This window comes from Vidua chalybeata, chromosome 24 (genome assembly GCF_026979565.1).
Source record: "Vidua chalybeata isolate OUT-0048 chromosome 24, bVidCha1 merged haplotype, whole genome shotgun sequence".
NCBI lineage: Eukaryota > Metazoa > Chordata > Aves > Passeriformes > Viduidae > Vidua > Vidua chalybeata.
In genome coordinates this window covers 3,535,372-3,596,319 of record NC_071553.1, presented here as the reverse complement: position 1 = coordinate 3,596,319, position 60,948 = coordinate 3,535,372, and the positions used below count along the sequence as shown (strand labels likewise).

General features: G+C 46.9%; 3 protein-coding genes across 13 annotated transcripts in view; all 3 read right to left on the bottom strand.

Moving 5' to 3' along the window:
• Window positions 1-4,128: 4,128 nt before the first annotated feature.
• Window positions 4,129-22,540, bottom strand: NUCKS1 (nuclear casein kinase and cyclin dependent kinase substrate 1). 7 transcript variants are annotated; one of them, XR_008434739.1, is made up of 9 exons: window positions 22,298-22,540; window positions 11,746-11,795; window positions 10,594-10,699; window positions 9,460-9,515; window positions 9,014-9,166; window positions 8,622-8,774; window positions 7,637-7,786; window positions 5,167-6,998; window positions 4,129-4,946 (listed from the first exon to the last, which is right to left on the bottom strand). XR_008434739.1 is itself a non-coding variant. In XM_053963957.1 (8 exons), exons 1-8 carry the CDS (start codon window positions 22,312-22,314, stop codon window positions 6,799-6,801), a joined length of 885 nt encoding a protein of 294 aa, XP_053819932.1. In that variant the 5' UTR covers window positions 22,315-22,540; the 3' UTR covers window positions 4,129-6,798. The 7 variants fall into 7 exon arrangements, 2 of the variants coding, with proteins under 2 accessions (XP_053819932.1, XP_053819933.1); XR_008434743.1 differs by having other exon boundaries at window positions 4,129-5,280; window positions 5,327-6,998; XR_008434741.1 differs by having other exon boundaries at window positions 4,129-5,280; window positions 5,333-6,998.
• Window positions 22,541-25,300: 2,760 nt separating this feature from the next.
• On the bottom strand, window positions 25,301-40,392 carry RAB29 (RAB29, member RAS oncogene family). Its single transcript, XM_053964124.1, has 5 exons — window positions 40,269-40,392; window positions 38,246-38,317; window positions 35,168-35,349; window positions 30,287-30,408; window positions 25,301-29,128 (listed from the first exon to the last, which is right to left on the bottom strand). The coding sequence occupies exons 1-5, from the start codon at window positions 40,390-40,392 to the stop codon at window positions 29,011-29,013; spliced, it is 618 nt and encodes a 205-aa protein (XP_053820099.1). The 3' UTR covers window positions 25,301-29,010.
• A 5,014-nt stretch (window positions 40,393-45,406) lies between these two features.
• Window positions 45,407-60,948, bottom strand: part of SLC41A1 (solute carrier family 41 member 1) — a 20,573-nt gene continuing 5,031 nt past the window's right edge. For all 5 annotated transcript variants that reach the window (XM_053964053.1, XM_053964056.1, XM_053964054.1 and 2 more), the window contains exons 3-11: window positions 57,871-57,978; window positions 54,355-54,426; window positions 52,792-52,936; window positions 52,553-52,699; window positions 51,601-51,748; window positions 51,449-51,528; window positions 49,523-49,657; window positions 47,732-47,880; window positions 45,407-45,612 (exon numbers count right to left, since the gene is read on the bottom strand). In XM_053964053.1, the coding sequence (XP_053820028.1) occupies window positions 45,427-45,612; window positions 47,732-47,880; window positions 49,523-49,657; window positions 51,449-51,528; window positions 51,601-51,748; window positions 52,553-52,699; window positions 52,792-52,936; window positions 54,355-54,426; window positions 57,871-57,978 (1,170 nt within the window). In that variant the 3' untranslated portion in view covers window positions 45,407-45,426. The remainder of the gene's footprint in view (window positions 45,613-47,731; window positions 47,881-49,522; window positions 49,658-51,448; window positions 51,529-51,600; window positions 51,749-52,552; window positions 52,700-52,791; window positions 52,937-54,354; window positions 54,427-57,870; window positions 57,979-60,948) is intronic.

The following is a 60,948-nucleotide window of genomic DNA, read 5'->3' as shown; positions in this document are numbered from 1 at the left end:
CGCCCCGGGAGCTGCAGGAAACGCGATGGAAACTGTCCCAAGGGATTTGTCAAAGGAGAAATTCCCTGCGTGAGCTCCGGAGCGTGGAGAGAGCACCTGGGGCCGGGCCAAGCCCTGCCCGTGGTTGCCGTGACAACAGCCAAAAATGATTTATCCCAAATTCTTGATGAATTTTCCCATTAAAAAAAAAAAGTTTCCCATCTGCTGGGACACACCGGGGGAAGCTCCTGGAGGGGAAGGTGACATCCCAAGGGCTTTGTCCCTCCTCTCATCTCTCCCTCAAATTGGTTTTGGACCTTAAAATCTCAATTTAGAACTCCAGGAGAGGCTGGGGAAAGCACAATTTTCTGGATTCTTTCATTCTTCCCCATCAATTTCATATATATATTGATATATTTTTCTCCTATATATTATATTCATAAATATATATATTTCATATATATATTTCATATATATATTTCATATATATATTTCATATACATTTCATATATATATATTTCAAATATATATATATTTCAAATATATATATAAATATATAAATATATATATATTTATATATATATTTCATATATATATTTCATATACATTTCATATATATATATATATATATATATATATATATATATATATATATATTTCAATATATTTATATATATATTTCATTCTTCCCCGTTCTCAAGCAATGATGTAAAGTCATACCTGGCCCAAAGCTGGTTTTCCCTCCTCAGAGAATTCCAAGGAATTCACCCCAAAAGTCTGAGATCCTGGAAGATGAACACTTTTTACCTCTCACAGGATGATCCCCCTTGGAGCAGCAGAAAAATGAAAAAATGACACCAGTCGTGTTCATGGGTTATAAAAGCCCTTTTATAAAGCCATTTTTAAACAAAACCAAAAAGTTTACAAAAGAAAATAAAAGATACAGAAGAATGAGTTGCTTAATATATTCCAAAAAGGAGAAAAATAAAAGAGGGGACACAATTCCAACATGCTGAACAATAAAGGGTTCATTTTTTTCCTCGTGGTTCTTTTTTTTAATACAAAATACAAGCGAAGGATACACATATTTAAAACAGAGCTCAGGAGCAGGTATGCAGTCCCAGGAACCCTTTTTCAATCAAAGCAAAGCAGGGTTTTTGTTATATTTTTTTTTTGTTGTTGTTTTTCTTTCTTTGCAGGTACATACAGAGACTCGGAATATGTCAAATTAATTAGCACAAAAGACCATCACACGATTCTACCAATGAATGTTTGCATCTAGAAATTCACGAACATGGTCAACAGTCATGTTCACTTCAACCCCTTAAAAAAACCAAAAAAAAAACCAAAAAAAAAAAAAAAAGTGTTTGTTTTGTTTTTAATTTTAAATAAAGCATTAATGTTACATTCAGACTTAACTCCTAGTACCATGCTAGATCTCAGTGTTGTCAAGAGTTCCTAACCCCACAGCGATGACTGTTTGCAGCTGCCCCTTTTTCCTGCTTTTAAAATTAAACAAAAAATAATAATAAAAATTAAAAAGGACAGGGAGGGGAACTGCAAAGAGCCTGAATTATTTTTTTTTCCTTTTTTTTTTTTTTTTCTTCCAAAAGCTCACCAGGGGATTGCAGATACTCGAGACAAAATATTCATTGCATACCAGAAAATGCTGCCAGTCTCCTCCACCTTCACACTGCTCACTCAGGGTTTGCTGTGACACGATGGCAAACAACAACAAAAAAAAATTACGTAGCTCTTATTTACAATTAATTTTTTTTTTTTTTGTAACAATTGCTTCTGCAGGAAAGGGGAGGGGGGAAGAGAAAAAAAAAAAAAAAAGAAAGTAAAACCTCACAAATGCTGGGAACACAAAGGGTGTCAGACACTCCCGCTCGCGCACTCACACACCGCAGATTTTGGGGGTTTTTACACACATTTAAGTCTGGCTTAAGCTGATTTCAGGATCTCCACCCACCCTCCTCCCTCCCCCCCCACCCCACATCCCAAAATATATATATAAAAAACCCTGGCCCCACTGTACAGAGCGGTCGCACACGGGTGCTTTGCAGTCACACTGAGCATGCTGGGGCTGGGCTGGGCTGCACCCCACAAAGAGTCACGGGTCCGTGAGAACACATCCAGCTAGGGAAGTGGGAAGGCTGGGATTGGATTCAGAGCTAGGCTGGGCTTGGGGAGGTCTCTGAAGGGCACTGCCGGCTCTCCCTGCTCTGACGGGCTCAAAAAAGCCCCAAAATCCTCCTGGACAAGCAGAACAAAGCGTTAGTGCTGCTGCTGTCCCGTCAGCACTGGGACTGAAGCCTCCTAAAAGTGCAGGGAAACACTCAAAGCTGGGGGGAAACGCTCTGCTGGGTCAGATGCACACAGAAATTCTCCTTTCCACGGACAGATGTGACAGCAACCCCCCCAAACCCACCCCAAACCCACCCTGCGTCCATCTCCTCCCCCCTGCAACAGATGAATGAATTCTCCACCAAGTACCAAAACTCCTGCATCAGTTTGTAGCTTTTAGGAACCGTGTGTTCAACGCTAGGATCTGTTAGAAAAATAAACACTTCACGAACAAAAGGACAGAAAAGCAAAGCACCAGGTTTGGTTTTTTTTTGTTTGTTTGTTTGTTTGTTTCATTTTTTGTTTGTTTTTTCCTACAGCTCCAAAAGCTTCCAGCATGGTACAGATTCCTTCCCTCCCTCTCTCTCACCTGGCTGCCTCAGTGGCTCTTGTACCTTTGTGGTTATCAGTGGAGGGAATATATATTAAAAAAAGAAAAAAAAAGGAAAAAAACCCAGGAATTCCAGATTTTTGCACTGCCCTGGTGGCGCTGCTTCTTTCCCCTCACTCTCTCTGACTTGAGGAAATTAAAACTGACCAAAAGCTCCTCAGCTGCCCCATTCTTAAGCCCCTCCTGACCCCCTTAACTCAGCACAGTTGTCATTCTCCTGCTGACCCCCCTGGAACTGAACCATTTTTTAGCACAAAATCCCGGCTGAAATTGCAGATTTCAACTGATTTTGACAAGCTCAAGGCAGGATTTGGCAGAAACCAGAGCTGGAGGTGCTGGTGTGGATTCAGGGACAGCATGGAAGTTCTGAAATTTTAAAAGCAAGGCCAGGGCAAGGCTGGAGACTGACTGAATTTTGGAATAAATCCATTTTACCTCTCTGCAAATGCTCCTGGATTACAGCTGTGGGACAGTGAATCTTTTCAAAGCCTCCTCCTCCTGTGAATGAAACTTCCTGCTCCATAAAAATCTCTTGGTGCTCCTAAAGAAAGGCATTTTCCCACCTTTCCTTCCAGAATGTTCAGTACAAATTAATTCCCATGGGCATTTAAAAAGGTGAAGTCTGGTGCTGCTGAAAAATGATGTATGTGAAAATAAAAATATTCAAAATAATACAAAATATTCACCTTGACAATTTTCTCCTGTCTGTAAAAAATGTGAAGTTGCTGTATTTTTAACAGAGACCATTAGGGCTCAGTGTTTGTACCAATCAGCAAAGCAGGGTTAGAAAAAGTTACAAACTGCTGAAAATCAGGGATTTTCGTGGTGTTTGGGCTGTGGGACACTCAGAAAGGAGCAGCCTCCAACCCATCAGAAATGAACGTGTGAGAAAGCAGAACAGTTCTGGGGAATAAAGGGCCAAAGCTGCCAGGATAAAACAATCCAAAAACTGCCTGAAACAACAGAAAAATGTTTCACTGCCTTAACTTCTCTTAAAAAAAAAAAAAAGAACCAACCAAAAAATATATTTGAGGTGAGATGCACAAAATACACTTCAGAAAACATCAGGTGTGGCAGGTGAAGAACCAGATCCCCCAGAGTTCTCCTTGTACACTTGAATTAAAATAAAACCTCAAGAACCCAATGGAGAAGAGCAGCTTGAAACAGTTTGGACTGCAGGGGAACAGCTCTGGGAACCAGAGATTTGCACAAGTGTTTGCTACCCCCAAATGGTTTTTGTTTTGAAAATGTGGCCATTTATTTTCCCAGCATTACCCAAGGAGCTGAGGGAATTTCTGCTCTCCCTGCAATCCAGTGGGAAGAGCTGTGGGATTTCCCTGCAGCCTGATGCTGTTCTGGAAAAAAAAAAAAATTAAAAATCAAACTATTGTAAAAAAATAAAAGTAAGATTTACAATGAAACAACATCATCTTTATTGTAACTGCAACAGTAGTTCCATGAGAGTCAAGAACGTTAGAGAACTTCAATTTTTATAAGGTAAAGGAATTTACCAGCCTCAATAAAATCCAGGGAATCACACAGGACAATCACTCAGCTGCTGGAGGAATATTCCATTCCCCACCTGAATTGGATTCAGGCTCTTTCCTGATTATATTTAGTGTATCACCTCTAGGAACTCTCCAAAATCCCAAACAGGATTCTAAATCTGCTGCCACCAGAAATCCCAACTCATTATTTAGCTGCCTTATGTTACCTTCGAGAGGCTGGTTACAAAATGGGGAGTTCTGTGACCAAAAAAAAAAATAAAAACCAAAAAACAAGAAGGATGCAAAGCTTGTCAGCTGGAAGAGAAGGTGAGCAACGGACAGAAGCACAGAGGGTTTAAGGAAAAAAATAAAAATAAAACTAAAAATGGCAGGTCCAGTTTTCAATGTTTCCACCAACAAACGCGGTAGAAAAGTGTCTGAGGGTGTGGAAAGCGAGGTTTGTGGAGTTTGATGAAGTTCAGAAAATAAAAACGTTAGGGGAAGGATATGGCTGCTTGGATAAAAGCACATTAAAATGGCAGCACACACCTGGAGTGTCCTGCTGTGCCAGGGACAGGCTGAGGGCAGCTCTGCCAGCCCCAGAGCCCTCAGGAACTGGAACTGGGAGCTGATCCCAGAGATCCCTCAGGAACTGGAACTGGGAGCTGATCCCACAGGAACTGGAACTGGGAGCTGATCCCACAGAGCCCTCAGGAACTGGGAGCTGATCCCAGAGATCCCTCAGGAACTGGAACTGGGAGCTGATCCCACAGAGCCCTCAGGAACTGGAACTGGGAGCTGATCCCACAGGAACTGGAACTGGGAGCTGATCCCACAGAGCCCTCAGGAACTGGAACTGGGAGCTGATCCCACAGAGCCCTCAGGAACTGGAACTGGGAGCTGATCCCACAGAGCCCTCAGGAAGTGGGAGCTGATCCCAGATCCCACAGGAACTGGAACTGGGAGCTGATCCCACAGATCCCACAGGAACTGGGAGCTGATCCCACAGAGCCCTCAGGAACTGGGAGCTGATCCCACAGAGCCCTCAGGAACTGGGAGCTGATCCCACAGGAACTGGGAGCTGATCCCAGAGCCCTCAGGAACTGGGAGCTGATCCCACAGGAACCTGGGAGCTGATCCCACAGAGCCCTCAGGAACTGGGAGCTGATCCCACAGATCCCACAGGAACTGGGAGCTGATCCCACAGATCCCACAGGAACCTGGGAGCTGATCCCACAGGAGGGGTGGGAGCAGATCCCACAGGATGGGTGAGGAGAAAATCCCACAGGCAGGATGGGAGCAGAACCCAGAGGCAGGGGAGAGGAGCAGATCCCACAGGCAGGAGGGGAGCTGACCCCACAAATCCCACAGGAAGGGTGAGGAGCAGATCCTACAGGCAGGAGGGGAACAGATCCCTCAGACCACACAGGAAAGGCGAGGAGCAGATCCCACAGGAAGGGTGAGGAGCTGACCCCACAAATCCCACAGGAAGGGTGAGGAGCTGACCCCACAAGTCCCACAGGACAGCAGGAGGGAGGCAGGGAAGAGGAACACTCCAGCCTGACTCATGGGATCTCAGGTGACCAGAGCACTACAGGAATCCTCTGTCACACCCACAAAAGGACATCCCTTGCCCCAAAAGCTGAAGAATTTCATTTTACATTATCTGTTGGGGTTTTTTTGTTGTTGTTGTTTTTTTTTTTCCTTGGAAAAAAATCTATAATATAAGCATTTTCCACGGTACCCAATGGAAAACAGTTTTAAAAGTGATTTTGCTATTTCTCTTCCCTGTTCTGCCCCTCTACAGAAGGAATAAAAGAAGGGTGAGTGGATATGGGAAGGCTGTAGGTTGAATATCTGAATTTCTCTGGAATGAGCTGCAATTTGCCTACAGCAGAACAGTTTTCTATCCAGCACAGACAAAAGATCTCCCATCCTCACTGGAGGGTGTTTTTTAAATCAAAGACACTGGAGCATCTCCGAGTTTCTTGATTGTTTTCCATGAAAAACGTGCCTGAATCCAAGAAACACAGGATTCCTCCCTGGGTTCCATCCTCCTCCACTGGAATTAGAACAACTACATTTTTGCTGAGAGTGAACTCGTCTCAAAGTCTGTTAAAGCAGAGGCTCATTATTTTTTTTTTTCCATATATTTCAAATACAGAATAATAGTTTTAAACAGCTCTTACCAGCACTGGGAAAAATCTATTCTACTTAAGGATTTGTAAGTATGCTTTCCACAGATCAGTCTCAAACCTTATTGCTTCACAACTGCAGTATCCCTTGAAAAAAAAAATAAAATATTGAATGGTCTTGTTAATTTGTCTTAAATGGCTTTTCAGATTTGGCAGGGGAGGGAGAACGGAATGGCCAACAGAGAACATTGACTTCAAAATATGACTGTAGAAGGGTTTCCTCTTATTAAAAAAGAATACACTGTATTAAACAGCTGAAAGTAAAGACAGCATTCAAAGCCCATGAGTCAAGCCACAGCCAAAACCGTGTTCTACCCCTAAGTATTGTTTTCTTTTCCTTTTTCTTTTTTTTTTTTCCTCTTTTTTTTTTAAACAAAGATTTTCCTCAACTGCCATTTTAATCTTCACCAGAGGGTGCTTCATCTTCAGATCCCTCATCCCCTGACTTTTCTGGTGGAGGGCTGGCTGATTTTTTCTTTTCTGGGGGACTTTCAGGCTCTTCATCCTCTTCTTTGGGGGATGGGGTCTTTTCTTTTGTTGCCTTGGAAGCTGTGGGGCGACCTGCCTTCCCTTTGCCTTTCACTGGGCTGGGGGTCACTGGAAAAAGAAAAACCTTGTAAAACTCAGCAGCAGCAAAGGCAGGAAAACTCACAGTAAATGGGATTTCAAAGTCATTCAGCAGCAGTTTGACCACAATGCTTTTAGCACTCCCAATTAGCAAAGCTGAAGTGAAGAGCAATCTTTTAAATCTAAATCAGATTTCAAAGCTGTTTAATTAGCCAGGTCCTGGCTAATTGCTGGATGTGACATCAGAAATGGACACAGCTCTTGTCAAAGCAGAACACACATTGCTGTTACCATTTGACATTTCCTGCAGAAATGCACCCACTTTTCCTCTGGTTCACATTTCCCCACCCTGACAGCATCACAAAGTCCCAAACAAAGCCACAAATTGGTATTACTTGGCTGTGAGACACACAAAGTCAGAATGCAGCACCTCAGCAGGGAAGGTTTTCAATACCACGAGTTTTTACCATCAAGACACAGACACCACATCAACCCCTAAAGGAAGAATTAAAGCCAGCTCATGATTCCATCCTGCTGCTTTAAATCATGGCATTTTGGCCCTTCCAACATTTTTGTGGATGTCTGTGACCCCAAGAATTCAACCAAGCTTCTGCAGCAAAAAGAAAATCTGGGTTTTAAACTGAGAAACTTGCATTGCACAGACTCACCTGTAGCCTTTAGCCTGGGCTTGGGCATTTTCTTTTCTTTCCTCTCTGGCTTGGATTTCTTGGAGACCTTCTTGTTTTTCTTTTTTGAACTGCCATAGTCACTGTCATCATCATCTTCCATGAGGAAGTCTTCATCACTTCCTGAATCTGCTGGAAGCATAAGGAAATTTCAGTTTTTTGGGAAAAAAAAAAGTGAAAGATGCAGCTGAGATTTGCCAGTTAAATTGTGGACACAGACTCTGAGACCTTGTGGGCTTCCATTCATCTGCTGTGGTACAAAATCTGACTGGGTTTTTACATCAGCAATACCACAGGACAGCAAAAAGCATTGAGATGTTTACAATTATCCTTTAGGGCTGCTTACAAAGAAATAGATCCCTGGAAAATACATAACTCACATCCCTGGAAAACACACAACTCAAATCCCTGGAAAAAAAAAAATCTTCATCTGCAAGGAAAAGGCACCAAGATGAAGTTTCTAGTCTCACAGATTCTTCCAGATTCCCTGAGGGAACTCTTCAATTATTTAATGCTTTCCTAAAATCTGTCATTGAACCTTAGAAACTTTTGACTCCAAAAATTCCAAAGCAGTTTTGAAGCACTGCCTTATCTCCCACTGTCCACGACCAACCAAGCATGCAGGAGCAGTAAGTGGTGCAAATTCGTGACAGATTCCAACTTCCAAGTTACAGAAAGTTGTCACAGCCACATTTATATAATTTAAGTACTTGATGACTTAAATCTCATTCTGGATAAAAACTGCAGGGAAGGGATCAGCAGATTTACCCACTTGTGAAGACAAATTTTGTAGGACACACCTTTACTGCAAACTTGGGAGCACAAATTCCAGCTGTGAAAACCCAACTTGGGCAGATACACAGTAAAAATGAAGTTACTGAGGAGCACAATTTCTGTCCTCAGTGTCCCAGCCAGAAAGCAAACTGTGTCTCTTTTGCTGTGCCTTTTTCCAATCCCATTTACTCACTCTCCTGGAACTGTGCCTCATCATCCTCTTGCTCTTCCTCCTCACTCCCCACGTCATCCATGAGCATCTCCCGCTGTTTGGAGGCTGCTTTGGACGCCGCCTGCCGCTGCTGACGAACGTTTTTGTGATCTTCCTTCTCATCCTCGCTGTCCTCTGCAGGAAAAGGCCCCAAACTGGGCTGAGTACAGAGCAGAGAGCTCCTGCCACGAGGCAGCACGTGGGCAAAACAGGGGCAGGGCATTTATCAGGGGGTTAAAACATTCACTGAGTTACTGTGAGGACAATTCAACTTCATCAACACCTTCCTTACTCACCCAAAGATCCTCTGCAGCATTTTCCTTGCAAAATAACTTTTTTTCTCTCTTTTTTTTTTTTTTTTTTTTTTTTTTTACCTGCAGGCCTTTTCCTGGATTTGGAGGCTGCTCTCTTATTCTTGTCTGGTTTAGCCTTCTTTCCTTTTTTGCTTTTTTGAGAGCTCTCGTAGTCGCTGTCGGCTTTGCCATCGTCAGCTCCTACGTCATCGTCTTCGCTGCCAAAATCTTCATCTGCAAGGAAAAGGCACCAAGATGAAGTTTCTTGGATCATTCTGGACAAAAGCTGCAGGGAAGGGATCAACACATCTATAAAATTTGTCTCCAGAAGTGGATAGGACCATCACATTACAAAAAAAAAAAAGCATTATCCCAAACCAGTGTGGGAAGTAACAGCAGCAGAGGCAACATATGACTTAAAAGAAATGAGAATTATTTCATTTCTGTCTCAAATCCTACTCCTGCAGCTCTCGCAGGTGTGAAGAGACATGATTTAAATACACAATCAGTACAATGCTATCAGTTACCTGCTGAGTGTGAATCATCTTTCTTAGTCTTCACATCTTTGTCTTCTGAATCCTCACTGCAAACAAGAGAAGGATAAAGGCTTAGTGCTTGTCTCAACTTTGATTTCAGTCATTCTTGTGTGAACTTTTAAAGAGCAAACTGATGTCCAGGCTGAGAATTTTCACTTTTCCTGGACATACTTCAGGATTGCTCAGCTGTCTGTGGAGTTATCATGGTTGGGAAGATAATGTTCAAACTCTGAATCACAGAAAAACTTAAACCAGGCAGGAAATAATCAGATTGAGGTGAACCATGCCCTTCACTCTCAAACCAACCCACAATCCACATGGCTTCCAGTTTAGTTACAATTTTGATGGTTTATATACAGTCTATAAATGAAATAAAGATTTATCATTAATAGATTTTTAGTCAGCACTTGTCTTTATGTCATTGTTTAGATTCCATTCTGTGCATCTTGCTCTTAACTGGCACGTGTCTGCCCTAAGCTTTCTCAAATGATTTGATCATTTGATTCATTTGGAAAATAAAAGACACCTTGGGGTGACAGAACAAGAATCATTTGGCAAAACCTCCATCCCTGAAACTGAAATCTGCCATGAAAACAAAAAACTTATTTCAAAGGTCTCATGGCCATCATTTGGGGACTGCAAAATGGAAACTCTACAGGAAAATTTCACCTTGCACTAGGGCAGCACTGAGGCTGCTGGAGCAACTCAGCTCCCAAACCAAGTTCTGTGTTTATAATTACCCAAAACGAGGAACAAAGAGCCACAAAACTTCCAAACGTCCCCTGCCCTCAGTGCCACCCCACCCCTGGCAGCACAGGGATGCTCTGAGAGGCTGCAGAACGCGGGGCAGGAGCTGCTGCTGGCCCTGGCTCTCCTGAGGATGCAGCCCTGGATCCCCATCCCTGCAGTGCAGCTGCCTCTGGAGCTGCTGCAGTGATGGAGCAGCGCTGACAAATGTTCCACACCCGGCTTCTGCTCTGCTGCCATCACGGGTCTCAGCCCTGAGTGAGCTCCCCATCTCCCTGGAATTCCAGTGCTCTTGGAAGATGCTGCTCCCCACACACAGGACAAGGCTCTGAGCAGTGCTGCCAAGAGATGAAAAGCTGGTTTTTTTTTTTTTTTTACCTGTCCTCCTGAGAATTCTTCCCAGATCTCCTCTTGTTTTTAGCCTCTCGGGGAGACGAACGGATTTTCTTGGATGGGGGACCTGAATCTCTTCCATAATCATCATCTGGACAGGACAGGACAAAATGGGTTGGGATCAAACTCATTCCCAGCCAAGTGCTCTCCTCAAACCGAGCATTTCAAAAAGAAAAGCTTCATAAAATTTCAAAAAAACTTTGGTGGAAGCAAAGTCCTGGCTTAAAGCACTGATGTGAGCTTTTCTTCTGCCAACAGCACCATGAAAATGTTCTGTACAGAGAAGTCTCACCCAGGGAAACACAAAAAAAAAACTCACAAGAGGACACAGGATTTATTTTACATTTTGTTATGATATAAACTTATTAAAAATTAACATCCACGTGTATTTCTACATGATTCTAACAGCACACCCTATTTCCTGGGATAGGATAAAGGATGTTATTTAATTAAATAGGAGTTTTCAGCAGAACTCCTTACAACTATTACACAATACCTTATTTAATGAATAAAACCATTATAATTAAGAATTGTGCAGATTTGTCTCATTTTAATTATCAGTGCAACCTTAGCATTGAGTTTATCTTCCAAGAACTCAGAATATATTCCAGAAAATTTCTGTTAATTCACAGATTATTTTTTTTTTAGAAACAGGATCCAGAATTTTAATTCAGAGATTACATTTCTTCCAAATGCAACCCAGCACTATTTTGTTAATTCACACAGATGAGATTTTTTTTTTTAGCTGCAATCCCCCCCCAAATGCCTGTTAATGTGGGCTCAACTGGAGCTATAAAATAAATGGAAAACATCTTTTCCTGTGGAAAAAAAGTGGCATCAAGGAGCCTCTGCCCCAGAACATAACACAGAGCAAGGAAGGCATTGCTGCCAACAGCCTCCAGGCACTACAACAATACCAGCATTAAATAAGAATATTTCTACCACCATTGTTTGTTTAATACAAAACATATGAGAATGATTACATTTTCAAATACTTATTAACAGTTCAGGCTGTGAAGAACACAAACTCCTTGGAACTGGAGTTGAAGATGTGATTAGAAGCAGAACAATTAATATGCATGGCAATAACGAGCTGCTCCAGCCCAAGGAGATTAAGGGGAAAAAAAAGTCATTTACCAGCATCATCTGATTCCTGAAACTGGGAGTAATCGACCACCTTCCTGTTCCTGTTAAAAAGCAGAAGAAAAAATTAGGAATTCATCATTTCAGAGCTACTAAAGCTTGAAGGAACAAGAAATGTCACATCCTTGTTTCCAGTGCTGCATTTGTAGCCCAAAAACATCCCAAGAAAACTTGGGATAATTCACCTCCACCTCTGCAGTCACCAGTGAACACAAAGTATTTTAAAGCATAAATGGCATTTTCCTGAGGAGGTTTTCTAATAATCTGGGTTGCAGTCTCAGAATGTGAACGTTCTTTTTGATAAATACACAAAGATTATAAATCAAACATTTCTAAACTGCTCCTTCTGGAATTTCTGCTCTCACAGCTCGCCTGCTGTCACACCTTCTCCTCCCAGTTTTTATTTTCCCACATGATCCCTGTTTTTAAAGCATTTGAAGTTTTTATTGGGGTTTGCAGGAGCTTTCTGAATGAGTTGCACTGATCTGGAAGTCAACAAAATCCAATCTTCTTCTTGAACTCACTGAAACCTGCAAAATGGAATTGTTGGTTATTTTATCAGCACCTTGTCCATCAAATCCCAGCTGTTCTACTGACAAAATATCAAAATCCAGCTGTTCTATTGACAAAATATCAAAATCCAGCTGTTCTATTGACAAAATATCAAATCCCAGCTGTTCTATTGACAAAATATCAAATCCCAGCTGTTCTATTGACAAAATATCAAATCCCAGCTGTTCTACTGACAAAATATCAAATCCCAGCTGTTCTATTGACAAAATATCAAATCCCAGCTCTTTTATTGACAAAATATCAAATCCCAGCTGTTCTACTGACAAAATATCAAATCCCAGCTCTTTTATTGACAAAATATCAAATCCCAGCTGTTCTATTGACAAAATATCAAATCCCAGCTCTTTTTTTATTGACAAAATATCAAAATCCAGCTGTTCTATTGACAAAATATCAAATCCCAGCTGTTCTATTGACAAAATATCAAAATCCAGCTGTTCTATTGACAAAGTATCAAAATCCAGCTGTTCTATTGACAAAATATCAAAATCCAGCTGTTCTACTGACAAAATATCAAATCCCAGCTCTTTTTTTATTGACAAAATATCAAAATCCAGCTGTTCTATTGACAAAATATCAAATCCCAGCTCTTTTATTGACAAAATATCAAATCCCAGCTCTTTTATTGACAAAATATCAAATCCCAGCTCTTTTTTGACAAAATATCAAATCCCAGCTCTCTTTTTCTGACAAAATATCAAATCCCAGCTGTTCTATTGACAAAATATCAAATCCCAGCTCTTTTTTATTGACAAAATATCAAATCCCAGCTCTTTTTGACAAAATATCAAATCCCAGCTCTTTTTTTTTGACAAAATACCAAATCCCAGCTGTTTTATTGACAAGATAACTGCCCTATAAAACAGCGACCAAAGGAAACCAAGACAGCCACAAATTCAATTAAATTTCAGCTGAAAATGCCTCAAACTCCAACTCCAAACACCTCCTGGAAGGACTGACAGGGGCTGGGAGGAGCTGGAAATAGAGAGATTAATTCACACTGAGCTCCCCAAATTCAGCTGCACTCACTGTCACTTAATTAATTATCATTAATTAATTGCTGATAAACTCAGTTCAAAGACAACCCAAATCTGCTGATCCATCTAAAATCAAGTTTAAGTTGAGCACCTCTAACTCATGGCTTAGAGAAGGATGCAGGAGCAAAATTGGTTTTATTTCAACCCAAAGCTCTTAAAGAAATTTAAAAGCCAAAAAGTGAAACCAATCCCTTAAAAAAATCCCAAAAAAGACAAATAAAATTAATAAGTTCCCCTCCTGAGCATCTCTAACTCATGGCTTACAGAGGATTCAGGTGCAAAATTGGTTTTATTTCAACCCAAAGCTCTTAAAGAAAATTAAAAGCCAAAAAATGAAACCAATCCCTCAAAAAACACCCCAAAAATACCAATAAGGCAAATAAAATTAATAAGTTGCCCTCCTGAGCACCCCTAACTCTAACTTCTAACTTCTTAAAGAAAATTAAAAGCCAAAAAGTGAAACCAATCCCTCAAAAACATCCTAAAAATACCAATAAAATTAATAAGTTCCTCTCCTGTACAAGCACCTCAAACTCATGGCTTACAGAGGATTCAGGTGCAAAATTGGTTTTATTTCAACCCAAACTTCTTAAAGAAAATTAAAAGCCAAAAAATGAAACCAATCCCTTAAAAAATACCAAAAAGGCAAATGAAAGGAAGACAAGATTTGTACAGGTAAATCAAGTTTAAGTTCCCCTCCTGAGCATCTCTAACTCATGGCTTACAGAGGATGCAGGAGTAAAATTGGTTTTATTTCAGCCCAGAGCTCTTAAAGAAATTTAAAAGCCAAAAAGTGAAACCAATCCCTTAAAAAAATCCCCAAAAAGACAAATAAAATTAATAAGTTGCCCTCCTGAGCACCTCTAACTCATGGCTTACAGAGGATTCAGGAGCAAAATTGGTTTTATTTCAACCCAAACTTCTTAAAGAAAATTAAAAGCCAAAAAATTAAACCAATCCCTCAAAAATACCCCAAAATACCAAAAAGGCAAATGAAAGGAAGACAAGATTTGTACAGGTAAATCAAGTTTAAATTGCCCTCCTGAGCATCTCTGACTCAGGGCTTACAGAGGATTCAGGTGCTAAATTATTTTATATCAACCCAAACTTCTTAAATAAAATTAAAAACCAAAAAGTGAAACCAATCCCTCAAAAACATCCTAAAAAATACCAATAAAATTAGTAAGTTCCTCTCCTGTACAAGCACCTCTAACTCATGGCTTACAGAGGATTCAGGTGCAAAATTGGTTTTATTTCAACCCAAACTTCTTAAAGAAAATTAAAAGCCAAAAAATGAAACCAATCCCTTAAAAAATACCAAAAAGGCAAATGAAAGGAAGACAAGATTTGTACAGGTAAATCAAGTTTAAGTTCCCCTCCTGAGCATCTCTAACTCAGGGCTTACAGAGGATGCAGGAGTAAAATTGGTTTGATTTCAGCCCAGAGCTCTTAAAGAAATTTAAAAGCCAAAAAGTGAAACCAATCCCTTAAAAAAATCCCCAAAAAGACAAATAAAATTAATAAGTTGCCCTCCTGAGCACCTCTAACTCATGGCTTACAGAGGATTCAGGAGCAAAATTGGTTTGATTTCAGCCCAAACTTCTTAAAGAAAATTAAAAGCCAAAAAATTAAACCAATCCCTCAAAAATACCCCAAAATACCAAAAAGGCAAATGAAAGGAAGACAAGATTTGTACAGGTAAATCAAGTTTAAATTGCCCTCCTGAGCATCTCTGACTCAGGGCTTACAGAGGATTCAGGTGCTAAATTATTTTATATCAACCCAAACTTCTTAAATAAAATTAAAAACCAAAAAGTGAAACCAATCCCTCAAAAACATCCCAAAAATACCAATAAAATTAGTAAGTTCCTCTCCTGTACAAGCACCTCTAACTCAGGGCTTACAGAGGATGCAGGAGCAAAACTGGTTTTATTTCAACCCAAACTTCTTAAAGAAAATTAAAAGCCAAAAAGTGAAACCAATCCCTTAAAAAAATCCCCAAAAAGACAAATAAAATTAATAAGTTACCCTCCTGAGCATCTCTAACTCATGGCTTACAGAGGATTCAGGAGCAAAATTGGTTTGATTTCAACCCAAACTTCTTAAAGAAAATTAAAAGCCAAAAAATGAAACCAATCCCTTAAAAAGCCCCCAAAAAGGCAAATGAAGACAAGATTTGGAGGGGCTGGATCCCACCCAAGCTCTGGAGAGGAGCCGAGTCCAACAGCGCCGTGCACTGCTCACTCCTCCCAGTGGGAGCGTGGCAAAATTCCACTTTAGGGATAAATGATTGGCAATTTGGGATTTATTCCAACAAGGAGCCTTCCTGAAGGTTGTCTCCTGACCCATCTCATGAGTGAAAACGTGAATTTTATTCTCATAAGCATCAGAAGAATAATTATTAAATACGAAATCTGTTTTTCTGTATCAAGTATTGAGTAAAAGTATTTATGTATCAAGTATTTTTTCCTGTGCAAGCAGAAATGGGGTGGAAAAAAGCAGAATTTCCACATATAAACAACACTTTTAGACATCACTGAGCTACTGAACAAGATGGAAATGGCAGTTTTTTCCACCTTGCTTCCTTCAGAGACATAAAATCAGGAATTGGGAATGTGACAGTGGCACAGCATTCCCAGAAATTGGCACCTTGAACAAAAACTTCCCTTCCCCATCCCCAGAAAACCCTGCTCACCTTTCCTCACGTGCTCAGCAGAGAGGGATATTTGTGTTAAAAAAAAAAAATTAAAATTAAAAATCATTGTTTCAAAAGAGACCAAAGTGAAAAGAAGAAACCAAGTGGAAAGATTTTATTCTGATAAGCATCAGAAGAACAATAAAGTTATTACATAAGAAGTGTTGATTTGATGCAACAAGTATTTCGATTTTTTCCTGTGAAAGCATAAACTGGGTGAAAAAAAAATCAAGAGTTTTGTATTTAAACAAAAAAAATTATTTTGTATTTAAAAAACAATTAAAAATCATCGTTTCAGAAGGAATCAGAAGTGAAGCTGATTCCTTGCAGAAAGTGATAATTGTATTTTAAAAAATTAAGAATTGTTCCAGAAGGAATCAGAAGTTAAGCTGATTCCTTGCAGAAAGTGATAATTGTATTTTAAAAAAATAAGAATTGTTTCAGAAGGAATCAGAAGTGAAGCTGATTCCTTGCAGAAAGTGATAATTGTATTTAAAAAAATTAAAGTTGTTTCAGAAGGAATCAAAAGTGAAGCTGATTCCTTGCAGAAAGTGATAATTGTATTTAAAAATAAATTAAAAATCATTGTTTCAGAAGGAATCAGAAGTTAAGCTGATTCCTTGCAGAAAGTGATAATTGTATTTAAAAATAAATTAAAAATCATTGTTTCAGAAGGAATCAGAAGTTAAGCTGATTCCTTGCAGAAAGTGATAATTGTATTTTAAAAAATTAAGAATTGTTTCAGAAGGAATCAAAAGTGAAGCTGATTCCTTGCAGAAAGTGATATTTGTATTTTAAAAAATTAAAATTGTTTCAGAAGGAATCAGAAGTGAAGCTGATTCCTTGCAGAAAGTGATATTTGTATTTAAAAAAATTAAGAATTGTTTCAGAAGGAATCAGAAGTTAAGCTGATTCCTTGCAGGAAGTGATATTTGTATTTAAAAAAATTAAGAATTGTTTCAGAAGGAATCAGAAGTTAAGCTGATTCCTTGCAGGAAGTGATATTTGTATTTAAAAAAATTAAGAATTGTTTCAGAAGGAATCAAAAGTGAAGCTGATTCCTTGCAGAAAGTGATATTTGTATTTAAAAATAAATTAAAAACCGTTGTTTCGGAAGGAATCAGAAGTGAGGCTTGCATTATCTTATCTTGCAGGGTGGAGTAAAGAAGGAATCCCTGCACTGAGGAGAAAAAGCTGCAAATAAATCTCCAACAGCACCAGAGAAGCTGAGACAGACCCAAGCTGCTCCTGCCTTCCCCTGACTCCCAACCCCTCGCTCACCTCTCGCAGCCCAGCCTGGTTTGATTTGATTTTTTGATTTCTTTATTTGGAGCTGCTGTGCAAAACCAACTCCAGGTTTGCAGGGAGCCCGCAGCGTTGACTGCACCGAGGTGAGACAAACGCTCAGGAGAAGGAGCTGCTGGGGGCACTGGAGAGCCTCTCTTTGCTGGCAGACACAAAAATCAACTCCCTCTTAAATCCACTTAGGCTGAGCATGAAAAGACAGCCTGGGATGGGGCATTGTGCTTTGAAACAGAAATGAAAATTTGAAGGTAATTTCCTTGCTCGTGCACGTAAAAAGTTCAGAGAGAAGTTTTTCATAACAGCTGTCAGTCCAATATTTTTGGAATAAACAGGAGGAAACGCGTTGGGATTGAAGCACTCGGTGAAATTACTCCAGTAATTTAACTACAGCTCAGAAATGCCCAGAAATTCTTGCGACCTGCACTTGATGCGTGCCAAAATGCAACTTTGCAATTATGAAAAGCAACATCAACATGTCAAAGGATCACTAAATGCCCATAAAACTGAGAGAAAAAAAAAAATCATCTTCAGTTTAGTCCCTAAACCCTCAGTTTTTGTATCAATATCAGCACAGCCCTGCAATCAGATAGAAAAGTTTGGGGTTTTTTTAGGGGAATGCACAGATGAAATGCAACATCAACATGTCAAAGGATCACCAAATGCCCATAAAACTGAGAAAAAAATGTCATCTTCATACCTCATCTTCAGTTTAGTCCCTAAACCCTCAGTTTTTAGATCAATATCAGCACAGCCCTGCAATCAGATAGAAAAGTTTGGGTTTTTTTTTTTTTTTAAGGGAATGCACAGATTCCCAGATATTTGTACAGGCATTAAAACCCACAGATAAAATCCACATGAAAAAAAAAAAAAAAAAAGAAAAATCCCACAACATATAATCCTGCTAAAAGGAGGCTTCAAAAATCCAGGCACTGAAAAGAACGTTTAGGTCAAATACAACCAACCCACCCTCACTCCCATAGAGCAAAAGCAAGGAGATGAAATGGTTCTTGAGGTTTTTGTAGGTTTTTTTTTTTCACCACAGCCTTGATTTAAGCAATGTAACCAAAAATTCTCAGTATTTGTGAGCAAAGCTCCAGCCCCTCCTGACCCTCAGGGCTGGCTCAGTCAGGTTTCACTTTTCAGGTAAAGCTGAGACCAATATTATCACTAAAAACACTTTTTGGTGCCTTTTTTCTACACAAAAAAAAAAATACAAATTCCAGCCCCAAGTGTTTCCCGCAGGGATTTTTGGAGCTGTGCAAAGCAAATGTGCAGTGCTGGGTTTGGGCTTTCCAAGAACATTGATTTAAAACCACCAGCAGAAGGTGGCACAGGGCACTGGTGACAGTCAGGGACCCAAACCACGTCACTTTGGGGTTAATCTAAAACTGGATTAACTAAGTCCAGCTAAAAACTGGATTAACTAAGTCCAGCTAAAAACTGGATTAACTAAGTCCAGCTAAAAACTGGATTAACTAAGTCCAGCTAAAAACTGGACTCAGCACCCACCACTGAGAGGTGAGTGGCACCTGCAGGATTTTCAGGGATCCACACAACTCTGAACTCCACAAAACAATTCAATGCTCGCTGACAAATTAAATTAAAACGATTCAAATTAAATCAAAACTATTAAATGCCCACTACAGAGCTCAGATCTGGGTCTGGGCTGACTCCCCACGCCAGGCTCTGCTCGTGGCACCTGCAGGATTTTCAGGGATCCACCCAACTCTGAACTCCACAAAACAATTCAATAATTAGCAGCAATAATTAAAGCAGTCCTGTGCTCATTCTCTATTTGAGTCTGACTAGAATTGAGATTTTGCTACAGAAATGATGCAGAGCAGGAGGGGAACCAAACAACACCCAGCTCACTCCCCCACCCTGATATTTTGAATTTTCTTGTATCTCCACCTTCTCTTTGTTTCTCTTCAGTCTGAGAGCAAGAATCAGCTTTTTACTCATCTACCTCTGGACCACAGAGCATCACTCAATTTTATTAAGTGCCAATCCCCAAGGAACTCTTGCTTGCCTGCAACCCCCCAGACACTTTTCCACAATCACAATATTTCTAATTACACCGCCCAGTGACAACACTGGCAACAAGTTATATTTCATAGATCTATTTTTCTCCTGCAAGTAAAATTTCACCCTTCCACTGCAGTGCCAACAGCAGGCTGGGACTCAAATCCAGAAAAATGAAGGATGCAAAGCCTTGAAGCACTGAGATAAATTCATAACTGGCTTTAAGCTTAAAATGAATGACCAAAAAAAACCCTGGGATTTCCACCCCTGCCCACAATATCTCAATTTGCAAAGCCTGCAGGAGAAGACCAGCAAGTAAAAGTGACCAGTGAGAAAAAGCAGAAGAAAAGCTGCACCAGAAGTCAAAATTCTGACCTTAAACACATTAATTGATGCTGTTCATATACAGAAAAGCACAGTGGCTCCAAGTATTTCATTTCATTTGGTTTTATCCCTATAAGCAGCCCCAGCTCTCTTTGCAGAACTTCAGGAGAGTTACACAAGAGATGCAGGTCAGTAATTTCAGGTTCCTTTCGTTTTCACTCCTTGCCTTTTTCTAACAACACTGAACACCTCATCATTATCCACCCAGGAGAAATGGAACTGTGCAGGAAGGACCTGGCTCTCAGTGCCAGGCACATGAAACCTCTAAATAGCCAGGACTTTAATACTGCTTAGTGTTAAAGAACTGACATTAACAGCCAGACTCAGCCACAAGTCAATTTTCTCAACAAGTGGAGTAAGAAGTTGGGCTGTAGGATGGATCTGACGAAGTTCACTGCTTTAGGTGCACACATAGTCACCAGAAACCAGCAAGCATGCAAAGTGAGGAATTAAATGTACAACCATTAAAAGAAATTATCACAAAACAAAGAGAAAATTCCATGTGTTAGGAATGACAAAGCTCTTTTGTGAAGTATGATGGATAAACAAAGGTTGGAAGGATGGAGAAGACCAAAACACAAACTTCTCAACACTGACAAGAGCAGTACCTGTGTATTCCAGATGTGTACACATCACCAATTAATTCAAAGGACACTGACTAGAGGAGAACTCTCTCACCACTAAGCCTCACTCTGATGAAGAACCTTGCACCAGGCTTCCATTTTACCAAAAAACCAGCAAAGACAGGCAGAAACAACTTCACTCCAGCATTAATTCATTAATGGACCTGAATCTATAGGCAGGGTTTTCTAGCTAGCAGAGCAATAAAATGTAGCAGCCACTGAATATTTACCTTTTTTCCCCTGGAAGGGCAATTAAACCCAGGGAGATAAGGGCCTGCTGCGTCTACCCTGCCACGTGCCAGGAGGTTTTGTGCTCCTAACCAACCTGTTGGACTTTGGTGTTCATTTTCCTGCAGAGCAGAGCCTGCCAGCCGAGGCTGAGAGCAGGCAGACCTCCCACAACACTCCAGGACTGGACAGAGGTGTTTTATTTTAATTATTATTTGTTTGAAACCCTCGCAAAAATACTTAATTCCAGCAAGCTCGGAAGCTCTGCTTTTAAAGACAGCAGCCTTTCCTTACCTGGAACAAACCTCCAACACTGAAGTGTCCCCTCAGGCAGCAGAGCCACATCACCACTAATTTGGGCAGCTCACCCACCACTGAGCCACTCCCCTACTTAGCAAAGCAGTCCTGGGTTCCATTTATATTTTAAATTCTGCATGATGAGAACTATTGCTTAAATGCAAATGCTGTCGTCTCTAAGTGCATAGACGCATCACTGTCACAATTCATTTGTACTTTTTAGTTAAATTAGCCAAAACACCCAACATCCACAGCCCAGACCGGGCTTGCTGGGAATAAAACCCCAACTGGGAATAAAACTCCAACCAGTCACTTGAGACTGAAGAAATTCCAACGCATGAGAAGAACACCGTGGGAAACTTCATACCTTTGCTATAAAGGCAACTTAAATCACGAGTTCACTCTTTTGCCACATCCTTGGCAAAGCTTTGAGACACAAGGGAATCGAAATATCCCGAGCTGGACTGGACTCGCAAGGATCATCCAGTGCAGCTCCTTGCCTTGCACAGACACCCCAAAATCCCACCCTGGGCATCCCTGGCAGCGCTGTCCAAACGCTCCTGGAGCTCTGCGGCTGTGCCCATTCCCTGGGGAGCCTGGGCAGCGCCCAGCACCCTCTGGGGAAAGGAATATCCCAAATACTTTCCCAAATACCCCCCCTGGCACAGCTCCAGCCCTTCCCTCGGGCTCCGCTTCCCCGTGCCGCACATCCCCGAAGCCACCACGCTCCTTCCCACCCCACCAAGCCCACCCGGCGCTCCAGCACCGCTCAACCCAAGCCACCAACCCCAGACCCACCTCGGGCACGCACAGCCCGGCTGCCGAAAGCTCGGAGAGGAGAAGAAAAGGGGGCGAACAGCAGCGGGAAGGCGAGCCCGGAGCGCGCAGCCCGCGGCCGGGCGGAGCAGGGCGTGTGGCAGCGGCGCTCGCACCGAGGGGGCGGCTCCTGCCGGCTCCTCCCCTACGCGTGGTTCCCCATGCACAGCCCCCGTGCCCCGGACCCTCGCCGGATGGCACCGCGTCCCCTCCCCCGGCAGCGTGCTCGGCCCGGCCCCGCCGCCCGGAGGGGGACCGCGGATCGCGGCGAGAGCAGCGCCCGCCCCGCGCCAAGTGGGTCACGGCGGCGGCGGAAAAAAAAAAAAAAAAAAAAAAAAAAAATCCCCTTTTCCCCGTTACAAAATGTGGGACAGCGGCCGCGGGGCCGCCCCGCCGCGGGGCCCGGGCCCGGGCGAGCGGCGCGGTGCTCGCCGCGGTGGCCGTGCCAAGTGAGCAGGGGGGAAAACAAGGGGAAATAGAGGAGAAATCGGCACGGCCTGAGCGCGGCCTGCCCTGCGCGGGGCCGGCCCGGCAGCGGCGGCGGGAGCGGCGCCGCCGGGACTCACCTGACGGGCCGCGACATCTTCCCGGCGCTTCGGGCCGCGCGGGGCTGGGCGCGGAGCAAACGGGGACGCTGAGGCCGCCGCGGCCGCCGAGGCCGCCCGGAGCGAGCGGGAGCGCTGGGCCCAGCGCCTCAGGCCGCGCCTGCGGAGCCGCCGCTCCCCCGTCAGGCGCCGCCGCCGCCCCCGGTGCCGCTCCCCGATCCCGATCCCGGCGCCGGTCCCGGTGTCGCTGCCTGATCCCGGTGGCGGTGCCGGTGTCGGCGCCGGTCCCGCTCCCGCCGCTCCCCCCCGCAAAATGGTCGCGCTCGCCCCGCCGAGAGGATGCGAGCGGGGGGGCGGTGCCGCCGACCCCGCCGGCCACGCCCCCCTCCGCCGCCGATTGGTCGGAGGCCGCGAGAGCCCGCGCCCCATTGGCTCGTTCGAACCATCACGGCGCGCAGGGCCCGCCCGCTGTCCCCGCGGGGAGGGCGGGCAGCGCGGCCCGCACGCGGCGGCAGATTCGCCACGGGCTCCCGGTGCCGCCGCGGCCCCGCCGCGCCCCGTCCCGCCCCTCCCGCCGCGCCCGCCGCGTCTCTCCGTCACCGGCGCCACGCTGGAATTTTTCCCCGTTTCTCCGGCAATTTTTCGCGGCGCTGCGGCGCCTCAAGGCCCGAGGCGCAGATTCGCCGCGCGGGCCCGGCGCGGTTTTGGAGGGAAAACGCGGCCCCGGGCGCGGGTTCAGAGTCGTTAATTTTTATTATGAAGAAATGCAAAAAATCGGTCTCAGCGGCAGATTTTGACAGCAGCACTGATGTCACCACCGCCACTTCTCCCTGTGCGAGTCAGCAGTTAAGTACACGCACAATTCATGCAAAGTCCGATGAAGATTTTGGATTTTTTTTTTTGCTCTTTAAACTCCCCGGAAATCCCAAAATGACTCATTTTGGTTAGAAAAGGGGATGCTTTAACCGAGAAAAAAATTAAATGTATTACACAGTCATTAAAATGGCAGCTTCTGCCACAGCAACTCACTTTTGCTTTGCTTTGGAGCTTCACCCCTCCATTTTAATAAAAACAGCATTTAAATCCCATTTTTTACACATTGGGAACTGTGAGGAGAAGGTTTGACGATACAAACAGGGTCAGATTTGGAGGAGAAATGCCAATTTTCGGATCATTCGAGGCCATTTCATGCCCTGCTTGAGTTTCACTGGAATTCCTTTGGAATTCTGGCCCTTCTCCTGCTCCATCCCATCAAGGCTCAGCAGATCCCGGCTGCCTGTGGAATAAAAAAAGCCCAAAATACACGGAATTAAGGAGCCCCGGGGAGGAAGGTGCAGGAACCACAACAAGGAATTCTTTGCTGGAAATATTGGATTAAACCCCACTGGGGCTGACTCAGAGGCGCACAAGTTTTGCATATTTTTATGTCCCGCCCATAGCCCAATAAAAACGCAATAATTGAGGATATTTCAGCAGAGTTAATTTGGTTTTTGGGGTTTTTTTGTTTGTTTGTTTGTTTGTTTTATTGGGGGGGGGTGTTGGAGTTGTTTTAGGTGTGTGTTTTGGGGTTTTTGAGTGGGTATTTGGGATTTTTATTTCTTTGTTTTGTTTTGGGGTTTTTGGTTTGGTTTTTATTTTCCCCTTTGGTTAGTTGGGGGGGGGGGGTTTGTTGGGCTTTTTATTTTTTGGTGTATGTTTGGGTTTTTTGAGTGTGTATTTGGGGTTTTTCTTATTTTTTTCCTTTTTTTTTAGTTCTGTTTCGGGTTTTTTGTTTTTTTTTTTTTTTTTGTTTGTTGGTTTGGGGTTTTTTTTTTTGTTTTGTTTGTTTCCTTCTTTGTTTGGTTTTGGGGTTTTTTCTTTTTTTTTTTTTTCCCCTTTGTTTTGTTTGTTTTTCTTGCGCTTTGTCCCCTCCCTGTCGCGCCTATCGCGACTTAGGCAGCCGAGGTTAGGGCAGTGCCAGCCCGGGGCCATCGCAGCCCCGCTGTCCCTTTGTCATGGAATTGTCCCCAATCCACACCGGGACAGGATCAAACACGGAATTCCAGGAGATTTTCCCATTATTCCCTCCTACCACACCCCAAACCAGGCTGGGCTTTTGTGGTTAAATTCAATTTATAATAAACTCCACAATGTCCTGTTCTCCCCACTTACCACTGTGGGGTTTTTATCAGCCCTGGGAGCAGTGAATTTTTATTTATTTATTTTTTTAATCATTGATTTTGCATTTTTAGCGTTAATTTTATCATTTCACCAGCAGATTTTTCTGGTTTCACCAGCACCATTTTCCCCGTGCTAATCAGCACAATTCATGCAAAGCCCACTGGAGATATTTGATTTTTACACTTCCAATTCCTTCCAAACCCCCAAAATCACTCATTTTGGTTAGAAAAGGGGATGCTTTAACCGAGAGAAAAAAAAATTAATGTATTACACAATCATTAAAATGCAGCTTCTCAATTTTGTTTGCGTTTTGGTCTTTGGAGCTTCACCCCTCCATTTTAGTAAAAACAGCATTTAAATCTTATTTTTTACACATTGGGAACTGTGAGGAGAAGGTTTGACGATACAAACAGGGTCAGATTTGGAGGAGAAATGCCAATTTTCGGATCATTCGAGGCCATTTCATGCCCTGCTTGAGTTTCACTGGAATTCCTTTGGAATTCTGGCCCTTCTCCTGCTCCATCCCATCAAGGCTCAGCAGATCCCGGCTGCCTGTGGAATAAAAAAAAGCCCAAAATACACGGAATTAAGGAGCCCCGGGGAGGAAGGTGCAGGAACCACAACAAGGAATTCTTTGCTGGAAATATTGGATTAAACCCCACTGGGGCTGTGCACAAGTTTTGCGTGTTTTTGCAGCCCAATAAAAACGCAATAATTGAGGATATTTCAGGGGAATTTCTTCTCCTGGCAAGGCAGGGCGGTTCCCACCGCGTCTCTCGTACATTTTTGTTGGTTTTATTCTTAATTTCAGCTCGTAGACTCATTTCTTAGCGCTGTTGAGACAGCAGAACAACAACCACCAGCTGAGCAATGGCCAATTTTTATTTCAAACCGTCGCAGTGCTGCACCAGTGACTGATTGATGTGCATTAAAATCCAGTTTTTTTTCCTCTTTACACAACCATAATACTGAATTTTACAATGGTCAGGACCCCGCCTCTAAAATACTTCTGTGAAACAGCAAGAAATTAAAAAAAAAAAAAAAAAAAAACAATAAAAAAAGCTGAATTTTGATATTTTTTACTTATTGAGGCTGCAGTAAGATCTTCCAGCTGCGTGAAGAAACCAAGTGCAGCCACCAAGGCACAAAATCCACCTTGAAATTCGTGTGGCTTTGAGTGCCAGGGCCACAAATTGAAATTCCAGGAAGGAGAAAGGAGAAAGAAACGGGAACAGTCGGCTCCGAGTCACACAGAGGGCACGGAGTGAAAGCAGGGAAAAGGAAATTCCTTCATTTCCCAAAATCCTCATTCCTGATCAGGCCAGGAGTGAAGCAGAATAAAGAAAATTTCTGATTCCTATTTGAAAGATTCAGGTTTTTTTTTTTTTTTTTGGCTTTCCCCTTCCAGTTTTTGATAATTCTGGGTTTTAAAAATCAGAATTATTTCAGCTGGGCACAGCTTGAATCTGGTTTAATCAAGGGGCACTTTTGGGGTTTATTTTGGTTTTTTTAAGCACGGGGAGATCTCTGCAAACACCCCCAGCTGCCCAGGGAAATCGTTTTCCTGTCTGGTTGGGGTTTTCACCCAGCTCAAGCAACGACTCTTCCTTTTGTGCAGCTTGTGGGGGGTTTTATTTGACATTTTTTTCAGATGTTAACCAACAGTAAACGTGGGAAAATAACCTCCCCGAGGCACACATGGGCACTGGAAACCAAAGGGCAGCACAGAAATGCTGTGAAATAGATTTAAAAAAAAAAAAATCGATTTTTTTTTCTTAATGAGATTAAAAAAAAATAATTTTTTTTTTTTAATGAGATTTAAAAAAAAAAAAAATTCTAAAAAAATCTTTGGGTTTTTGGTTGATTCTTAAAGGCACTTGTGGAGGAAGAGGTGCAGGCACGTGGGAGGTAGCAAAGTGCTGATGGAAGAAGTTTTCCTGCAGAATTCCCCAGGAATTCCCTGTGGAATTCCACTGGGGAATCTCTGGAGTCCTCCCCACCCAAACCCTCTGCAACTGATGACACAAATCTGGCCAGATTTATAGGAGAAATTGCAATTTCAGGATCATTTCATTTCATGCTCTGCTTGAGCTCCGTTGGACAAAGCAGGAATTGGGAATTTGCAGCTGCTCTGAGCCCGGGCAGGGTTTTCCACCTCTGAGGAAAGCTCTTGGCTGGAACATTTCAAGTACAAAAACCAATAAATAACTCCTCAATCTTAAGGGGCTTCGTGACAGCTCCGTTAAAAAATCAGGCACTTCTCTCGTGTTCTAAAAAGAACTAGAAATATTTATAGGATTAAATATTTATAGGATTAAAAGCATTTTTTTTTTCTTGTTTTTTTTTTTTTTGGTTGTTGTTTTGTGGTTGGTTTGTTTTTTCTTTTATTTTTAAGACAATGAAGTAAAATTCAGCAAGGCACTTCCATTTTGTTGCTAACCAGCTCTCCCTATTTCTAAAGCCAAGGGTGCAGAAAAGGGTATTTTTAAGCACCTCTAACCCCAAATTTGGCAATATTTGCATGGCAGAACCCTGGCCCAGGTACTTCAGTTTTGCATTAAAAAGTGCACCACAAATAACCCTAAATTTCTTAACCCTCACTGTTTAGTTTTAAATTCTTTTCAGCTCCAGAGAACGAAAACTCAGATTTTTTAGTGACCAACTCCTCCCTCTGTGTGAGACAGGCAGGAGGAATAATTTGCCAGAGCAAAGCAGCCCTAATTCAGCAGGAACCAGGACACAGCAATTTCTAGTCCTGTTTCCCACTCAAAAAGGTAAAAAAAAAAAACCCAATTATTGAAGGCCTTTTGCTGAAATCCAAACCCAAAACGTGAGCAGGGCGCTCGTGAACCATCAGAAAATCACAGAACAGCAAATCCAGAATTCAACACCCAAAACTCCAGCCCTGAAGTGCGACTTCCCCATAAATTCTCCTCAATTTACACCCATTTTTTTTGGCCAGAACTGCTCTCCACCACCAATATCTGGGATGTGTAGGGGGAAAGTGGCACCAGAGGGAAATGGGGAGTGGTTCCTTCCTTTCCTTTTATCCCACAAAGTCTTTTTTTTTTTTCCCCTCCTCCTCTTCCCCAGCCCCACTAAAACAGCAGGGGGGTTTTTAGGGAGCTGTTTCCTACCCCAAATCCCCTCCTGGCTGCACGAGGATGGTGGGAAAGCAATTGAGCAGCACTTGCCAAAAGCACTTTGGGCTGCTGGAGGCTGTCCCAAAAAAAATAAAAAAAAAAGTGCCAAGGGCCCTTGTGGGGCCACACAAAGGGGTTTAGAGCCCCCTCCTCACCCTGCCCCACAAAGGGGCAGCAGAAAGGGGCTGTGGGGAGGAGGGGCAGGAGCAACTCCTGGCCAAATTTTGGGAACTCTGCTCCACAGGGGAGTGGGGGCTGTGCTGGTCCAGGAAGGGCAGGAGCAGTTCCTGACCAAATTTTGGGAACTCTGCTGCACAGGGGAGTGACAATTGATCTGGTCCAGGAGGGGCAGGAGCAGTTCCTGGCCAAATTTTGGGGTCTCTGCTCCACAGGGGAGTGGGGGATGTGTTGATCCAGGAAGGGCAGGAGCAACTCTTGACCAAATTTTGGGGTCTCTGCTCCACAAGCAAAGCCCAGGGAGTGAAGATTGTGCTGGTCCAGGACAGGTAGGAGCAGTTTGTGACCAAATTTTGGGGTCTCTGCTGCACAGGGGAGTGAGGATTGTGCTGGTCCAGGAAGGGCAGGAGCAGTTTGTGACCAAATTTTGGGGTCTCTCCTCCACAGGGGAGTGAGAATTGTGCTGGTCCAGGAGGGGCAGGAGCAGTTCCTGACCAAATTTTGGGGTCTCTGCTCCACAAGCAGAGCCCAGGGATTGAGGATTGTGCTGGTCCAGGAGGGGCAGGAGCAACTCCTGGCCAAATTTTGGGGTCTCTGCTGCACAGGGGAGTGAGGATTGTGCTGGTCCAGGAAGGGCAGGAGTAAATCCTGACCAAATTTTGGGGTCTCTGCTGCACAGGGGAGTGAGGATTGTGCTGGTCCAGGTCCCAGCTGACCCCCAGAACTCCACATGCAGCTCCTCGTGCTCGGGAGCTTTGGGGCACTGCTGGGCTGTGCTGGTCCCTCCAGGACACAGATCCAGCACCCCAGAGCAGGGAGGGAGGACACTGCTGGCATCCCACAGCTGGGGATCCACAGGCACCACCTGGGCCGGGCTGTGTCCCCAAAAGGGAGGGGGTAAAGGTGCAGAGAATTCAAAAATCCCTCTGACAGCCCAGGGCAGCCCTGCCAGAGGGGGAAGTGCTCAAAATTAATAAAAAAAAAACAAAAAAATCAGTGTAATGCAAGCCACTGCTTGGGCGTGGATTGTGCTCCATCAGAGCAGCAGAGCAAAAAGAGGAATATTCCCAATCCTCCTCTTCCGTGCCTCACTCCACGTCACTGCAGCAGGGCTCTGCTGGGCAAACAGCCACTGAAAAGTTCAAAATCACAGGAGAAAACCCCAAACCAGGGACGGTTCAGGGCAAGGTGACCATGGTAACAATGATGGTGATGATGATGATGATGAAGAGGAGCCCAGGGGATGCAGTGGCTTCAGCAGCAGGCCCAGCCTGGAGGGGAGGTCTCCTTGATGTTGATGTAATCCCCACTGCCAGCAGAGGAGGAGCTTCCATCTCCCGTGGAGGAGGAGATCATCTTCTCAATCAGAACCCTGGGGGGAAAAAAACAGTCCTGAGGTTGATTTGGGGTTTTTTTTTTTTTTTGGTTTTTTTGTTCTTTGAACCAGCAGCATTGGGCAGTGTGGAAAAGAAATAAAAAGTAAAAAAAAAGCTCAGAAGTGTGGGAAGTGGATTTGTAGAGAGTTATGCACTGCAGAAAAGAAATAAAAAATAAAAAGCAAAGCTCAGAAGTGCAGGAAATGGATTTGTAGAGAGCATAGTGTAGCAAAAAGCTGATAGGCCAAGAGTGTTCTTGTATTTAAGAAATTGTTAACTTCTAATTGTGATAACATAGATTATAAACCCTGTATTGTCCCACCCTTCTCATGAGACTAAAAATAGTTCTATTAAAAACTTCTCTTTGACAAAATAGCTGGGAAAATAACTTTGTACATTGAAATATTCCACAGCTGCTCCAGGGGGAAAATATTCTCTTTTGAAAAACACCTTTCACGAGAGGCTTCCTCTGACCCTGGAGCCTCCTGATCCCAGCACATCAACTTGAACAAATTGAAGTGTTTTGCCTCTGCCCACGAAGGGTCAGGGTTATTTGACCAATATAAAAGTTTTATAAGTTTTTGACCAATTTGGCCAATGTAAAGTTTTTAAAATGCCTCCCAGCTTGCCCCATTGTCGCCCTGTTCTTTTGAAAGTTTTAAAACTTTTAAAACTAAAAGTTTCCTGTGCCTTCTGATGTTTACATATTTCTACTGGAGTTTCTCACACATGTTCACGTAAATAATGATTGTTTTGCATTCTTCTTTGTGAGAAGAGAGATTTGATGGACTGTTGGTTTGGCCAGTGTGGTTGGAGAGGTGGCAATTCCATCCTCCAACCCACTGCCACTTTTGGAATTCTATACATTGCAAAGTCAGAAGTAAAGTTCTCTCCTTTGACTCTCTTTTCCATCTAGTGTGAAAGTGTGAGTTATTTTGTGACACCCCATCTCTAAGAAAAGAGTATTGGCTGACACAGAAGGACATAAACTGCAGGAAATGAGTAAAAAATCAGGAATGGGACAGCGCTGGCAGCTGGATTTGGGCAGGGACACCTTCCAGGCTGCCCCAAGCCCTGTCCAGCACTGCCAGGGATCCAGGGGCAGCCCGGGCAGGGAATGAACTCTGGGACACGGCCCCAGGCACGGCTCCTACCTCATGGACTCGCTGATGTTCTTGTTCTCCTTCACAGACGTCTCCACCCATCCTGAAAATCCGTTTTCTTTGCTGAACCGATCGACTTCTTCCCTGGTCACTGCCCACGGGGAAAGGTCACACTGCAAGGCAGCAGAGAGGCACCTCAGGGCCACTGAACCCCAGAAGGGGCTTGGCTGGAGGGGACCTTAAAACCAGCCCTGGGCAGGGACATTTCCACTGTCCCAGGCTGCTCCAGCCTGGCCTGGGACACTGCCAGGGTGGAGCAGCCCCAGCTCCTCTGGGAATTCCCTCCCAGGGAAGGATTTATTCCCAAAATCCCATCCAAAGCAGCCCAGGGAATCCTGGAATGGCTTGGGTTGGAAAGGATCACCCAATCCCATGGGCAGGGACAGCTCTCACTATCCCAGGGTGCATTTGATCCATTTTATCCTTTTGATCCATTTGATCCATTTTACCCATTTTATTCACTGTCCAACCTGGCCTGGGACACTCCCAGGGTGGAGCAGCCCCAGCTCCTCTGGGAATTCCATCCCAGCCCCTCCCAGAGAAGGATTTATTCCCTGGAATGGGTTGGGTTGGAGGGGATCATCCAATCCAACCCACTGGGACACCTCCCACTATCCCAGGGTGCAATTGATCCATTTTATCCTTCTGATCCATTTGATCCATTTTATCCTTCTGATCCATTTGATCCTTCTGATCCATTTGATCCACTCTCCAACCCTGTCTAAGACACTCCCAGGGCTGGAGCAGCCCCAGGTCCTCTGGAATTCCCTCCCAGGGAAGGATTTATTCCCAACATCCCATCCAAAGCAGCCCAGGGAACCCTGGAATGGGTTGGGTTGGAAGGGATCACCCAATCCCATGGGCAGGGACACCTCCTGCTGCTCCAGCCTGGCCTGGGACACTTCCAGGGATGGGGCAGCCATGGTTTCTTTGGATCATCTGTGCCAGGGCCTCCCCACGCTCCCAGGGAGGAATTTCTCCCCAGTTTTGCAGCGGGGAGGGCCCTTCAGTGGCTGTGGGAGGCAGCTCAGCCCTCACAGCTCCCAGGTCTCGGGGCAAGGCTCTCACTGGGCTGTTGCAAGCAGCAATTTCTTTATCTGATATCTCAGTTACTGACACACCTCAGCCAAGCACGCCTGGAATGGAGCTTCCAACCTCGTCCCTCATCCCAAATCTGCCCGGGCTCCCAGCAGCCGGGAGGGGTGGCACAGGTGTGGTGGCACAGGTGTGGTGGCACAGCTGTGGTGGCACAGGTGTGGTGGCACAGGTGTGGTGGCACAGGTGTGGTGGCACTGATGCCAACGGGATGGACACGGAGGCAGAGGGAGAGCCTGGCCCAGAGCTCGTGGGTGCAGCCACCCAGGTTTCCCTGATCCTGCCAAAGCTGTTGCCTCAAAAGAGAATCCCAGAATCCCTGAGGCTGGAAAATCCCTGTGGGATCATCGAGTCCAGGCTGTGCCCAAACCCCACCCTGAGCACTCAGTGCCACCTCCAGGTGCCACCTCCAGGGATGGGCACTCCAAACCCCCCTGGGCAGCCCCTTCCAGCCCTTTCCATGAGGAAATTCCTGCTGGTGTCCAACCCAAACCTCCTGAGGTGCAGATTAAGGTGATGTCCCCTTAATCACCCAGGGAGGGTGGGAATGGCCCAGCAGGTGCAGCTGGGGAAGGGATGCAGATCTCAGAATTGTGGGATTGTTGAGCCTGGAAAATCCCTGTGGGATCATCGAGTCCCAGCTGTGCCCGATCCCCACCCTGAGCACTCAGTGCCACCTCCAGGTGCCACCTCCAGGGATGGGCACTCCAAACCCCCCTGGGCAGCCCCTTCCAGCCCTTTCCATGAGGAAATTCCTGCTGGTGTCCACCCTGAGCCTCCCCAGCACAGCCCGAGGCCGTTCCCTCTCCTCCTGTCCCTGTTCCCTGGGATAAGATCCCAAATCCCCCCTGGCTGTCCCCTCCTGGCAGGGAGTTTCAATCAAGGGAAATAATTATTGAAGTGCAATTTGTGGAGAAGTGGGTAAGAAAAGCCACTCTCCTGCCCAGCCACCCCATTTTTGAGTCATCTGCAGCTTTAGGCTCTCCCAAAGCAGGCAAGTCCCAAACTGAATTTGGAAAGGGCTCCCCAGCCAGCGCTGGCACAGGGAGAGCACGAAGGAGGGTTGGAAATGAAGGGAAAATGCATCATAAAAAGGGAGAAACCAGTGCAGAGAGCAAAACTTGGCCCTAGAGCCACGTGGAAAGCAGAGATTTCTGCCTCTGTGACAGGAGCAGTGCTCAGGGTGACACTCGGCCTGCCCAGGGGACAGGACAGGGAGGAAAAGGCCCCAGGTTGCACCAGAGGGCATTTGTGTTGGGTTTTAGGAGAGATTTCTTCAAGGAAAGGGTTGCAAAGCAGGGCTATGGAGAAGAATCCTTGGGAGAGAGGCAGAAAATTCCAGGAGGGGTCTGGGAAGGTTTAAAGGTGAGTGCTGAAGGTGTTCTCTGCTGTGCACACACAGAAAAAAATGCAGAAATAATCAGAAACACACACACAGGAACACAGAGCAACGCAGAGAAATGCACAAAAATGCACAAAACCCCACAGAAACACACTGAGGAACGCACACAAAATCCCACAAACACACACAGGAACACAGGAACACCAACACAGTGAAATACACCCAAACAGAAACACACAGAAACACACACAGAAACACACACAAACACAGAAACACACACAGAAAAACACACAGAGAAACACACACAGAAACACACACAAACACAGAAAAACACACAGAGAAACACACAGAGAAACACACAGAGAAACACACAGAGAAACACACACAGAGAAACACACACAGAAACACACACAAACACAGAAACACACACAGAAAAACACACAGAGAAACACACACAGAAACACACACAAACACAGAAACACACAGAAACACACACAAACACAGAAACACACACAAACACAGAAAAACACACAGAGAAACACACACAGAAACACACACAGAGAAACACACACAAACACAGAAACACACACAGAAACACACACAGAAACACACACAAACACAGAAAAACACACAGAAAAACACACAGAGAAACACACAGAGAAACACACAGAGAAACACACACAGAGAAATACACACAGAAACACACACAAACACAGAAAAACACACAGAGAAACACACAAACCCAGAGAGAAGTACATAAAAACCACACAGAGAAACACAGAAACCCACAGAGAAACACACACAACCACAGAAACCCACAGAGGAACACACAAAATACACACAGAAACCCACAGAGAAACACACAGAAACACACAAACACACAGAGAAACACACAGAAACCCACAGATAAAACACACAAACTCACAGAGAAACACAGAAAAACCATACAAACTCACAGAGCAACACACAAAACCATACAAAACCATACAAAAACCCACAGAAACACACAGAGAAGCCACACAAACCCACAGAGGAACACACAAAAACCACACAAACACACAGAGAAACACAGAGAAACCATACAAACCCAGAGAAACATGCAAAACCCATACAAACTCACAGAGCAACGCAGAAAACACACAAAACCATACAAAAACCCACAGAGGAACACGGAGAATCACAGACAAACCATACAAACCCACAGAGAAACACACAGAAACACACAGAAACCATAAAAACCCACAGAGAAACACAGAGAAACTACACAAACTCACAGAGCAACACACAAAACCATACAAAAACACACATAGAAACACAGAAAAACCATACAAACCCACAGAGAAACACAGAGAAACCATACAAAAACCCACATAGAAACACAGAAAAACTATACAAACCCACAGAGAAACACAGAGAAACCACACAAACCCACAGAGAAACACAGAGAAACACACAGAAAAACCACACAAACCCACAGAGAAACACAGAGAAACACACAGAAAAACCACATAGAAACACAGAAAAACTATACAAACCCACAGAGAAACACAGAGAAACCACACAAACCCACAGAGAAACACAGACAAACACACAGAAACCATAAAAACCCACAGAGAAACCATACAAAAACCACATAGAAACACAGAAAAACTATACAAACCCACAGAGAAACACAGAGAAACACACAGAAAAACCACACAAACCCACAGAGAAACACAGAGAAACCATACAAAAACCACATAAAAACACAGAAAAACCATACAAACCCACAGAGAAACACAGAGAAACCACACAAACCCACAGAGAAACACAGACAAACACACAGAAACCATAAAAACCCACAGAGAAACCATACAAAAACCACATAGAAACACAGAAAAACGATACAAACGCACAGAGAAACACACAGAAACCACACAAACCCATAGAGAAACACAGAGAAACCATACAAAAACCACATAAAAAGACAGAAAAACCATACAAACCCACAGAGAAACACAGAGAAACACACAGAAAAAACACACAAACCCATAGAGAAACACAGAGAAACCATACAAAAACCACATAGAAACGCAGAAAAACTATACAAACCCACAGAGAAACACAGAGAAACCACACAATCCCACAGAGAAACACAGAGAAACACACAGAAAAACCACACAAACCCACAGAGAAACACAGAGAAACACACAGAAACCACACAAACCCATAGAGAAACACAGAGAAACCATACAAAAACCACATAGAAACGCAGAAAAACCATACAAACCCACAGAGAAACACAGATAAACACAGATAAACACAGATAAACCATACAAACCCACACAGAAACACAGAGAAACACACAAGAGGCCACACACAAACGCCCACAGGAACCCCCAAAACCCCACAAAGCCCCCCAGAAGCCCACGCCCCACGCGGGCGGCACTGCCCACCTTGTTGGCCAGCAGCAGGCAGGGCACGGGGCTCCCGTCTGGCAGCACCAGTTTGCTGTCCAGGTCCTGCTTCCACTTCTGGCTGTTGCTGAAGGTGCTGACGTTGGTGACATCGAACATGATCACGCAGGCCGAGGCGTCCCTGTAGTACAGGCGGGTCATGGATGTGAATCGTTCCTGCCCTTCGGGGTCAGAAGCAGGGGAATAAAAGAGCCCGGAGTTGTTATTTTGGGGTTTGCTCCCGCTGATGTTGTGTTTATGCATTGTTTTTGCAGCTGGCAGCGAGGGGTTTTGGGTTAGCGTGGGGGTTTAGGATGTGTTCGGCCTGGGAGTCGCTGTGCTGGGCAGGGATCAGGGAACAGAATCATGAGAAACGCACAGAGAAACACATAAACCCACAGAGAAACACAGAGAAACATACAAACCCACAGAGAAACACAGAGAAACACACAAACCCACAGAGAAACACACAAACCCACAGAGAAACACAGAGAAACACAGAGAAACACACAAACCCACAGAGAAACACAGAGAAACACATAAACCCACAGAGAAACACAGAGAAACACAGAGAAACAAACAAACCCACAGAGAAACACAGAGAAACACACAAATCCACAGAGAAACCCCCCAAACAAACACAGAGAAACACACAAACCCACAGAGAAACACAGAGAAACACACAAAATCCATACAAACCCACAGAGAAACATACAAAATACACACAAAAACAGACAAAGAAACACACAAACCCACAGAGAAACGCACAAAAGCCATACAAACCCACAGAGAAGCACACAAACCCCCACACAGAAACACACAAACATACAGAGAAGCACAGAGAAACACAGAAAAACCCAGAGAAACACACAAATCCATAGAGAAACACACAAAAACCACACAAACCCACAGAGCAACACATAAAACACACAAAAACATACAAAAACCCACAGAGAAACATAAAACCATGTAAAAACCATACAAACCCACCAAGAAACACACAAAAACACGCACAGGAACACACAAAAATCATACAAACCCACAGAAAAACAGAGAAACACACCACATACACACAAAACCCCACACAAAAATACACAAAACCCATACAAACCCACAGAGAAACACATAAAATAAACAGAAAAACACACACAGAAACACACAAACCCACAGAGAAACACACAAAACCCATACAAACACACAGAGAAACACACAAAATACACACAAAACCACACAAACACACAGAGAAACACACAAAATACACACTAAACCATACAAACCCACAGAGAAACACACCAAACACACACAAACCCCATACAAACAGACAGGGAAACACATAAAATACACACAAACCCCATACAAACACATAGAGAAACAAACAAAACCATACAAACTCACAGAGAAACACACAAAATACACACAAAACCATACAAACCCACAGAGAAACACACAAAATACACACAAAACCATACAAACACACAGAGAAACACACAAAACACACACAAACACACAGAGAAACACACCAAACCATACAAACACACAGAGAAACACACCAAACCATACAAACACACAGAGAAACACACAAAACACACACAAACACACAAACACACAAAATACACACAAAACCATACAAACACACAGAGAAACACACAAAACACACACAAAACCATACAAACCCACAGAGAAACACACCAAACCATACAAACACACAGAGAAACACACAAAATACACACAAACACACAGAGAAACACACAAAATACACACAAAACCATACAAACCCACAGAGAAACACACAAATCCCATACAAACACACAGAGAAACACACAAACCCATACAAACACACAGAGAAACATACAAAACACACACAAAACCACACAAACACACAGAGAAACACACAAAATGCACACAAAACCATACAAACCCACAGAGAAACACACCAAACACACACTAAACCATACAAACACACAAAGAAACACACAAAATACACACAAACCCCATACAAACCCACAGAGAAACACACAAAACCACACAAACACACAGAGAAACACACAAATCCCATACAAACACACAGAGAAACACACAAAACCATACAAACACACAGAGAAACACACAAAACACACACAAAACCATACAAACCCACTGAGAAACACACAAAATGCACACAAACCCCATACAAACCCACAGAGAAACGCACCAAACACACCCGGGGTTTGTGTGGGTTAACAGGGACCAGAGCTCACCCCGTGCCAACGGGCAGGGACGCCTTCCCCTGTCCCAGGGTGCCCAAGTGCTCCGGGACCCTGCAGGGATGGGGCAGCCCCAATATTTGCATTATTGCCATGCAACTCGGTGCCCTGCAGCCACCTGGGCACCACGAGGGCACAGCTCTGCTCCCCACACCTCCAACTCCTTTTTTTTGGGGCCAAAACTGAAAGCAGTTTCTCGCTGCGCTGCTCACTCTGCCAACTTCTCCTTCCTGATGCCTTTTTAAGGATTCCAGGCAGCCCAGCAGCAACACCAGAGGAAGCCACAGCCCCGTTTTCCTCCCTGCTCCACATCCAGGGGTGCCATTTTAGAGATGCTGCTGCCCAGAGCTCTCCTGGTGCCAGGGAATTTGGGAAATTCTTTCCTCTGCCCCTCTCCAGGGAGCAGGAGCTCCTCGTCCCACTCCAGCTTTTATAGTTCTGTCCCTCAGAGTGTGTCTCGTGCCAGAAATTTGGATTTTAACACGAGATCTGGGGCTGAGCAGTCTCATATCCAGCCAGTTCCACACTCCCTCTGCTCTGGCTCTGGGACAGAAAGGAAAGGCTCGGCAGGAATTACTGTGTGCACTCCTTGCAGGTGGATTTTTAATTAAATATTTAAATTACTACAGCAGGCTCGAGGCAGCAAAGCAGAGCAGTCCTGCCCCCGGAATCCACAGGCACCTGGGATTTATTTTTGGAGGAGAAGGAAAAGGAAGAAAAAGGAAGAGGAAAGGGGGAAAGAAAGGGGAAGGGAAGGGGGGAAGCAGAGGAAGAGGAAAAAGAAGGCAAAAAAGGCCAAAGCATTGAGAACATAAAAAAAAAACCTTCAAAATACCTGCAATGTCCCAGAGCTGCAGCCGAACCGTCTCCGACTCCGACCACTGAACCACCTTCAGCGCAAAATCCACTGGAGAATTCCCAAAAAAGCAGGAAGGAAAGCTGCTTGGGGCCGTTCTGCACCATCCTGCACAGCCTCTCCCCATCTCCCAGAGCCCCAGCCCAGCCCCAGGCACGGGGCCCTTCCCAATCCCCCGTCAGGGTCACCAGCCCAAGCACAATTCCAGGGCTTGGAGCAGCCTGGGATAGGGAAAGGTGACCCTGCCCATGGGGTGAGAGGAGCTCTGAGGTCCCTGCCACACTGAATTATCCCAAATTTACCTGGCATAGGGAAAGGTGACCCTGCCCATGGGGTGAGAGGAGCTCTGAGGTCCCTGCCACACTGAATTATCCCAAATTTACCTGGGATAGGGAAAGGTGTCCCTGCCCATGGGGTGAGAGGAGCTCTGAGGTCCCTGCCACACTGAATTATCCCAAATTTACCTGGCATAGGGAAAGGTGACCCTGCCCATGGGGTGAGAGGAGCTCTGAGGTCCCTGCCACGCTGAATTATCCCAAATTTACCTGGGATAGGGAAAGGTGACCCTGCCCATGGGGTGAGAGGAGCTCTGAGGTCCCTGCCACACTGAATTATCCCAAATTTACCTGGGATAGGGAAAAGTGACCCTGCCCATGGGGTGAGAGGAGCTCTGAGGTCCCTGCCACACTGAATTATCCCAAATTTACCTGGGATAGGGAAAAGTGACCCTGCCCATGGGGTGAGAGGAGCTCTGAGGTCCCTGCCAAGCTGAATCACCCCATATTTGCTGTCACCAGTGAGTCAAAAGGGAAGCTCTGTGCTGCTCTCAGATCCTGATGTGTCGTGGTTTCAACCTGGCAGCCAGACCTAGCTGGGCTGGAACTGACCAAAACCAGGAACAAAGTACAAAAAGAAAAGTCCCAGGAACCAGTCTGCAGCGTTTCCTGCCGGCAGAGACCAGGGCACAGCCCGGAGCTCTGTGCCTCTCCAGGGTTTTCACCTCTAATCCATCCCCTCTCGGGTCAGGAATAAGAAGATTTCAACAGCTGTGCTCAACACCCCCGATTTTGGGTCCTTGGGGAGATTTCCTGGGTAAACCCTTGGCAGCTCCTGCTCCTTCCAGGTTATTCATTTGCACAAAGAACCAAAATCCTGCTCAGCCCCGTTCCCAGCCTCCTCCTCACAGAGCTTCCCAAGAGCTGCTGAGCCCTCAGCAGCGAGGCCAGGCTGATTAATTAATGCCAAACCAGCGCTGCTGCTGGTTTTACTGGGATAAGCTGAGCCTGGAAGCTCAGCCTATCCATCCCACAGCTCCTGGGGTGGTTATTCCAAGGGGTAGGGGCAGCCCAAATGAGCCTGGCAGAGGGACAGGAGCTCCTGAGGAGTCCAGGGCCGTTTAACTAATGCCAAACCAGAGCTGCTGCTGGTTTCACTGGGGTGAGCTGAGCCTGGAAGCTCAGCCTATCCATCTCACAGCTCCTGGGGTGGTTACTCCAGAGGGTGGGAAAAGGATGGGGCACCCCAAATGAGCCTGGCAGGAGGACAGGAGCTCCTGAGGAGTCCAGGGCCGTTTAATTAATGCCAAACCAGCGCTGCTGCTGGTTTCACTGGGATAAGCTGAGCCTATAACCTCAGCCTATCCATCTCACAGCTCCTGGAGTGGTTATTCCAGAGGGTGGGAGAAGGATGGGGCACCCCAAACGAGCCGGGCAGAGCGCCAGCATCCCCCGGGAGCTCCGGGAACAGGGTCTGGCAGTTAACACCCCATAAACCACCGACGATAGGCGGCTGTTCCCACCCCAAATTCCCAGCCCCACAGCCCGGGGAGGACGGGGGCAGAGCGGGGCGCGTTCCCCCGGGACGAGGGGCGCGGAGCGGAGCGCTCCGGGGCTGGGGATGCGCACCGGGACCGGCGCGGTGCCGGACCCCGGGAACCGCCGGGAAACGCCGGGAAACCTCGGGAACCCCCCGGGGAACCCCCCCGGGAACCGCCAGGGCTCACCTCCCACGGTGGATTTGTAGTGCCGGTTGAAGCTGTCGTTGGCGTAGCGCTGCACCAGCGAGGTCTTGCCCACCGTGGCGTCCCCCACCACCAGCACCTTGAACATCCGATCGCGCTGCCCCATCCCGGCCCGGCCCGGCCCCGCTCCGTCATGTGAGGGTCAGCTGGGCCAGCGGCGGAGCCTCTTGGGGCTGCCGGGATCTGTAGTTCGCTGCCTTCCGCCGGAGCCGGCCCCGGGCATCGTCAGATCCGGCCCTGCACATCCCCTGCGGCAGCGGATCCTGCTGTGAGCGCCCCCTGATCCTGCTCTGAGCACCCCCAGATCCTGCTCTGAGCACCCCCAGATCCTGGTGTGAGCACCCCCAGATCCTGCTCTGAGCACCCCCTGATTCTGCTCTGAGCACCCCCAGATCCTGCTCTGAGCGCCCCCAAATCCTGCTGTGAGCACCCCCAGATCCTGTTGTGAGCACCCCCAGATCCTGCTGTGAGCACCCCCAGATCCTGTTGTGAGCACCCCCAGATCCTGCTCTGTGCACCCCCAGCCCCATGCACCCCCAGAGGCAGCCCCATGCACCCCTGTTCCCCCAGCCCCTGCTCTGTGCACCCCCAGATTCAGCCCAGGCACCCCCGGATCCAGCCCCATACACCCCCAAACTCTGCCCTGCACATCCCCTGTATCCCCAGACCCTGCCCCCCCCGAGGCAGCCCCATGCACCCCCAAACCCTGCCCTGCACACCCCCTGCACATACAGCCCTGGGTCCAGCCCCCTGCACCCCCAGCCCTGTGCACCCCCAGATCCAGCCCCATGCCCTGTGCACCCCCAAACTCTGCATGCATCCAGCCTCAGCCCTGTGCACCCCCAAACTCTGCCCTGCACATCCTCTGAATCCCCAGATCCAGCCCTGTGCACCCCCAGCCCTGTGAACCCCCAGATTCAGCCCTGCACAATCTCTGCATCCCCAGATCCAGCCTTGTGCACCCCAAGTCCCAGCCTCAGCCCTGTGCACCCCCAGACTCTGCCCTGCACATCCTCAGTATCCCCAGATCCAGCCCTGTGCGCCCCAAATTCCAGCCCCAGACATCTCTGCACCCCCAAACTCTGCCCTGCACATCCTCTGAATCCCCACATCCAACCCTGTGCACCCCCAGCCCTGTGCACCCCCAAACTCTGCCCTGCACATCCTCAGTATCCCCAGATCCAGCCCTGTACACCCCAAGTTCCAGCCCCATGCACCCCCAGCCCTGTGAACCCCCAGATTCAGCCCTGCACAATCTCTGCATCCCCAGATCCAGCCCTGTGCACCCCAAATTCCAGCCCCAGACATCTCTGCACCCCCAAACTCTGCCCTGCACATCCTCAGTATCCCCAGATCCAGCCCTGTGCACCCCAAATTCCAGCCCCAGACATCTCTGCACCCCCAAACTCTGCCCTGTACATCCTCTGCATCCCCAGATCCAGCCCTGTGCACCCCAAATTCCAGCCCCAGACATCTCTGCACCCCCAAACTCTGCCCTGTACATCCTCTGCATCCCCAGATCCAGCCCTGTGCACCCCAAGTTCCAGCCCCATGCCCTGTGCACCCCCAAACTCTGCCCTGCACATCCTCTGCATCCCCAGATCCAGCCCTGTGCACCCCAAGTTCCAGCCCCAGACATCTCTGCACCCCCAAACTCTGCCCTGCACATCCTCTGAATCCCCAGATCCAGCCCTGTGCACCCCAAATTCCAGCCCTGTGCACCCCAGCACCCCCGGCCCTGCACCCCTGTGTCCTGCCCCAGGCACCCCTGAACCCCACAACGTGCACAAACACCCCTCCCAACACATTTCCGTGTCTAAACGAGGTTCCCCTAGTGCTGGGATGTGGGAAATGGGTTTGCAGTTTTTAGGCTTTGACAGAAGGTTTGAGGAGCATGTATTTGTATGCAAACTTTTTGATTTAGAAATGTTATGGAATAGTACAGATGTTGTTGAGAGAGAAATGGAGCTAGAAAAAAAGTCTCAAAAGATGGTTTTGTAAATAAGATTAGCTACTTTAGAGAAACTAGAAAGGTACATTGTAATAAGATTTATGCAGAGTAATTTCAGATAATTAACTTTGAAGTGTCTACAACATAGTGTAACAAAATGTTAATAAACTAAAAAACACAGTGCGTTGTAATTAAGAAATAGCTTTAATTGAAATAGCGTAGATTATAACATTTATACTGTCTCACCTTTCTCACAAGACTAAAAATAAAATGAAAGCTTTTAAAAAGCCTCTCAGTTACCCCATCTCTAAGTCAGGAAAAGGTTTTGTCCGACCCTGGGATTTCTCCAAGGTCTCCAAGCCCAGGTGTTTCTTTCTGCACCTCCTGCTCCTTCCCCCAAGGAGGAAATGCCAACAGAACCCCCCAGCAGAGCAGGATGTGTGCCCCTGCACCCCAATATTCACCCCAATATTCACCCCAGTGGGAAGCCAGCAGGGTCTGGGGGGCTGCTCCCCAAACCCAAGGCTTTGCTTTGGGATTCTGCACCGAGCCCCTGCTCTGGGGGCACAGCCCTGCAGGGAAGCAGCAATTCCTGCAGCCCAGGGGCTTTTGTGCACCCCAGAAGGGGCAGAGCCCTTCTGTTCCACGGAACCAGCAGGAACAGGCAGAGGCCACGTGGCAGCAGGGCCTGGGCTCCCAATGCAGGGAGGGCCAGAACAAACACCTGGATTCCTGCTGGGAGCCCCCAGGAGCTGCCAGGACCCGACCAAGGGCACCTGGCACTCAACACTAACCCCAGTTTGCTCCATGCCCAGCAATTTGTTTGATTTTCGTAACTCTCCTAATCAAAAGAGCTTCAGCCTGGGCTCAAATAAGCTTCAAAACCTGAGAGGGGCCTTCAACCTGAAGGAAAAAAAAAAAAAAAAAACCACCACAGTCCACATAAATAAATGTCATCTTTATTTAACCAAATATAATTTATCCATTAGGTCGACATCTGTCAGTTATAGGAACTATAAATAATTAAGACAGTCTTTTTCCTTTAATAAAAGAGTAAACCAGGATTTTCATCTGCAGGCAGCTGTGGAGTAGGCATGCATTGGAGTGCAACCAGTGGGAAGAGGTTTGTTGTTTTTTTTTTTTTTTCCCCCATCAATATTCCTCAGTTTTAAATTAAATTCTTCCCTGACCATTCCCCAAGCACACCTTTGACCATATTTAATGTACAGACCCTCCCAACCCCACCACCCCCGACCATGAGAGGCAGATTCCTCCTCTAGGGAATCCTTTCCTGGGGGATTCAGTGGTGATGTGACACCAGAAAGGCCAGCAGAGCTTCTCTCTGTATCCATAAAAGCTGAAGTGTTAATGGAAAGAAGTCTTGCATTTATTCCTCAACATCAGGCAGAGAAATCAGGTGAGCAGCTGAGAATATTCCAGAAAATACTCCAGAAGATATTGCAGAAAACATTCCAGAAGTCCCTGGGCTGAGAGTTCAGCACAGCAGGGACAGGGTTTGTTTTGTGGTTGGGTTTTTTCCTTTGAGCACAGCTTTGGCCAAAGGACATCTGAGAAATGTCACCAGAGGGGACAGAGGAGGGTCAGAGCTGCTCCCACGCGGGACACGGAGCACAGGAGGAGGGGGGCTGAGCCTGAGGGTCGATTAGCAAGGGGAAAAAAGGGGGAAATCATCTCAAAAATACAACACCTGCTCTTCTGAGGGGCTGAGAAGGAGCAGCCGGGAGCCCAGCCCTGCACACCAGCAGCAGCAGGGAAGGGTTTGCAGAGCTCCAGAGGGGGCTGGAGCAGCCAGGAGCCCTGGTCTGGCTCCACCTGCTCCGTGGATTTCCAGAACTTCATCCTGAGCCTCTTTTCCAACAGCACCGGCTCTGGAGCGAGGCCCAGAGCCTGGCCTGGCACAGGGAGCCTGGACTAACTTTGGTCTTGGTTTGCCCCTCTGGGTGCACCAGCTCTGGTTTTTGCTGCGCTCCCAGCACGGCCTGACGGGAAGAGCAGGAATTCCAGGCAGGCCTGATGTGAACAGCACAGAAAGCAGGAGGGGAAGCAGCAGAGGAGGGAGCCCTGCACTCCTCCAGGCCCAGGTTTTACACAAGGGCAGGGGGGTCCTGTGCCACAGAGCTGCTCCAAGAGCCAGGGCTCCAGTGATCCTGCATTCCCAGCTGTTTTCCAGCTGGCAGAGAAACCCCCTGGATGTCCTTCCCGAACACACACCAGGAGCAAAATGCTCCTGCCCAGCTGGGAACAGCCCAGGCTCAGCTGGGGGAGCTGCTGGGTGGCTTCTGCCTGCAAGGGGCCCCTCAGCAGCACGCAGCAGCCAAAAGGAAACCCGGGCACAAAACCAGGAGCTGTTTGTCCATCCACCCCTCTGGGAACGGCAGCTGCTCTGAGGAGAGCCAGGGAAACAGAGCAGCACAGGGAGGGCTCCAGCAGGTCCTGCAGAGGAGCTCTGGCAGGGGGGAGGACGGCTGGGGAGAGCCCCCAGCCCCCGTGGGTGAAGCTCAGCACAGCTGAGCTGGGCTCACCGAGGCAGAGGCAGCTGCAGGCTGGGGTGGGTGGCAAAAGGGAGCCCGAAGCTGCCAGCAGAGCCCAGCCTGGGGCTCTCAAATGAGCTCACTCGCATTCCTGGGGTGAACACAGGAGCCTTCCTCACCATCCTCCTCACAGACACTCCCCAGTTTTGGATGTGGGCCCAGGCTGGAGCTTCAGAGAGCCAAGGCAGGGGTACCCCGTGCCCTGAGCCACGAGGTTGTACTTGGCTGGAAGGAGCCAGCTCAGCTAAAGGAACCTGAGCTCGACCTGCAGGGTTTAAAACGCTTATGAAGCGAAAAAAGCAGCCCTTCACCTCGAGAGAGGGGGCAGGGGGGGCTCCCTGCATGATCTGACTGAGCAGGAACTGCACTGGAACCTTGGTTCAGACATAACTGCTACGAAAATTGCACTTAGTGATTGTCTCGTTACACTTCTTGTTTGTTTGTTTGTCCTTCCTAAAACTAGATAGATTTTTCTGTACAAACTTGGCTTGAAATATAAACCACGTAAAATTCCCATTGAAAATAATGAGAATCCAGTATCAAAGGTGAAATCATCCAGGGTGGGGTGGCAGGAGGGGGAAGCAAAGAAACAACAAATGGAAGGAGGAGAGCTGTGGGAAGGGAGGAGCAGGGAGATTTAATCCCCAACATCGGAGTCCCGGTCACCGATGAGCCAGAGCACGTGGAAGCTGAGGGCCAGGAGCCCCGTCCCAATGAGGTCCCCCAGAGCTGTCAAGTACGGGATGGAGAAGTTGTCGGGATCCAGGTGCCTGCCCCACATCCAGTGCACCATCCAGTCAGCGATGTAGAGCAGGATCAGCACCTGGAAGAGCCAGGGCAGCCAGAGCCCCTGAGCCCTGCAATCCCACAGCAGCTCTGCCTGCCGCAGGGCAGCACAAGCCCCTGGCCACGACAACCACCCCCTGGCCATGATAACCCCCCTGGCCATGACAACCACCCCCTGGCCATGATAACCACCCCTGGCCATGATAACCCCCCTGGCCATGACAACAACCCCCTGGCCACAACAACCACCCCCTGGCCATGATAACCCCCCCTGGCCATAACAACCACCCCCTGGCCATGATAACCCCCCCTGGCCACGACAACAACCCCCTGGCCATGACAACAACCCCCTGGCCACGACAACCACCCCCTGGCCATGATAACCCCCCCTGGCCACGACAACAACCCCCTGGCCACAACAACAACCCCCTGGCCACAACAACAACCCCTTGGCCACAACAACCACCCCCTGGCCACAACAACCACCCCCTGGCCACAACAACCACCCCCTGGCCATGACAACAACCCCCTGGCCACAACAACCACCCCCTGGCCACGACAACAACCCCCTGGCCACAAGAAGCCCTGCAGTGCTACGGGCTGGGGATGGTGTGGCTGGACAGTGCCCAGGCAGAAAGGGACCTGGGGGCACTGATGGACAGCAGGCTGGGCATGAGCCAGCCGTGTGCCCTGCTGGCCAAGGAGGCCAGTGGCCCCTGGCCTGTGGCAGGAATGGTGTGGCCAGCAGGAGCAGGGAGCTCATTCTGCCCTGGGCTGGGCACTGGTGAGGGCACACCTCGAGGGCTGTGTCCAGCTCTGGGCCCCCAATTTAGGAAGGACATGGAGGGGCTGGAGCGTGTCCAGAGGAGGCAGCGAGGGGTGAGGGGTCTGGAACACAAACCCTGTGAGGAACCACTGAGGGAGCTGGGGGTGCTCAGCCTGGAGAAAAGGAGACTCAGGGGTGAGCTCAGCTCTCTCCACAGCTCCTGGAAGGTGCCTGTGCTCAGCTGGGCTTGGGCTCTGTCTGCAGGAGCTGACAGAACCAGAGCACACAGCCTCCAGCTGTGCCAAGGGAAATTTAGGTTGGATATCAGGAAAAAGTTTCTTACAGAAAGGTGATAAAGTTCTGGAATGGCTGCCCGGGGAGGTGGTGCAGTCACCAGCCCTGGGTGTGTTTAACAAAGCCTGGATGTGGCACTGGGTGCCAGGGTTCAGTTGAGGGGTTGGGGCTGAGTTGGACTCAATGATCTTTCAGGTCTCTTCCAACCTGGTGATTCTGTGAATTCCCGGAATCCCAAAAACTGGAGCTGGAACCGCCCTCCCCAGGGCTGCTCTCTGCAGCTGCATCCAACAAAGAGGAGCTGGAGAGTTTCAGTGGCTCCCTGAGCACCCCAAATCCTCTGTGTCCTTCACAGCCTCTGCCTGTCCTCTAGCTTCTTCTCACCACCCAATTTGGGCTGAAAGTCTCAATTTTTGCACCTGAATTTTCAGCTCTAACCAGAACAAGCTTGAGGAGATGTGGGGCAGAGAGGGGACGGCTCAGGCAGGGCCAGCAACACCTGGCTTCCAGAAGTAAAAGAGTAACTTTTGGTTTTTTAGAGGAATTTAAAGGATCAACTTTTCTACGGGATCAACTTTTTTAAAGGAACATCTTTTCTGCCCTGCCAAAGTGGGATTTTCTCCTCCATCTGCTCCAGTGCAGCAAGAGGCTCACGTTGGTATTTAAAACAGACAAAATCTGCAGTGGATCCTCTCAAACCTTTGTTTTTGTGTGTCCCTCACATCCCTGTGGGCTCCCACAGCTCCAGGAAATGCCAGGTAAAAGGGCAGCACAGGGCAGACATTCCCTGCAAATTCCACATCCTCTTTTCATCACCAGGCCTGGTCAAATTGCCACATCACCCCCCAGGACCGATGAGGACACTCTGGCTACCGAAAGGACTTAAAGGAGACAAAAGGCAGACTTGAAACTCCCCAGGAATGGCAGGATGGGAAAACTGTGTGTACAGGTGTCCAGGAAGAGCTGCCCAGGGATCCCTGTGCCCAGCACAGCATCTCCTGGCAGGGACAGGGACCCTACACCTGAGCAGCCCCCGCTGCAGGGGACCCCCGTGTCCCCTGAGCCAGCCCAGCCCCCCGAGGGGTCCCCAGCTCACCTGGAGCAGTGCTGCTGTCATGTAGAACACGATGAAGATGAGGGTGAGCGTGGTGTGTCCCCCCTGCATGGAGTGGATGGTGTAGAGGAAAACCAAGTGCCCGGGCACCACCAGGAGGAAGAGCACGCGGGCAGAGCGGGAGTTCACGTCTGCAAAGGGGACATCAGGCCTGATTTAGAGCCTGGCAGTGTCCAAGGCCAGCCTGGGCAGGGCTTGGGAGCAACCTGGGCTGGTGGAAGGTGTCCTGCCCATGGCAGGGGTGGCACTGGATGAGATTTAGGGTCCCCTCCCACCCAAACCATTCTGTGATTAAATGAGCCAAGGCTGAAGGCTGGCAGGGGTTTTGGGGTGTCTGTGCAGGGCCAGGAGCTGCACTGGATGATCCTGTGGGTCCCTTCTGAAACAGGGGGTTAGAAATTTAACTCGGGCTACAGACCAGTTTTGGATTTTTTTGTTTAGTCTTTTAACTTGTGTACTCACAAAAAGTGAGTACAGAGAGAGAACAAAGAAGACTCAAAACTACTCAGAAAAGAATACTAAAGAGAGATAAAAAGAGGCCTCCCACTAACCTTGAGACTAAAACAAACAGAAAAAATGAAATCTGAATTATAAACATCACATTACAACTACGTGACTAAAAACCTGCACAGGCCCATAAAATTAATAAATCACTTTAATGCATATGCATATATCTTTTATGCATATGCAACAGGTTAGAAGATAAAGCAGACTCAAGAATTTTCAGAAGTGCACACGTCCTTAAGGAACTGAAATAAATCATACCAACTTCACAACTTTTACAAGCTGTGAAGTTTTTTTTCCCACTGTCCTAGACTGCAAGGCAATGTGTGTGTTCTATTAATCTGTCAGAGCTGGGGCAGTTCTCTGCTCATTGGGCAGTTCTCTTTATCTCTTCCACAGCCAACCCTCCCTCCAGGAGATCTCTTCTGTTAATGAGCCATTAATTATTAATTATCATGGCCACTGAGTGTCCCTGCATGGCTGAGAAAATTCCATCATCCCATGGGGAGAGGCTCCGCCCAGGGGAGGAGCCAAGCATTCCTACCTGGATACAATCTGAGACTCTGGGACACCACAGCAGCCTTTGCCCATGGCATTCCCAGAGGAGCAGCTTTCTGCCCCACTGCATTCCCAGAGGAGCAGCTTTCTGCCCCACTGCATTCCCAGAGGAGCAGCTTTCTGCCCCACTGCATTCCCAGAGGAGCAGCTTTCTGCCCCACTGCATTCCCAGAGGAGCAGCTTTCTGCCCCACTGCGTTCCCAGAGGAGCAGCTTTCTGCCCCACTGCATTCCCAGAGGGAGCCCAGGCCCATCTCCAGCAGCCCTGGAGCTCCAGAGGAAAACTCCAGCCTTGTCCAGGATCCTGCTCCAGCAGAAGCACAGCTGGCACTGCAGGAGGGCTGAGCCCCCATGGAATGGCACTGCTGCCACACCCTGATCCACAGGTGCCAGGGCAGGCTCTGACTCTGCCAGTGTTTGTTTTTGGGGTTTATTTTGTACTATTGCATTTGTATTTTCATTTTCCCAATAAAGAGCTGTTATTCCTATTCCCATGCCTTTACCTGAGAGCCCCTTAATTTCAAAATTGTAACAAGCAGGAGGGATGGGGTTTACATTTCCCATCTCAGGGTGGGCTCCTGCCTTCCTCACCTTCCACAAATCACCTGCCAGCTCAGGACACTCTCACCCACATCCCCCCCAGCACAGCCCTGCCCACCTGCCCTGCAGGGAGGCACCAGCTGGCACCGAGCCCTGCCCTCCACGGCCGTACCTGAGCTGAAGAAGGTGCTGCAGGGGCTGGGGCACTTCCGAGGGGCTGTCCCGGGGCTGTCTCCAGGCTCCCCGCTCATGTGCAGGTAGGTGGAGATGCGGCTGGCCTGCACGGCCACCAGGTTGCCACCCACACCTGTGGAAGAGGTTTTACAGAGACTTCTGTGAGCCACAGAGGAGTTTGAGGAGAGGATCCGTGTTTACCCCCGAAAGAATTTCCTACCAAGGCTTTTGATGTGGAAACCAAGAAAGAAAGAAGAAGAGGAAAGAAGAGAAAACAAGAGAGAAAGAAAAGAAGAGAAAATAAGAGAGAAAGAAAATAAGAGAGAGAGAAAAGAAGAGAGAGAAAAGAAGAGATAGAAATGAAGAGAGAGAAGAGAGAGAAAAGAAGAGAGAGAAAAGAAGAGAGAGAAAAGAAGAGAGAGAAAAGAAGAGAGAGAAAAGAAGAGAGAGAAAAGAAGAGAGAGAAAAGAAGAGAGAGAAAAGAAGAGAGAGAAAAGAAGAGAGAGAAAAGAAGAGAGAGAAAAGAAGAGAGAGAAAAGAAGAGAGAGAAAAGAAGAGAGAGAAAAGAAGAGAGAGAAAAGAAGAGAGAGAAAAGAAGAGAGAGAAAAGAAGAGAGAAAAGAAGAGAGAAAGAGAGAAAGAAAGAGAGAAAGAAAGAGAGAAAGAAAGAAAGAGAGAAAGAAAGAGAGAGAGAGAAAGAGAGAGAGAAAGAGAGAGAGAGAAGAGAGAGAGAGAGAGAGAGAGAAAGAAAGAAAGAAAGAAAGAAAGAAAGAAAGAAAGAAAGAAAGAAAGAAAAAATAACAAAGAAAGAAGAAGAGAAGATACAAAAGAAAGAAGAAGAGAAGAAGAGAAAATAAGAGAAAATAAGGAAGAGAAGAGAAAAAAGAATAAGAGAAACCTGCAGCTGCCTATTCCAATGAGCACTTTGTCTTTCCTGACCAATGAGTGTCAACTTATGAGTTTTGTAAGAACGTATGAAAAGCAAGCATGCTGTAACAAATTGGGGTTTGAAGCCTTCTGACAATGGAGTGTGGCTTTGCATTGTGACCATCTCAACCACAACACACCTGCAGGGCACAAAGAGCACTCAGGGGATGGCCCAGACACCTCCAGGAGCTCCTCTCAACAGCCAGCAGACCTGGAAGTGCCAGCTGCTGGAATTAGGTAGGACGGTCTGGTTTTGACCCCAGTTCTACTTTTGCAGGATGTGAGGAGCTGGGACAGAGCTGTGGCTTTTCCCCTCAGGCCCCTGCATAAAACTGAAGCAGTTCTGTTACTGCAGCTCAAGGTGGAAGAGAAATGATGAGTCAGGCACCAAAACAGGCCCAGGAAGTTCAAAACTATTATTTTTCACACAAAACTGTGAAAGCCGCCAGCACAAGACACGCTGGCTGGAAATTAACTCCACCTACTGTAAAAAACAATTTAAAAATTACTTTTCCTGGTTCATCAGGCAGAAAGGAAGTGAAAACTTTGCACCAGAACCAAACAGATTTCCTGCCTCCAAGGCACAAATACAAATTTTTGTGTTGCCAGGTGCCGCAAGGCAAATATTTTAGAAGATGGGGGTGTTCCACCAAGCAGGAGGAATAAGGAAATGAAAAGTCCCTGGAAATGTGGGTTTTTGGGGAATAGCCTCCCAGTCTTGTCACCTGAAAGGGTGGCATGGGGGCAGCCAGACCTGTGTGTCCTAAAAGAGAGTGAGTGTCCTGAGATCCCAGACCATCCCAGCTTGCCAAGAGCAAAGGGTGAAAGGGTGGCACGGGGGCACTCAGACCTTTGTGTCCTGAGATCCCAGACCATCCCAGTTTGCCAAGAGCAAAGGGTGAAAGGGTGGCACGGGGGCACTCAGACCTTTGTGTCCTGAGATCCCAGACCATCCCAGTTTGCCAAGAGCTGCAGCCCCGGGGCGGGGCAGGACTCACCATTGATGACTGGTGTGAAAACTGCCATCCCAGCAAAGTTGGGATCCGACACCGTCCTGTCCAAAATCAGCCCCCCGACGCTGCAGGGGGAGAGGGGGGAGGTCAGTGCTGGGCTAAGCCCGGGGGGGCTCTGGGGACAGGGCCAGGCCCACCTGCTGATGGCCATGGCGATGATGACGGGCTCCCAGCCCGAGTAGAGCACCTCCCGCGTGGCAGAATTCCTCCTGGCAATGATGATCCAGATGGGCAGCAGGGACAGGAAGAAGGCGCACACCAAGGGGTTCACGAAGGCTTTGCTCTCTGAGCAGGGGGGGGAGAAGGAGAAGAAGAAGCAGAGAAATCAAGGCCACGTCCCTCAGGAGCTCCAGGAAAAGCAGGGAAAGTCCAGGCCAGCCTGGACTCTGCTGGTGGTTCCTTGTCTCAGCTGTACCCAGTAAAACACCGGCAGATCTCAGTGAGGTCTCTGCAATTCCAGCTCTCATCCCCACTTCCCACCCCTGGGCAGGATCTCCCAGTGCTGCTTCCTTCACCCCTGGATGAACCTGGCTGAGGCACAGCCCCGTGTCCCAGGGAAGGAAGGAGGAGGAGGAGGAGGAAGGAGGAGGAAATTGGGGGTCTCCAGCTGCAGCCCTGCCCCGAGGATCCCCAGCTGGAGCTGACAGCTCAGCAGATGGAACCCAAATCTGCCTCTCCCACTGCTCCAGCCCCAGCCAAGCCCCTGGAAGGTGTACAAGGTGTACAAGGCAGTGAGAAGCTCCATCCCCTCCCCTAACCTGAACTAGGCCTAACCGAGGGAGAAAATAAGAAAGAAGAAAAGAAAATAAGAAAGGAGGAATAAGGAAATTAAAAGTCCCTGGAAATGTGGATTTTTGGGGAATAGCCTCCCAGTCTTGTCACCTGAAATGGTGGCATGGGGCAGCCAGACCTGTGTGTCCTAAAAGAGAATGAGTGTCCTGAGATCCCAGACCATCCCAGTTTGCCAAGAGCAGGGTTTCCAGAGCAGGAATCCCACACACCGCAAGGAAGATGATTACAGAGGGAGAGGGTGAAATGAGAGGGAGCCACAGCAAGGACCAGGCAGACACTGAGCCTTTTGCTCCTCACCCAGCTCCTTGTACAAGCCCCAGCTGATCCCTGACAGCAGAGCCAGGGTGATGAGGTCCCCCAGGCTGGCAGCAATCGGCGTGGCCACGTTGTCAGGATTGATCCCCATCTTCCTGGAGCCGATGATCACCCCAATCATAATCATGCCTGCAGCCAGGAAGAGGCAAAAAAAAAACCCAGGATAAGGCTGAGGGGAGGTTAAAATTTCAGGAAGAGGTGCACAGAGGGGTGACTCTCACCCAGGACTAGGGAAGCAATGAAGGCAGTGGCCACGCTGCTGGCACACAGCAGGACAGCGTGGTCCATGCTGAAGTGCCCATCTGGGATCCACCCGAACACCACGGCTGCGATGGAGGCCAGGAAGCCAACCACGGTGGCCTGGACCTGGAAATGGAGAGCACAGGGTCACCAAGACACCAAAACAGCCCCAGGGTGTGGGGACAGCTTGAGTGTGTCCAGAGGAGGCAGCGAGGCTGTGAGGGGTTTGGAACACAAACCCTGTGAGGAACCACTGAGGGAGCTGGGGGTGCTCAGCCTGGAGAAAAGGAGACTCAGGGGTGAGCTCAGCTCTCTCCACAGCTCCTGGAAGGTGCCTGTGCTCAGCTGGGCTTGGGCTCTGTCTGCAGGAACTGACAGAACCAGAGCACACAGCCTCCAGCTGTGCCAAGGGAAATTCAGGTTGGATGTTGGGGAAAAGTTTTTTACAGAAAGGTGATAAAGTTCTGGAATGGCTGCCCGGGGAGGTGGTGCAGTCACCAGCCCTGGGTGTGTTTAACAAATCCTGGATGTGGCACTGGGTGCCAGGGTTCAGTTGAGGTGTTGGGGCTGGGTTGGACTCGATGATCTTTAAGATCTCTTCCAACCTGGTGGTTCTGTGAGAGGATGCCCAGAGAAGCTGTGGCTGCCTCATCCTTGGAAGTGGCCATGGCCAGGCTGGAGCAGCCTGGGACAGTGGAAGGTGTCGCTGCCCATGAGAAATGGACGAGCTCGTTGGAGTTCTGGATGCTGAGAATTTTAGACTTTCTGTGCTGACAGACTCCGACTCCCAGGAGAGCACTGCACTGACCTGAGGCTGTGGGAAGGCTTCCAAAATGGATTAACAGCACTGGGATTACGGGTGTGGAGCTGGTTACGAGTGTGTAATGTCACAGTGTGGAAAACTTCGAGTTTGGGGTTTCAGAATTTAGAAATAAATATGAAGCAAGATGGAGGTTTTAGGGCAGAGGCTGGTTGTTCACCTTCTTCTCCCTGGGTTTGGGTGGTGTTTTGTAACTGGACAGAAAAGTCCACAATGCAGGCTTTGAGTGATCAGTTATTGGGTTAAAATGGAAAATAATCAAGGTGTCATTTCTTAATTGGGTAGTTTAGCCTTAAAAGGCCTTGAAACAAGAGATAGTTGGCCATTTTGTGCCTGGTTAATGAAAGACTGCAGAACTCACTGCTGTGAGGCTGGAACATTGACAAGAAATAACAAATACCTGAGTCTGAACATGAAATACCAACTAAAGTGCCTTCAATCCCCACCCCAACAGAGGCAGAAAAAGGAAGCCAAAAACCGGCACGAGCTTTAAGGTCCCTTCCAACCCGAACCATTCCATGATTTCATTCTATGATTCCAAGAGGGATACCCCACCCAGGGGGACCAGAATCCAGCATGGCAACACCCAGTCCAACCTGCAGGGCCACAGAGGTGCCACCTGCCCCCCATCAGACACAGAACATTGACAGCAAACAGCAAAACCCAGGCATTCAAACCTCCCACACTTGCCCTGGCTGTAAATATTCCCCTTCCCTCTGCTCACCTGGATCAGAGCCATGTTCCCTGTAATCATCTTCCAGAGCTCTTTGGGTGTATCCATTTGGCCAATATTAGCCTGCAAGAGGAAATCAGACACCAATCACAGCCTGGCAGCACTTCACACCTGCAAACAGCCAAATTCCTGCGTGCCAGGAGCAGGAGGGGACCTCAAACCCTCCAGCAGAAAAAGGGGAGTCAGCACCAACCACAAACCTGGCGGGAATGCTGCAAAAGCAGGGAGATCTCTCTGTGCCCCTGCAGCCACACGCTGCACTCCTCACTGCCCTCGCTCTGCTGGCCCAGCCACGCCTGGCCAGGGCCCAGCTGGGTCAGGTTGCCCCTCGGGCCGGGGCTGCAGAGCCCCAGGTCAGCTCCGTGCCCCTGCTGCCAGAGCAGCACAAACCCTCCTGCTCCCGGGAAAAGCTGAGCAAACAAGGCTGGAGCCACGTGGGGACACGGAGAGGAGCGGGCAGCCCTGGCACAGGGGTCAGCTGGCACGGGGAGAGGCTGAGCAGGGTGAGCAGGATAAAAAAAAAACAACCAGTAAATATCACCGTGGGTGATACCAGCCAGGAGCAGGAGGTGGAAACTGCTTTAATTCCTGGTGTAGGATCCAAAATAACCCAGAGGAATCGCTGCAGGGCACGAGCTCTGCTCCTCCCTGCCACCTCCAGGGTCTTTATGAGAAGAATGGGTGAGTTTATATCCAATTTGCACCATTAGGAGCTGATGAGCTCAGGAAACAAGGGAGAGGATCAAACACTGGAGTGGGAAATGCATGTTGGAATGCATTTTGAATTTTCAATGAGTTAGAGATGGGACCTCTGAGTTTTTTAGATTATGGGATTTATTTTTTATGGGAAGAATGGGTGATTTTATATCCAATTTGCACCATTAGAAGCTGATGAGCTCAGGAAACAAGGGAGAGGCTCAAACACTGGAGTGGGAAATGCACTTTGGAGTGCATTTTGAAGGAATGCATTTTGAGTTTTGAAGGAGCTAGAGATGGGACCTCTGAGTTTTCCAGATGATGGGATTTATTTTTCTTAGGCTCACATCTTCACTGCATGGCTCAGAAGGTCTCAAGACCTTTCAAGGATTTATTGACCAATAAAACACTGCCAACAAGGATGTTTATGTTCTTGACCCAATCTTTAAATATTTCTTCTTATGGAGTCATGCTACAGTGTGAGCTTTCTTAGCTAATCATGTTATGACACACAAACCTACAGTGCTGCATCCTAAACTTCTTCAAACTTGTGCACAACAGCACAGCAGCAATCTCCTCCTCTCAGATGGAAAAGAAAAGAAGAAAACCAGAAATCACTAATTAATTAATCCCCCTGCAAGAAGGGCTGGATGTGCTTTACTGAGATGCTTCCATCTCTGGAACAAATCATTGTGGGCAGAGAGGAGGAAGAAATGGGGAAAAACCAACAAAAAGTTGGCTGGAGCAGCACAGCCAGCCCAGGAATTTGAGCTCCATATGAAGCCTGACGTTAAAATTCCAGCCACATGGCAATTAGGCTGGGATTAACATAACCTGGCTGTAGTCACTTAATCCTTTAACTAATGGGGGAGTTTTGCCTCTTAATTGTGGAAGGAATTTCTGAGGTGCCTTAAAGCAGCACTAATTAGAAAGCCAGAGTCTGAGAAAGAACTCCAGGCTGTGGAGAGAGCTGGGGGAGCTCTGGGCAGAGAGGAGCTCCCTCCACACACCTGGGACCAGAGATCCTCCTGTGCCACCAGGCACGGGAGCCTCTTGGATGATCTGGAGGTGCTCTGCACCTCAACCACCCCGTGACTCCAGGATTTTGAGGAGGCACAGGAGGGAAGGCAGAAGCCAAAGCCTCCGGGGGTCAGCCTGGGGACAGGAGGAAGCACCAGGACAGGAGCTGTGCTGGTGTCCCCGTGCCCCTCCTGCAGCCACCAGGGCAGACGGGGCAAAGTTCTGCATTCCTGACTTGCCACAGTCTGGTTCCTCTGCCAGAGCTGCTCCTGCCAGCCCCAGGAGGGGACACACAAGTGCCAACAGTGCCCTTGTCCCAGGCACTCCCCCTGAGCAGCCCGTGGCCAGAAGGTGGCCAGGGCCAGGAGGGACAAGGTCCCTGTGGCCAGGACAGAAAGGATCCAAGATCCCAACAATGGAGAGGGAGTCAAACAAAGGGATTTGTTTGTTTCCCAGAGAGAGGGGGCAAACAAAGCTCAGCCTCTGTCCCGGGAGAGAGGAGAGGAGAGGAGAGGAGAGGAGAGGAGAGGAGAGGAGAGGAGAGGAGAGGAGAGGAGAGGAGAGGAGAGGAGAGGAGAGGAGAGGAGAGGAGAGGAGAGGAGAGGAGAGGAGAGGAGAGGAGAGGAGAGGAGAGGAGAGGAGAGGAGAGGAGAGGAGAGGAGAGGAGAGGAGAGGAGAGGAGAGGAGAGGAGAGGAGAGGAGAGGAGAGGAGAGGAGAGGAGAGGAGAGGAGAGGAGAGGAGAGGAGAGGAGAGGAGAGGAGAGGAGAGGAGAGGAGAGGAGAGGAGAGGAGAGGAGAGGAGAGGAGAGGAGAGGAGAGGAGAGGAGAGGAGAGGAGAGGAGAGGAGAGGAGAGGAGAGGAGAGGAGAGGAGAGGAGAGGAGAGGAGAGGAGAGGAGAGGAGAGGAGAGGAGAGGAGAGGAGAGGAGAGGAGAGGAGAGGAGAGGAGAGGAGAGGAGAGGAGAGGAGAGGAGAGGAGAGGAGAGGAGAGGAGAGGAGAGGAGAGGAGAGGAGAGGAGAGGAGAGGAGAGGAGAGGAGAGGAGAGGAGAGGAGAGGAGAGGAGAGGAGAGGAGAGGAGAGGAGAGGAGAGGAGAGGAGAGGAGAGGAGAGGAGAGGAGAGGAGAGGAGAGGAGAGGAGAGGAGAGGAGAGGAGAGGAGAGGAGAGGAGAGGAGAGGAGAGGAGAGGAGAGGAGAGGAGAGGAGAGGAGAGGAGAGGAGAGGAGAGGAGAGGAGAGGAGAGGAGAGGAGAGGAGAGGAGAGGAGAGGAGAGGAGAGGAGAGGAGAGGAGAGGAGAGGAGAGGAGAGGAGAGGAGAGGAGAGGAGAGGAGAGGAGAGGAGAGGAGAGGAGAGGAGAGGAGAGGAGAGGAGAGGAGAGGAGAGGAGAGGAGAGGAGAGGAGAGGAGAGGAGAGGAGAGGAGAGGAGAGAGGAGAGGAGAGGAGAGGAGAGGAGAGGAGAGGAGAGGAGAGGAGAGGAGAGGAGAGGAGAGGAGAGGAGAGGAGAGGAGAGGAGAGGAGAGGAGAGGAGAGGAGAGGAGAGGAGAGGAGAGGAGAGGAGAGGAGAGGAGAGGAGAGGAGAGGAGAGGAGAGGAGAGGAGAGGAGAGGAGAGGAGAGGAGAGGAGAGGAGAGGAGAGGAGAGGAGAGGAGAGGAGAGGAGAGGAGAGGAGAGGAGAGGAGGAGGAGAGGACCTGCCAGAGATCCAGAGATAGCCCTGTGCAGCTCTGCTGTGCCTTCCCTGCACAAAAGTGGGGAATTTTTGTCCCCCTGTCCCTCCCCAGCTCCCTGGGCACTCACAGCTGTGGACAGGCGGGATGCCAGGGTCATCTCCAGGTTCCCCTTCAGGCCCAGCAGAGCAGGAACCAAGATGAACACCTCAGTCACGTGTTTGAAGACGTCCCAGTGCTGCAAGAGGAAAGCACACCTGATAAAGCAGGACATGTCAGCGTGGCTGACGCCAGCCTGTGCTCGGGGTGTCACCACCCGCTGCCACCCTGACACCGGGCAGTGCCCTGAGCAGACACCCCCGTGCCCTCCCTGCTGCCACAGCCGGAATTCCGCAGCGCTTCTCCCGCCTGTGACATCTGGAGCAGCGAGCACAGCATCGTGCTGGGCTGAGGAACAGCCCCGAGGCAGCGACCTGCAGAGAAAAACCCGGGAGAGAGCCCAGAGACAAAACGTTCATACAGCCGGGGCCAGAGCAGGGAAAGGGGCAGAGCCTCTCCCAGCTCTTGCAGCTTCTGGCAGGTTTGAGTGCTGAAGTGTGCTCAGTCCCAGCTGAGAGCCTTTGCTGTGTCTTGCAAATATATATATATAAAAAATATATATTAATAGATATATTATATATAATATAAAATATATGAATATATGTTATATAGTATAACAATACTATATTATATATACTATTATATACAATATATAATATATACAATATATTATATACAATACATTGTATATAATATATTGTATATAATATATTGTATATAATATATAATATATAATATGTGATATGTGATATGTGATATGTGATATGTGATATGTGATATGTGATATGTAATATGTAATATATATATTATATACTATAATAATATACAACATAATACATATAATACATAAGATTATATATAAGATTATATATTATATAAAATATTATATGTATTATATAGTATTATATATATTTGTAATATATTATTATACTATATAATCTTATTATATCAATATATATTATATATATTTTTAGATATATTTGCAAGGCACAGCAAAGGATCTCAGCCTTTATTATATAATAATATAAATTATATAATTTATATATTATATAATAATATAATACTTATAAATATATTTTATTAATAATATATTATTATATAATAATATAAATTATATCATATATAAATGCTACATAATATATTTATATTATTATAAATAAATATAATTATATTACATATTATATTATCTATTATAAATATTATTATATAATATATATTATTATATATTATATTTATTATATATTATATATAATATAAAAATACAAATAATATAATAATATAATATTATGTATAATATTAAATAAAATAATAACTATTAATAAAAATACATCTTCTTATCTCTTATTTTTTACATTTTGGCCCACTGAGGCCACCTTTCCCTGCTAGCTGTGTTACCTCAGGCATTTCCAACTCCTCTGCCTGCCCAGCTGCCGGGCTGAGGGACAGAGGCAGGCCCGGCTGTTTGGGGAGAGCAGAGAGGAGCTGCAGGGTGTGCAGGCACAGGGAAACCCAGCTGGGAACCCAGAACGGCTCCAGAGCCCCCGGCAGGCTCACTGAGAAACAGCCCTGGGGTCACTGTCCAGCAGGATGGGAACAGAAACTGCAGCTCAGGAGGCAAAGAAAATGAGCTCTGACTTATTTCTAGATATAGAGAACACCACAGAACCACAGAACCACAGAATCACAAATCACAGAACCACAGAATCACAGAATCACAGAATCACAAATCACAGAATCACAGAATCACAGAATCACAAATCACAGAATCATAAATCACAGAATCACAAATCACAGAATCACAGAATCACAGAACCACAGAATCACAAATCAGAGAATCACAGAATCACAGAATCATAAATCACAGAATCACAAATCACAGAATCATAAATCACAGAATCACAAATCACAGAATCACAGAATCACAGAATCACAAATCACAGAATCACAGAACCACAGAATCACAGAACCACAGAATTACAGAATCACAGAATCACAAATCACAGAATTACAGAATCACAGAATTACAGAATCACAGAACCACAGAATCACAGAATCACAGAACCACAGAATTACAGAATCACAGAATCATGAGGTTGGAAGAGACCTCCAAGATCATCAGGTCCAACCTATGCCCTCACACCTCAACTAGAGCACAGCACCAAGTGCCATGTCCAGTCTTTTTTTAACACATCCAGAGGTGGTGACTCCACCACCTCCCTGGGAAGACAATTCCAGACTCATTTCATTGGTCTTAGAGTAAAAACATCCCACACCACTGGTGTGCAGTGAATGACACACAGGAGCAGAAAATATCTATAAACAATGTGAACAACAAGATAGATTAGAGAATTATTTACATTCTTTCCCAACTGCTCCCCAGGCTCTCGCCTGCTTAGAAAACTTCTCTTTCTCTCTGACTGAGCTGAGAATTGCCACACCCTGGGAGCTCCCCAGAGCTCAGGGCCAGCGCCCAAAACCTCTCCTGGTCCCCAGCCTGCCCGGAGCACACCGAGCACAGCTGGGCATGTGCTGGGTGTGCCTCTGCAGCCTTCTGCCTGCAAATGGCACCTGTGCAAAATATAGGAAATATATTTTATTTTGATATAAAAATATAATATAAAAATTACATTATATATGATTTAATTTTTAATTTTAATTTTTTTAATATTTTTAATCTAAAAGCAAGCCCACAGAGGCCATATATATAGCTATAATATTATATTATTATATTATATATTAATTTTTTAAATCCAAAAGCCAGCCCACTGAGGCCATATATATATACAAGATTATATATATATATATATATATGTATATATATATATATATATCGAAAAGCCAGCCCACTGAGGCCATATATATATAAAATATTATATTATATATTATTTATTTTTTTAATCCAAAAGGCAGCCCACTGAGGCCATATATATATATATATATATAATCTATAATATATTATTTAATTTTTTTCTGATCCAAAATCCCTCCTACTAAGGCCATATATACAATATTATATATTATTAATTTTTTTTGATTTTTTGATCCAAAACCCTGCCCACTGAGGCCATATATATATATATAATATTAAATATTATTTAATTGTTTTGCT

Bases quoted from the DNA above. Each gene is read 5' to 3' on its own strand.
- NUCKS1 (XM_053963957.1), bottom strand. The intron at 9,516-10,593 runs GTAAAAAAAAAA...TCTTGTTTGCAG, and splicing joins AAGAATTCTCAGGAGGACAG to TGAGGATTCAGAAGACAAAG. The intron at 9,167-9,459 runs GTAACTGATAGC...TTTTCCTTGCAG, and splicing joins AGATGATTCACACTCAGCAG to ATGAAGATTTTGGCAGCGAA.
- RAB29 (XM_053964124.1), bottom strand. From the start codon at position 40,392: ATGGGGCAGCGCGATCGGATGTTCAAGGTGCTGGTGGTGGGGGACGCC. The intron at 30,409-35,167 runs GTGGGCAGTGCC...GCTGCCTTGCAG, and splicing joins GCCTGCTGCTGGCCAACAAG to TGTGACCTTTCCCCGTGGGC. The intron at 29,129-30,286 runs GTAGGAGCCGTG...TTTTCCCCCCAG, and splicing joins AACATCAGCGAGTCCATGAG to GGTTCTGATTGAGAAGATGA.